General features: G+C 47.1%; 1 protein-coding gene and 2 long non-coding RNA genes across 6 annotated transcripts in view; 1 reads left to right on the top strand and 2 right to left on the bottom strand.

The window, feature by feature from the left end:
* LOC140599744 (uncharacterized) overlaps positions 1-16491 on the bottom strand; it is a 21737-nt gene extending 5246 nt beyond the window's left edge. For 2 of the 4 annotated variants that reach the window (XR_012002734.1, XR_012002736.1), the window contains exons 1-4: positions 16153-16491; positions 15955-16071; positions 11506-11762; positions 8479-8696 (exon numbers count right to left, since the gene is read on the bottom strand). This is a non-coding gene — a long non-coding RNA (uncharacterized lncRNA). The remainder of the gene's footprint in view (positions 1-8478; positions 8697-11505; positions 11763-15954; positions 16072-16152) is intronic. The other 2 variants (XR_012002735.1, XR_012002737.1) reach the window with 2 other exon arrangements.
* A 15746-nt stretch (positions 16492-32237) lies between these two features.
* MTURN (maturin, neural progenitor differentiation regulator homolog) lies at positions 32238-61654 on the bottom strand. Its single transcript, XM_025993078.2, has 3 exons — positions 61251-61654; positions 51395-51517; positions 32238-37600 (listed from the first exon to the last, which is right to left on the bottom strand). The coding sequence occupies exons 1-3, from the start codon at positions 61410-61412 to the stop codon at positions 37490-37492; spliced, it is 396 nt and encodes a 131-aa protein (XP_025848863.1). The 5' UTR covers positions 61413-61654; the 3' UTR covers positions 32238-37489.
* A 100-nt stretch (positions 61655-61754) lies between these two features.
* LOC140599743 (uncharacterized) lies at positions 61755-68946 on the top strand. Its single transcript, XR_012002733.1, has 4 exons — positions 61755-62059; positions 63646-63757; positions 65369-65548; positions 68020-68946. It is a non-coding gene; the product is annotated as an uncharacterized lncRNA (long non-coding RNA).
* Positions 68947-71053: the final 2107 nt, after the last annotated feature.

Raw genomic sequence — 71053 nt, 5'->3', positions numbered from 1 at the left:
TATTAATACAACTTTCCATTGGCGGCCGTACCCCCCAAGTCCACAACCGCCCAATCACTTAGTAATGGGGCTAGATCTTAGCCCCAATATTGAGGCTTAGTATTGGGGCCGCTACCCCTCCCAGTCCTTCAAAGAACCCATCTCAAATTCCTAGGCTCCCCCTCCCTGCTCCAACCCTTCCCCATTTTGGGTAACTCCTAACGCTCCCTAGAAGGGTCCAGAATGACCAAATAGAGCCCCGGGTGGGGTTGTCTTTTCAGCAGCCTTCAAAACACAGAAAAGCCAGTCATTCTCCATGGGAGAGGTGGGCACAAAAGTGGAGAACACAAAAGCCTGGCTCTTCATGTGAGCGAAAAGGAGGAAATTGTTTTATTCTTTTCTTCAAAAGTCAAAGCAGCAAAATAAATCACTAACTGAGTGCTCATATGCAAACAAAACATGTAACTGAAGAAATTACCCCAACTGCCCAAATGCATCTGGGAGGGGGTGAAGTGGCGAGGGGACCATCACCTCCTCCCAACACACTCTCCAATGCCATGTCTCTTCAAGCATTTTAACTGTGATAGGATGCACATAACATCAAATTTACCGTTTTCACCATGGTAAAATACACGATTCAGCAGCACAAAGTACATTCACATGGTCCTGCAACCATCACCAGCACCAGAACTCTTTCATCTTCCCAAACTGAAACCCTTGACCCATTAAACACTAGCTCTCGAATTCTGCTTCCCCACAGCCTCTGGCAACTGCTTTCCACTTTCTGTCTCTACGAATTCAACCACTCTAAATGCTTTATATAAGAGGAATTATGCAATATTTGTCCTTTTGTGACTGGCTTATTTCACTTAGCATGATGTTCTTAACGTTCATCGTGTTGCAAGAGGGGTCAGAATTTCCTTCCTTCTTTAAGGCTGAGTAGTATTCCTCTGTGTGTGTATAACACAATTTGTTTATCTATGTATCTATCAATGGACATGGGATGCTTCCACCTTTTGGCTGTTGTGAATAATGCTGCTATGAATATTGATAATTAAATGTCACTTCAAGACCCATTTTATCATTCTTTTTGTTTCAACAACTTTTTTGAAGGTCCTATATTGACATAATGGTAGTTAAGTCTATGTTGAAGATCATAGGGTAAAATTAAGACAGTAAGAGACAGAGAAGCTGGTCCAAGCATGATTCCTTTTGATGCTCACACCTCTGCTGATGGCGGCAGCCCAGAGTTTGCTCTGCCCCTGGCAGTGAACTTCTCAGTGATTCTCCCTGATAAATCATTGAAGATAAGCAAATGAGAACACTGAGGAAAGATAAAATGAATTGGGGGTTTTCAGTTTGTCCAGGAGTGGACTCAGGTGCCTTTCCCTCATCTAAGGTAATTTTGATTGATTCCTTTTCGAAATTCCTTTTGAAAATCAAGCGTTCACTAGGTGAGTCTCCAGGGCCCAGGCTCCATCTCTGGCTTGTCACCATCTGGGCAGTGTGACAGTTTTCCAGGAGAAAAAGCCATTGAGGCAGGGAAAAAGGCATTAGCTATCTTTATACCGTGGCTACCCCAACTCAAAGAGGAACATAGCTTCAGTAAATGTCTCCAGACTTCTTTTACTTCTTTTTTTTTTTTAAAAAAAAGCTCTGTCTTTTTCGTCAAACCAAGTTATTAAAACATTTTGAATAGCCTCAGCATTAACCAGAAAATGAGACCAAGTTTGCTTTCATTTTTGTTTTTAAAAAAACTAAATCAGGCATCTGAAATCTGAAGGGTAACTCACTGAAACCCTGCATAGGGGTTTCCCTGACAGAGCTTTGCTTTTCACCAAATAACCAGGGCAAAGGGGATGGGATCTTTGGAACCAAACTGTAATATAGCTGGTACATGGGATGCCAGGTTAAAAGTCAAATCAACTTGAGGGCTAAAGCTCAGAAGATATGAAGATAAACACGAGTGTGTTATAGAAAAAGAAGACAAATGTTCCTTTAGAAGTCTAAAGGGAAGCTGAAACTTGAAGTGAAACAGTTGGGTTGAGCCCCAGGACCTGGGGATATGCGTGCACTCTTGTCTGCACTTCTGAAAACTTCAATGAAAAATATCTGAGAAGGTACTAGGTAGTCTTGGCCCTTCTCTGTGTCACTTTTTAGCTTCAATTCAGTATTAGCCAGTATGGTAGCCACTGTAACAAGCAAGCTCCAAATCTCAGTGGTTTAACAGAAAAAGTTTAAATTTTCACACATATCACAGACCAGTGAAGATGGGGGTGAGGTGTGCTATGACAGCCTCTGTTCCATGCCATCATTCAGTGACCCAGGCTCCTTCTATTTGTGGCCCTGTTGTCACCTAGGGTTTTAGAGTCCTCTACTGGGTCCTCTACACACAGCCAGCGCATCAACGAAGAGAGAGGGTGGGGAGGATCCCGCAGAAGGTTTTGGGAGCCAGGCCTGGAAGTGGTGTCCATCGCTTCACCTACATTTCCTCGGCCAGGACTAGTCGCATGGTCCCTGCATGCATGGGAGCTGGGAGACGTCGTCTGGCAGTGCCCACAGGAGGAGGAGCAGAGCACACAGAAAATTGGTGGGCACCAGCAACTTCTACCTCAAATGAACTGGCTTCTTCTTAACAATTTAGTGTATTCACCCTGGATAGATTATATAATAGCCCACTCACAAATCTACACCAGGTTCCTGGCCAGCCTGTGGCTGTTTATCCTGTGCTCCTATTCTCAAAGCTGCCAGGCCTCATGGGGCCATTTTCTGCAGCAGGGAGGAAAGCAACCTTCCCCTATTCTGTGACATATACTGTCACCTGGGGTGGTGGGGAGAAGTCTTAGCAGCTTTGCTGGGACATCTTGCCTTCCCCTTCCACCTTACAATCTCACCCCAGGATCACTGATCACTTTACAAGAACAACTTCTCCAGCTTTTCTGAACTCTTCTCTCTTAGAAGGGCTCCTAAACTGTCCATGGAACCAAAGATAGCCACCCTCATCTTGCCAGCTCCTCGCCAGGAACTCTCCAACGTTAGGTATAGCACTTCTCCCTTGTAGTCAAATGCAGAGATTCCAGGCCACTGAAATCAACCAAAGGTTTGGGTCCATCTGCCTCAGCAGGCCACTGAACAAACCAGGACAAGTCTGAAGTGCCTGGTTGAGGCTTAATTAGTCGCCGAATTAATTACCTGTTATTTCCTCAGTTACAGATGGAGAAAAAAATGAACGTCTGCGAGTGTGGCAAAATCAGATAAGGTGGATTATAACTCAGTGACAGCATATGAAACAGCCTGACTGAGCCTCATGGCCCTGCATAGTGATGGCTTTAGGATTAGGAACAGAGAATAAGGGGGGCTTCGGCTCCAACGGGACCAACGAGGAAGGCCCGATCTTAGGGATGCTCCTTAGGAATAAGCAGCCAGCCTGCTGATAGATGGAATGTGTCAGAGTCCTTGGCAAAGAGATTTCTACTGAATTTGAGGTTGTGTGGGGCTTCTTTGAAAATACTGGTGTTGATCCAAGTCTATTATTGCCATTGCACTTGTATTACCTTTTCTCTCTTATGTCTGTATTTCTTATTGCCCACACCAGTCTTGGTTTACCTGCCTTTCCACATACAAGCAACACAGATATTTTTAACCACAGTGAGGTCACATCCTAACATTATTAAATAAGCCTTTTGTTAATTCTGAGCGAGAGGAAAAATTCTCCAGTTCTTCACATAGATCTTAATTGGGGTTGAACAGAAAAATCATTTTATTTTCTCCTTTAATATTTGTTAAGCATTGTACCATGCTAACATTTCTCTGGAGGCTTCACATGATTTTGATGGAGTAGTGGATGGAGGGAACATCTACCCCCAATTTTTTCCCTCTTTATTCTTTAGTCTCTTATGGTCCTCCTTCCACACTATTTACTCCAAAAGAAAGTCACCTTGTGGGTCAGTTAAAGTTCACGATGGAACCTTTCCGAAACACCGCATGGAGTCTGCCCTCTTGCTCCATGGCAAATCTATCATCCAGCAGTTGGCCCCTTTTCCTCACCTGTATAATGAAGCCTATGATTTATTACAAGCTTGGTCCAGGGCCGAACTTCTATTCATAAAACCCTGTCATCTTTGGATGAACTGTACTGTTTGAGGGCCAAGATTATGATGAAACACTGGCTCGGCAGCTCACAATGGTGGGAATTAGGAAATGCAGGAGAACCTTCTATGACAGTGAACAGAGACATTTAGAATACCCAGCGTTACTGCTTCTGAGCTCTCAGTGGTGGTGGCCTCCTTTCGTTCACAATGCTCACATTTCCAAGCCTGGATCCTCATACATTTATTGAACAACTTGTCTTGAGATCAGTCCAATGCTCTTATTTCAGATCTGTCAAAATACCACCTCTTCCAAGAAGCTCACTAAAATTAAGTGGAAATGAAGTAATGATCTTCCTTCCTTCTTCTGTTGTCTTGGAACAGCCTCTCCTCTCGCGGCACCAAAACTGGAACCAGCTATTTACTTCATCTCCAGATGGGTTCCTTTATCTATAAATGCATTACTGTAACATTTTCTAGAACACAAATGGCTGAAGACATCAGATAGAGCTGGCACAGGAGATATTTAAGAATAGAGACTTTGCCTTATTCAACCTTGTGCATTCTGTAGGGCCCGGTACCTAGTAGGTGCTAAACAGTAGGTGGGTGAATAAATTTGATTATCGATACGCCATTGGTTTTACCACCTGAAAAGTCTCTGAGATGCTTTGTATGATCCCTACCATGTTTCATGGTTATTGAAGACTGTGCTTATGTCTCAAAAAAGAAAGTATAGGATGCCTGGGTGGCTCAGTTGGTTAAGTGTCTGACTCTTGATTTGGGCTCAGGTCATGATCTCAGGGGCATGAGACTGAGCCTTGTGTTGGGTTCTGTGCTGGGTGTGAAGCCTGCTTAAGATTTTTTTCTCTTTCTCTTTTTCCCCTTCCCCATCTCAAAAAAAAAAAAAAAAAAGAAAAGAAAAGAAAAGAAAAGAAAAGTATAAATAAGAGAAACAAGTTGGACCTTGGACACACAGTCACAAAGCCAAGCAAACCCAGCCCTGAAATGAGCAGTGGCGATGATCCAGTCATTGATTTCTTCATATCTGGACATTTACAGGAATGATGAGATGAGGCCTTAATAGTGACTCCAAATTGCTGCTTCTTAGTCACTTAGCTCCTACGAAAGGTAATATGGTCTTCTAACCCCAAGCCACAACGCTCAGAACCGCAGAACAATGTACTGTAACAAGAGAAGTGGGCACTGCCATAGCATTTCTCAAAGTGTGTCCCACCCAGCCACAGTCTCAGGAGCTCTCTGTATCAGAAAGTGCTCAGAGGCCGAGTGAGTTGATCACCATCACACATGATACCCCCTCTCGGGCATTACAAAGGACATTTGTATGTTAAAGACTCTGAGAAGTGGACCTGTTAAATATATTTGACCGTAGAACCCTATTTTTTTTTAAGATTTTATTTATTTATTCATGAGAGACACACACATACACACAGAGGGAGAGAGAGGCAGAGACACAGGCAGAGGGAGAAGCAGGCTCCATGCAGGGAGCCCAACATGGGACTCGATCCTGGGTCTCCAGGATCACACCCTGGGCTGAAGGCGACGCCAAACCACTGCGCCACCTGGGCTGCCCAGAACCCTATCTTCAAATAACATCTGTCACTTTTGTATAGAACACATTTTAAGAAAGACAGCTCGGCCTGAAGTTTCATTGATAGTGTTTTCATGCAAGTGGAGCACAGATTTGCAACCTGCAATACCAGTTTGTGCCAGAAATGGCATGCAGGTCCTTGGCTACCAACACATTTTCCCTTATTTTACGGAAAGGTGACCCTGACCATCTGCCATCAGAGTTACATTTAGCTACACACCCTGCAAGCAAGGCTTGGCAGGTAGACCTGAAAGACCTGAAAGTGGGCAACTTGATTGCAAAGCCTTGCAAAGACTGGCGCTATGGGGTAGAGATGCCAGGTTCCAGCTTGGGTCTCATTCCTAGAAACACAGCAATGTCTTATTGGTCAGGCAGAGATAGATCTGGGCTGGTCACAGGGATGGGGGGCTGTCCTGGAAACACATTTGACACTTAGGCCAGAGGCAGATCAGAGACTGGCATATTTCCTATGAATGTTAGATTGGAGGGCATAGTTGTGATATTTGCTATTATAATGAAATAGCGCCACAACATAGCAGCCTAGATGGGGAAATGTGCATAATTTTCTTTGAAAATTTAAAATAGTCTAGGAGGTTATTCAGGCTTCCAGGGGAAAAATATGTACCAGACATGAGTGTGTGAGACATGTTTCCCAATCTTGGTGGCAGGATGCACTGGCGTCCTATTCAGTCCCAGCATTGTGTCGTCCTGGTGCTCACGGGCTAGACTGAAGTGTTCGCTGATGTGTTTTTCTCCTCCCCTCTGTCCTTCTCTGTTGTGTCCCCCACCCATCCATCAGCCTGACACCCAACTTCCTTCAGAGATAAGGAGACACTGCAAAAAAGCTGAGAAATACCTGAAAAAGTCAGTTCTTGGCCTTTGATTGTCAAAAGCCTAAGTCTCAGGTTCAACAAGAAAAACCCAGGGTGTGAGAAATAGATTTGGAAGAAAACCTGATGAGACGATATAGTTTACTCTCCCCACTCTCTCATCCAAATTGGGGTTTTCCTGGTGGGGGAAGGAGAGGAGATTGGAAGGAGTGGGAGGCCCCTGTTGGGTCCTGGAGGCATACTGTGTTCTGCTCTCTATTCCACATTGAGATTTAGAGAAGGCAAGAGATGATGGAAAGATCTGGAAGGTGGGAGAGACTAGAATGTATAGATCTGTGGAAGTGGCAAGATGGCAGAGAAGATGTCTACAGACTTTACCAAGTTCTCTGTGAGAGCCATAAGGTCACCAGGTGCCCAAGAGTGGCACTAAATTCGCACAGAGATAGCAAGGAATGGGAGAGAACAAGGGTTAACTCAGCTGTGAATCAACAACCAAAATAACAGACACATGGACCCAGGCACGGCTGGGACGCCTGAGGACCATGTCAGCCCCCTAGGGATGATGAGAAGCACTCTGGAAGGAGCTGGAACCTCTGACAACTTCAGGGAGCTGGGCTGCTATTCCAGCATAAACTGTTACATGAAAAAGAAACCACTGTGTCATTTAAGAGACTGTTATTTAGCCTGTCCTGTGCTTGGCCGAGCACATTCCTCCAGGCAGACAGACACACACGGGCACTGAGGAGGAAGCTGACGGTGTGAATGGACATGGCCCAGGAAGCTGCAGGTGTCCAGGCTGGGCCACGGGAGAAGCAGGGCCCACAGCCACTCACGCCTCCCATCTTCCATCTACTACGATGGCGTTCGTCACACTATGGTGAAGCAGACTTTCTGCCTGTCTGCTCTGTGAGTCAAGACTCTTGCATGTGAGTGAAGAAAACCCCAACTCCAATGAACTTAAACCAAAAAGGGAGATTGTTGGTTTGTGTAACTGCAGAGTGAGACATCCATCCATCTCAGATGAGGTACTGCTGAACCCAGCAGCTCAGGTCCTCTAGTCACACCCTTGCGCTGACTCTCTCTCACCCATTTCAAGGATTTTTGTGGAATTCAATCTCCAGCAACCCGTCCCCCGGCCCCCTGACAGCAGATGGGGCTGAAACCACCAACCCTCCAAACTTTGGGTCCTTCTGGTGATCAGCAGCATCTGAGGCTCCCTAGGGATCCTCACCCCCCCCACCCATACACCCCCAAGTCACCTCACTGACATAAACTCAAGTGCATTAAGAAGGAGCTCATGATGAAAACCAAAGACCGTCCTATGATGAAGTTCCAGGGGTTTTGGAAGCTCAGCACCAGGAACCAGAGACAAATGCCAAATATATTTCTTACTACATCCGAAGAAGGCCACGTTCACAATTGTGTCCTATGCTCAGCACAGCGGCTGGCACAGTGGGCAGCAGCCAATGTTTGCTCAACGACTGAGCGAGCTATCGAATGAATACGTATTTCCTCTGCAGTGTAGGAGAAGCTCCCCCAGGGCACTGGGGTGCTGGAGTTGAGCTCTGGCCTTGGAGCCACTGGATAATTAAAAATGGTTGGTGTCAGTCTTCCAGGAGCACCTTGGGTGGCTTTAGAGGTGTGTCTCTCCCTACCACAAGAGAAGTGGGCTTTTGGTTGGCTCCCCGAATGGCTGGACCTTTTTTTTTTTTTTAATTTTTAGAATCTATTTGAGAGAGACAGAGACAGAGACAGAACACAAGCAGTGGGGAGGAGGCAGAGAGAGAGGGAGAAGCAGACACTCTGCTGAGCAGGGAGCCTGACATGGGGCTTGATCTCAGGACCCTGAGATCATGAACTAAGCCAAAGGCAGACACTTAACCGACTGAGTCACCCAACTGCCCCTGAATGGCTGGTCCTAATGCACCCCAGGGGAAGCAGCTCTCTATAGAACGAAAGGGACAAAGGCCACCTTGTTTCCTGTTTCCAGGTCGGTTCTTCCCTCCTCCTCCTCCTTCTCCTCCTGGGCAAGACAGCCTCAGATGGGGCTTCAAGGAACTTGGAGCTGCAGGAAACTCTCAGGAGTAGACTCCTAGTCAATTAGTCACCGGAGAAAGAGACCTGCTCCCACTGCTCCAAGCAGTCACATGGGATTGTGTAGTCCCAATACTGAAGGTAACTCTTTTTTCCCTGAAAAACAGATTCCCAGAAATACTGAAGTAGAAGGTAATCGATATAATTCCAACTAGAGAATTCCTATCAAGAAGTTGGAGGATGGGGGATAAATAACCCTATTAATGATTCTGATCAGTCACTTTCCCATCTGTTGTCTTAAAAAAAATTAAAAAAACAAAGATAGGCATATTATTTCTGTTACTGCCAAACCCAAAATGCGTGATTACCATCACAAATAAGAAACCTGTATCTTATTTCATTGACATTAATGCTCAAAGGAGTATAAAAATAAGTCAAAACAACATTCAAAGTAGACAAGGTGAATACATTTTCATCAAATAATGCAAATTAAAATTAAGGTGAAAACCATTAAACATTTTAAAATGTTTGTGCTTTCAAAGATATATCTGTCTTCTAAAAATGAGAAATTTAGGAGCACCTGGGTGGCTCAGTGATTGAGTGTCTGCCTTCGGCTCAGGGTGTGATCCTGGGGTCCTGGGATCGAGTCCTACGTCAGGCTCCCTGCGTGGAGCCTGCTTCTCCCTCTGCCTGTGTCTCTGCCTCTCTCTCTCTCTCTCTCATGAATAAATAAATAAAATCTTTAAAAAAAATAAAACCTTTTAAAAAATTAAAATGAGGGGATCTCTGGGTGACTTAGCGGTTTAGCACCTGCCTTTGGCCCAGGGTGTGATCCTGGAGTCCCAGGATCGGGTCTCACATCGGGTTCCCTGCATGGAGCCTGCTTCTCCCTCTGCTTGTGTCTCTGTGTCTCTCATGAATAAATAAATAAAATCTTAAAAAAAATTAAAAAAAAATAAAAATGAAAAACTTATCTTTAAAATTAAAAGGCACAATACAACTTATAATATGTGAATGCCAAAAGTGTAAATCAAAACTAGTTAAAATCATTTTTAGAAAAATAACACTGTTCACGATTCCAGTGCTCAATGTCCACCAAATTGCCATTGTAAGAAATGCATCACATTTTACTCCTGTCACATTGCGACCTACGTGAAAAATTGTTTAAAGGTAACATGAGATAATATTGCAAAATGTTCCCCAGTTGCCGCCTACATCTGTTGTAGATACCGTGGCAAGCTGTGAGGACTCCCAGAACCAGAACCAGGAATTGAAACTCAAAGAGAAGCAAGGATGCCCGGCTCCACCAGGAACTGACACTTGGTTATGCAACAGGCTACTACGGTGATGCTAGCCGAGAGGAAATGGTTTGACAAATCGATTGATTTGTCATTTTGGTTACCTGACTACTTGTGCACCTAGGATCCCCCTTGCACTCCAAAGCCATCTACGCCCACCTGAGTCAGTTAGGGCCCACACTGGAAGCCCTAAACCTTACTGGCAGCCAGATGTGGTCTCTCTTGCGGACACAGTGCAGATGTGGAGGTCGGGGGCCTGAGACCTGAGGGAGGCTGTAACGCAACAGAAGCAATGTGGGGGTATGGGTCACACTCTGCCAAGTGCTGATCAGATCCCCAGGGAGAGATTGCCCGTGTGCTCTTCAATACGTTTAATTTCATGTGGTTTGTGATACTGGGGCCCTTGAAAGCTGGAGTGGGCAAACTTTTTTCTGTCCGGACCAGAGAGTAAATATTTTTGGCTTTGGCCTTTATTGCGATTACTCAAGTCTGCCATCGTAATACAAAAGCAGCCAAAGACAATTCATAAATGAATGAGCACGACTATGTGCTAATAAAATGTTATTTACCCAAACAGATTGGATTTGGTCCAGTTTGCAAGCCCTTCTAACACATGGGGCCCTAGGCAGGGCCTCTCTTGTCTGGATTTAAAGGCAGTCTGACTGTTCCAGTCCCACAATCCCGAGTTTAAGCATTTCTAAAGCAAGGGAGTCCAAAGAAACATGAAATCTGGGATGCCTGGGTGGCTCAGTGGTTAAGCATCTGATTTTGGCTCAGGGCTTGATCCCAGAGGCCCCACATCAGGCTCCGATCTGCATGGAGCCTGCTTCTCCCTCTGCCTGTGTCTCTGCTTCTGTGTGTGTGTGTCTCATGAATAAATCAATAAAATCTTAAAAAAAAAAAGAAGTATGAAATATTTGTGATCATGGGCTAACCCCTGGCCAGTATTCCCAGAGCCCCATGAGAGTGCTGACCTCACAGCTGTGTGACCTTTGGCAAGTCATTAAACCCCTCCCTCTCAGCTTGGTTCCTTCATCTCTAAAGTGATCAACCTCCCGAGTTCACCCGCAATTGAGAAAGTCAAAAGGACAGTGACGACGGTAACACTTGCAAAGTGCATTCCAGTTTTCCAGATCGTTTCCTATTTGACCCTTGAAGAATCTTACGAGGTAGTCAGTCCCAACCCCATTTTTACACACGTGGAAACGGCGGGGCAAAGAGCACCTAAGTGACTTGCTCAAGGACCCTCAAGTGGTAACCAGCAGAAACCAGGTCTCAAAACCAAGTATCTTCCTTCCCAAGGCAGGGCCGCTTTTACCTCAACTCCGTGCAACCTCCATGTAGACACTCAGTGCTACGTAAAACCAGTGCTGTCGCAAACATTTTTTTCATCTTAGACCCTTGACCCTCTGGATTCCAATTCTAATATTTAATTATAGACACTAGATATTCTATCACAACATCTGTGACACATTTGAGTTATTGCCGAACAAACACGGTGTATACCTATATCCTGGGTTGTGCCAATCGGAACAGAAAAGATGCCAACTTTCCTTTCTCCCCATATGGGCTTCTGCGTTGGGCTGCCAATGAGCGAGCTCGCTGCCAGGTCAGGGATTACACAAGCACCGCTCCTTCCATTAGCCTTCCCCCAAGATGACTCTCACCTGTACAGGTTCATCGTGGGCTTCCAGAAGGACAATTCAGGAAGCTCCTCCGCCTAGTGGGGTTCGCGATCAGGTCTGACGCTGCCTCATTTATTCCTTGGGGCTGCTTACCGAATGCTGCTCATTTTGCGATTCTCATTTCCAAGCCAAAGTTCAATCTCTTTCATTTCAGTTCGTCACATAGCTCTTGACACTGGACTGTTTGACTTCTGATGTTTACAGATGTCTCGTAGTTTACTGGTTTTTGTGCTAAGGGGCTGAAATAAGAATTATGTCCATCCCTCTATTAAACATTTGACTTTCTGACGTTTTTAATCCTCTGAGCTTTACTCTACGTTACAGTCAACTGTTCCCTCACCATGTCTGCCCTTTCGCCTACAGATTCAGCAGTTTTAATCCTGACACGGTAGCCACAGATCACCTATGGCCACTACAGTTTAAATTAGATTTGAAAATTTACTCTTTCTAGCCAAATTTCATGTGCCAATGGCTATACTATACTGGGCAGCACAGATATAGGACTTTTTAATGACTGCAGAATGTTCCATTGCAGAATGTTCTACTGAATGTTCTAGCACTCTATAATGGATTTAGAAACCAATTTGGATAAACTTCATAACTGGCATAAATTCACTTGAGAACTGCTCTTGATCCACCTACTTTCTTCTTTTAAACCACCCAGATTAACACTAAGACCAAGACTCCGGTAATCTCAGGGACCAACTGCTGATTATATATCATGCACTATGCACTGAACTAAATAAACTCTTACTGTATACTCTCTTATCAAATCTTTATAATCAGTTCATGTTATTACCAAGACTAATTAGGAACCTGAGGCCCAGGGTCACATAGTAAGAGGCAGATTGGAGATGTGAATCGACATCTTTCTGGCTTTAGAGCTTGAGCTCTTAAACACTCAGTGATGCCAACTCCTCACCCTCATCCTCTGTTGCCCCCCTACTGTGATGTGGGCCTGGCTAGGCAACCCAGGGATGGGGCTGAGGCCGAACGTCATGCTGGAGGGGTGCCCTGCCAAAATCCAGGGCAGAGCAGGACGTAAGGAGGCAGGATGGGGGCATGTGGGTGGACAGTAAGAGCCCAGGCTAGTTTCCTGCCAAAATGGAAGTAGTGCCCTTCACGACACAACTACCAAGGCTTTTTACAAACTGGATACCTTTCCACTGGAAACATCCAAACAAGAATAATTACTACTGGGTCTGCTAGGATCGGTGAGTGATATTTTACATTAATCAAAAGAACTGACTATGTGGGCTGCTTCTTCTCATTATTCTCTGTTTTTTTTTTCTTCCTGAAAACACTTATTTCCTTCCATGGGCCCCATGGGCCAGCTAGCAATTTGAAACACAGTTTCAAAAACTTTGTCGGGGCCATCTCTAGAAGACTGGCCACGACCATGTGTTCAAAACTAACGGTCCATAAGCCTGCCCCGAATGCTGACTCCTTACTTTGAAGCTTACATTTAGTTTTGTTTTTAATGCAAACCAATCTACAGATTAGAGAGCCGGAAATTGTGGCTCTAGGTTTTCTTGAGCTCACAGTGAAAACCGTGTTTCCTATCAATCATGAATCTCTTACTAGCTTTCTTTCCTAGCATTCCTTTCTTCCCTTGTAATTTTTTTTCTTTCACATGATCATTTGAAATTTGACATGCCAGCTGTCAGGACTACTTATACTATTACTTTTTTTATAGGTCATGACTTCGCTGGAGTGAGCAAATCCAAATTGGAACAGGTAACACAGAGCATCTCCCCAAATTAGTTTTCAACAGAGCATGTGAGTGGGGCCCAAGGTGCAGGGAACATTTCCTTTCTTTTTTTTTTTTTAGGATTTTATTTATTCATTCATGAGAGACACAGAAAGAGAGAGAGGGAGAGACACAGGCAGAGGGAGAAGCAGGCTCCATGCAAGGAGCCCGATGTGGGACTCCATCCCGGGTCTCCAGGATCACACCCTGGGCTGAAGGCGGCGCCAAACCGCTGGGCCATCGGGGCTGCCTCATTTCCTTTCAATCAAACAGTGTTACGTTATCTCCGGGATGGGATGTGGCCTCGTCAAACCTCGAAAAGGAAGGGTCCTATGTGACAGAATGGAGAACTGCATGAACCTGCCTCCCAGGACCATGGTCTCTTGGACCTGGCCATGGTTCCAGCTCCAGTATTAGGCCATTCATTAAGCATCCACTTGGCAAATCAGACATATTGGGTAATTAACAGTAATGAATAAGAACACAAGAGCAGACCAATTAAAAATCCTCCACCTATTAGTCATATTTGCAAGTTACCAATTACCAAATACCAGCCAAATCCTGTCCATAATCAAGAATTTTTAAAAAGCTCTATTGAGAAGGCAGACTTTTGAGATCATGATGTCAGAACTGGGTTGAACTGCATGAATCAGATTGGAAATTAGTCACTAGGCCAACAGACAGAGTGAATAATATAAGATAATAAGACTTGGAAGAGTCAGAACCAAAGGGCTGAGACAAAAAAAGAATCATGTGGCCAAAGCTGAATTTTAAAATTTCAAGACTTGGGTAAAATCGTTACTAGATGTAATAAGATTGAGTGTACTGTAGTCCTGAGAATCATGGACCATGCCTATTTTACTTCCCGCTGTAACCCCCATCACCAAATAGCACCCAGAATATTTAGTAAATTTTTGTAAGTAAATGAAGTAATCGATCAATCAACAATAAAGTAAAATTTGTTTTCTATCCTTTGTCACAAGTGCTGCTTCTCTTGGTCAAATATCTCCAGGGTATCCTGAGAAGTTGGGTGGCTTCCCAGGTGCCCCCAAATAGGCAGACGTCAGTAAACTGTGGTCTATTCTTCAAACATTCCCGTTTTGTCTAGTTTTTCTGCTCTCCATGAAACCTCACACTATGCTGGAATCCTTCCTCTCAGAGCCTGTTGACTTCATTAACTCATTTATATCAGTTCAATGAATGAAAATAAGTACATGGCAATAAGTATGCCCATCCCCTCCACATAACACATTTTCATTTTAATGTTATGGTGCAAGGACTTTGGAATCACACCTGGACTGGAATCTTCCACTCAATATCTGCAGACCTTGAGCAAGTTATTTAGATTCTCTAAGCCTTCATTTCCTCATCTGTAAATAAGGGTTCTCAATGGCACAATCCCTACCTCACAGTGTTCTCGGGAGCATGAAGTAACACTACCCAAGTAAAGTCCCCAGTGTAGTGCCTGTCCCATAGAAAGTGCACGTTAAGTCAGTAAGTTCTCCAAGTGTTGCCCCCAGACTCCAGCATCGGCATCCCTAGGAATTTGTTAGAATTGCAAATTCTCAGTACCACTTCAAAGGAACTGAATCAGAAACTCTGGGTGTGGGGCCCAATAATCTCTGTTTTAATAAGATTTCCAGGTGATTCTGATACAAGCTGAAGTTTGTGAACCACTGCAGTAAATGTCAGCAATACAGTATAAGAATAATATAATAGTTAGCATTTGTATTATAATAATGTGTCGATATGACTAGTAGTTCGACAGGGGCCATGTAAAATACTTTGGTGCAGTCATTTTCAAACCAAATTCTGGGAAGCTTGGGGGCTCTGGGAGACACGTGGGAGGCTGCCTCAGAATCTCAAGGGATAGATCAGAGGCAAAGATCCAGGCTGTCCCCAGCTCTGCTCTGACAGGTGACTCCCCGTCATCAGCTTCATATATTTCAGTTCCATCCCATGTTATGTTTGCTGGACAAAAGGGTTCTGTTCTGAAATAAATCTTGAAAATCACCACTTCACCCCAAGTACCAGTGGAAATCAGGCCAGCTCTGGGGGAGATTCAGGGGACTAGGAGATTTTTCCCAGGCCTGTCACCACATGGGGCAATTGATGCTGGCCCTGCATTCAGATCCCAATGCCACAAGCATGCTTTAGGACCTGTGCAGGGCCCTTTTTGTCTTGCATCATATCGTGAAATCCTTGTAAGGTGTTACTTGCCCTCCTTTTCAGAGGAGAAAATGAAAATGCAAAGACATTAAGTAAATGTGTCCAAGGTCACCCAGCTGGTGCAGCTGGCTGGCACGAGAAGCCAGATCACCTGATACTGATATTTGTTCTCAATCTCCAAGTATGGCTGCTGGTCACACTTGAGCAGATAACCTTACCATGCAGGAAAACAACCCACAGGGGAACTGGGTGAACTCTGCAGGGACGTGCAGACCACACTCTCGGACCGACAAGTAGAAGGCAGCTCCTTGTGCCCCACCATCGCTCAGCACCAAGCCCGGGACAGACTGGTTTCTTTCAACATGACTCACGGTCACAACAAATTAGAAAGTCCCCATTCAGAAGGGCTTTTCCCTATTTGCTAAATCAGTCAGGTGGGAAGATGATGTCAGCACACTCGGTACATAGGAGTCATGAGCTGAGAGTCTGAATCTGAGTCCCTGTCTACTTACTCCTTTAGACCTTGGTCAGCTGCCCAGGTGGCCAAACTTGCTGCTTATCATCCAAGGTGGACTTTGAAACGGAATTAGGCAACATTGGGAGATCTTCGGGCTCCCTGGAAAGTTGAACTAGATAAATATTTTGTCATTAACTGCAGTATTACTTATTCACTTATTAACCCGTCCCACAAATGTTTAGGAGGCCCTTACCCTGTGCCGGGTGTCGTGCTAGGTATCGAGGCCGCAGCTTTGAAGTCAAAAGATATGGTCCCGGTCTTCATGGACCTCCAGGTTGGCAGGGGTGGGAAATTGCTGCTAACGGTCTGTCCTGCGCTGATCACACAGAAGTACTGTTAAATATTTATTAGGTGCTTGGCACAGTACTAAGTGCTGTACACAAATCATCTTCCTGAATTCTCACCCCAGTCTTACAAGGTAGGAATAATGATCTCTCTGTTACAGAAGATGAAACTGGGGCTCAGAAAGTTTAAGTAACCTGCCAAAGTGGAGCCCACTGCCACTAAGTGCAGGATCTGACCTGTAAGTGGGGCTCTTAGCCTCTACCTCATAGGTATCTGTGTATGTATGTCCACATATAGGGAATATCTTTTTATCAGTACCTAGAAGAATATCCACCTATAGGGAGTTCTTTTTCTTTTCTTTTTTCTTTTCTTTTCTTTTCTTTTCTTTCTTTCTTTCTTTCTTTCTTTCTTTCTTTTTTTTTTTTTTTAAAGAAATCTCTATGCCCAATGAGGGGCTTGAACTCATGACTCCAAGATCAAGAGTTGCATGCTTTACCGACCAAGCCAGCCAGGTGCTCCTATAGTGAGTTCTTAATAAATCATTATTGGGATCCCTGGGTGGCTCAGTGGTTTAGCCCCTGCCCTTGGCCCAGGGCGTGATACTGGAGTCCCGGGATCCAGTCCCACATCGAGCTCCCTGCATAGAGCCTGCTTCTCCCTCTGCCTGAGTCTCTGCCCCCCTCCCTCCCTGTGTCTCTCATGAATGAATAAATCTTTAAAAATAAATAAATAAATAAATCATTATTAATTAAATAGCCCATGTGAGACAAACTAGAGACAGACTGTCCCAGATGTGGGGATGAATGGGGGTCATGGAAACCAAGTGACCATTCTAGCAGGTGGGGGCAGTGGGGAGAGAGCCTCATCCAGCAGTGGCCTGAGAAACAGGCATGGGAGCAGAGGGATGTGAGACAGTCACATGGGCTGCCAAGAAGCCTCTGTGCTGGAAACGGTCCCCATCAGAAGTTTCCAGGGAGCGATGGTGTTGGTAGGGGGAATGGGCAGAGAGGGCAGACACTAACCATCCCTCCCAGCTGTCACCACAGGACATGCTGCCAGTCAGGGTTGTTGGTTCATCACCCAGACTGAAGTCTGTGCCCACCTGAGCAGCTTGGAAGAGGATGGCTCATAGAGAAGGTTGGGGTGACGATGTTATGGCTGGTTTTCTCCTGATCCTCTGACCTGCCTCCCTCTCCAGAGTGGCAGTGTTTCATAAAAAGGCCAATTTGAAAAAAAAAAAGAAAAAGGCCAATTTGTTGGGTTGGGCCTATGAAGATTATTTGCCAGTGGTCTGCGGGTTCAGGAGTGGCTTGGAAAGGGCCAACAGTGGTATCAGCCACCTTTATAACATGGCACCATGTGCTCCTCTCTGCACCACGTTAGCTACTCAGCTTTGAATCACACTTTGTTGTGGATACGTATGTTAATTTGAAACTCCCCTTCTTGCTTATTAAAATCAGATTACTCAGTAACACTGGCTAAGAGTTTTTAGTTGAGGGAGTCACACAGGGAAAGTGATGCTACCTTTACTTTTTTGTTCATGCCACAGCAGGGAACAACTGTGAGGATCCAGGCGTGCAGAGGAAGAAGAACCCAAACATTGGAGGTTCACAGATCTGAGCTGAAAGCTCAGATGTTACTTCCTGTGGCAGCCTGACTCAGAAGTTCCCCAGCGATCCCGCTCCTGCCACGGTCCCTCCCCTTGAGCGTGGGCTGGCCTAGCAGCTTTCTTCCAGGCAACAGGATACAGCAAAGATGTCGGGATGCCCCTTCTGAGATTAGGTTATAAAGATTATAGGCTCTGTCCTGCTAGCAGACTCTATCTGTTGTTTTCTTGGCTCACACCCTGATGAATGAAGTGGCCACATCACACAGGCCCCCATGGTGACAAGTGGAGGAGAGCGGCCTCCTGCCAACAGCTGGCAAGAATTTGAGGTCTTCAGACCCATAGCTCAAGGGAACTGAATTCTGTCAACAACTGCTGAGAATCTTCAACGCAGATCCTTGCCCAGTTGAGCTTTCGGATGAAACCCTAGCCCTGGCTGACACTCTGATTGCAGCACCTGAGACACCCTGAAGCAGAGCACCCAGCTAAGATGCACCCAAGTACCAGAAGCACTAAAACCATGAAATAGTCCATGTGCACTGTTGTATGTTGCTGAGTTTGTGGCAATTTGTCACCCAGCAATAGAATGTTAAGACATGTCTCATTTGGGTGGATTTGGGCAGGTTATTTTCCCTCTTCACACTTCAATTTTCATGGCACCTGGGTGGCTCAGTTAGTTATGCATCTGCCTTTGGCTCAGGCCATGATCTCAGGGTCCCTGGATCGAACCCCACATCAGGCTTCCTGCTCAGTGAGGAATCTGCTTCTCCCTCTCCCTCTGCCCCTCCTCCCACTCATGCTCTCTCAAATAAAGAAATAAAATCTTTAAAAAAATAAACTTCAATTTTCTCATCTGTCAAGATGGCTGGGATAATAATAAAAATGATGGTGTTAATAATAATATTATTAATAATAATAATAATAAGGCTGCTTTTGGGGAATACAATGAGTAACTGCAAAAAAAAAAAAAAAAAAGAAGCATGCAAATGTTGACCTCTGAGTAAGGGGTCTGGGCCATGCCTGGGCTGGATCTTGACCATGGTGGGTAAGAGCAGCAGGAGGAGTTACTCAGTGGGAGGAGTGGGAAGGGCTTCCCTGCAGTCACAAAGCTTGGAGCTGGAGGAGCTAAAGACAGGATGTCAAGTGAAGGCAAATCTGGGGACTGAAGAGATTGAAAGAGTTCAGACAGACTGAGGTGTAGGAAAAGCAGGAAGCAGAGCAGTAAGATGGAGGGAGCCTTTCATAAGGTGCCAGAGATGCCAATGGGTGCGAAGAAGCGATGGAGACACGGCAAGTGTTTAAGAGCATAGCAGAACTCAACTCACGCCAAGGGCACCAGAATCCAGGGCTTGGGTGCCCACTACGGTTGGCTCTGAGCACCCACCCTCTCTTAGTGATGGAACTCCTCTCCATCCTGCCCATAATGCCAGGGGACTCCTCCTTGAATGGGATCCCCTAACCCCACATCGGTCTCTAGCTAATTGCCCACTCAGCATCTCTCCTGGGATGTCTAAGAGGCATCTGAGATTTCACATGCTCGGATCTGAACCCCTGCTTTCAAACTCTTCCTCAGAGCTCTGCTGCACTGCAGTCTGCCCATTGCAAAAGTCTTGCTCTGACCACTCTAGAGTGAACAGCAATGATCTGACAATGCATATTGTAAAAGATGCAAAAATCTAGATTTAAGTAAAAAGAGTAAAAAGCGAACATCCTTCTCCATCTTGATGTCCTCATCCTCTCACCACGTATATTCAAACGGTTTCTATATCAGAACCTACAGGGCTACCTGCACTCACCTGCCCGGGACTCACGACCTTTCTGCTACTGACAAACAGATCATTTCTTTCCTGTTTTAAAAAGAGGCTATAACAAGCAATACCATAATGAACATCCATATCCATATCCATATCCATATGCGCAATTATTTCTTCAGGCTAGATTCCTAGAAGTGGGGCTGTGAAGTCAAAGGATTTGCACATAAAACATTTGGGAGAGACTGACAAATGATCCTGTAATGTGGTTTACATTCCCACCACCGGCGTGTGACAGTGCCTCTGTGCCAGTGCTGGACATTATCAATCTTTTTAAGAATTTCCAAGAATGAGATCTTGTCTTAACTTACTTAACTTTCCTGATAACCAGAGCTTGAATACATTTCCACGCATTTATTGGCCCCTTGGAGTTGTTCTTCAGTGAATTGCCTCTCTGTATCCTTGGTTTGTTTTTCTATGGGCTATTTATCCCAAATTACTAATGGAAAATCTGAGGACTGGAGAAAATAAACTAATTGGCTTGAAGTCTCACCACTAGTAAGTGGCTGGGCTGGACATGAGCTTGGCTCTATTTCTTAAAAGTGCACATTCTCAACCACCAGGTGGGTTAGCCTGCTTCTCAGGGATGGTCAAGTTTAATAGGATGAATGATAACCTGAAGGCTGCACAAGGACATGAGTCTCACTCACTTGTGGGGCTGTGGCCTTTTCTGTTTCTACCCGAAACAGCCCCACTGTATGCTGCAGCTCCCGCCAGGAAGGCCCTCGGGGTGGCTACCGGGCTCCCTGGCTGACCACCACCGCGCCTATTGCCCTGTGCTGGCCCTGGCTGCCCGTCCTCGCACATTTAGCAATCACGTTGCCCCTAAAGACATAGGCAGCCAGAAATAGCAACCCATGGCTTACTGCCATTTTCTTAGTTAAGCCAACTGGAGCTAGACCATCCTTGGCTTTGGGTGCGATTCATTCTCCAAAATCCAAATCCAAGACTACTCTGTATCTGGCAAAGGTCACAGCTGCAAACGCAGAGTGGGAATGCATAGGCAGCTGCTGTCAACTCCTCTGACATCATGCCAAGGCCACCCTACCATTGTTTGTGGCAGATCAACGCCTTTCTTTGGCAGAGGAGGTTTGCAGGCCTGCCCTTTGGTATCTGTCAGCCTGACTTCTCAGCAGGCCGGAGGGCGCCCGAGTGCCGGAGGAATGCCTTCCCTATAAATAGAAGTCCTTCACAGGGCTTCCACTGGCTGGCGGCCTTCACGGCATCCGCACCATTTATGCGTTCCGCCCAGGGCCAGCGGCAGGCGTGGTGGGAGAGATGATCTGGGCAGAGGACCCCACAGCCTGGGGCTGTCACCCACCAGCCCCCAGGAGACCCCTCTTGAAATGGCTGCTATGACTGTTGCAGAGAAACAGGGCAACTTAGGGGTTTTGTTTGGCAAGTAAAGGAACCTGATTCTTGAATCACCTCAGACCCACAGATCCTCTTGAACAGTGGTTCCAGATGTGCACACATGACCACGGCTCGGGGCTCTTGGAGGTCAAGGCAGATGCTGCTGGAATACTGCAGGTGGAACTTGGTCCCAGTGAGAACTCAGCTGTGCCACCCAGTGGCCTGGCTTTGAGAAGGTATCAGAGCTCGACTCCAGCTCTCTCAAGTCAAAATCAAAATCCCCGTTCCCATCTTTGGAAAGAGTAGGGAAACACCACTCAATCTTTTGTGGGCTCTGAAGCACAAGGGTCAAGTCTCTAGTTTGGCAACCTATACCTGGTAGCCAAAGCCTGCTTAAAGGGTCACGAGAGAGAAAGGCAGGCCTGTAAGGGGAAGAACATCAGTGCAGTGATGATAAAGGAGGTGGAAGGAGTAGGAAAGGAGGAACCGACTGGAATTAGGTGATGGGAAAAGAAAAATGGAAGCAAGAAACGAATAAGGTTCGAGGACACTGAGTCTCAAAGGCCATTTTTGCCAACAGCTTTCATAGAATCAGTAGCCATTCAGGGACCACCCCCCCCCCCAACCTCCTTGGTGATCATAAAATTGTGGGGTCTGATGGAAACTGGTGAGTACTTCTGGAAGACTTTTTTTTTTTTTAAAGAAAGAGTTGGAAAAAGAAGCTCTAGAGTTCCAGGATTCCTATGACTCTGAGAACAGGCAATGGATGTTATTCTAGATGCAGAAACCTCGGTGACTTTATGCTATAAACTGAGCGTGTTCCCTTGAAACTCATATGTAGAGACCTTATCTCCAACGTGATGGTATTTGGAGGTAAAGTCTTTGGAAGGTGATTAGGTCACGAGAGCAGAGCCCTCATGAATGGGATTAGTGCCCCTACAGAAGAGACTCCAGAGAGCTCCCTCAACCCTTCTGTCATGTGAGGACACATGAACCAGGAAGCAGATCCTCACTGGACACTGCATCTCCTGGTGCCTTGATCTTGGACCTCTAGAGCTATGAGAACTTTTTTATCAGCCACTCAGTCTATGGTATTCTGTTATAGCAGCCTGAAGTGATTAAGACATCATGTTCTTTCCAGATTTTTTTCTTCTGATTGATTTCTACTTTCATACCATTGCGGCTGGAAAAGATACATGATATGATTTCAATCTCCTTGAATGTAATGATTTAGACACTTTGACAGAGCAGTGACATACCAACTTCTCACCACTTCTTAGGAGGCACATGGGGCATTTTTCTGCTTTCAGGCCGTCCTGCGGGAATGGGGCAAGTTCTGAGGCTTCTTGGAGATGGTGTATAGGCAGGCAGCCTTGGAGAGCACCAGAAAGCAGTGCACCTTGGGTAGCTTCTATCCTAGGTTAGAAACCGTGCAGAGAGCAGGAGGGGCCACAGCATTATAGTCTCGCTTTCCTACCAGGATGTGTCCAGGGCCACATCTATTTTATGACTTTCCTATCTACTGGTGACACTTCCTTGAAGGGTCATTCAGGGATCATGGGGTTGGGGGCACAGAGACCTTGACACCCACCGACTCCTGTTCCCATTCCGTGGTAAAACGTGGGAGTTTTGGAGATTTACCAACAACATTCCCAACTCTTGAACACAAACGGTTTCCCTTGAGATGTAGGGGCAAAGGCAGGGCCCTGAAGCTTCTGTCTTGAGGGCAGTGTACTTCCAAGCTTGCCATTCTGCACACGAACGAGGGCGAGCAGGTCAATCTGAGAGCAAAGCAGTCTCTCCATGCTCTTGAAAGAAAGGGTAGCATTTCTTTCTTCTTCCTATACCTCATTCATTCATTCATTCATTCATTCCACAAAGGTTTCATGAGAGCCTCTTCCATGCCAGGACTGTGTTAAGCACGGGGGATACAATGGAGAACACCTCTGCCCTCAGGTAGCTTGTTACCCAGTGGGGCTGATGGGCAATAAATACGTACACAAAGAAATAAGAAGATAAGGTCATACTTAGATCATGAAGTCTCCTGCCGTCTGTCCTCTCCTGGGAAGGGTTATCTTCGGCTGGCCAGCCTTATGACACATTTAGATCACGGAAAGTGAACTTCAGGGGGGTGCTCCTCTGATTCTTAAGCTCGCTGGTCTCTTCACAATACTCTCATTTCTTTGCTGTGGGGCTGACAGCTGTACTGAGGGCAGTGTAATGGTTTTTAGCTGTAATAAAGCACTGTTGCCAAACACAACTTGGCCTCTGCCCATTATTGTTCCCCAAATGCCACAGGAGCAGCATGACGCCTTGTGACAAGAGACTAAGGCTTTGCAGTCAGACAGAACTGGCTTCTATTCCTGGTTCTGCCACCATGTGAGCTTAGAGAAGTGACTTTTTTCCTCCAAGTCATGAGATTTTAATGGAGACAAAACTGGCATCTCTGTAAGGATTTTCTCTTCATGGCATAAGATGTATTAGGACCATGAAGGCACTTTGCCCAGCACCTGGCACACAGGAACTGCACGGTGAATCTTGGCTCCCTGTCAACACAGTGAATGATTCCTAGCCTGGAGGCCAGGGCTCTTCAAAGTGTGGTCCACGGACCACCTGAGACAGCCCCACCTGGGGTACTTGCAGATGTGCAGCTGTCTGTGTCCATCAGGCCCTGGGGGCGCCGGTCCACGAGCCTGCGCCTTTCCCAGGCAACTCACTTAAGAGCCTGAAGTTGGAGACTCGCTCATCTACAGCTTTGATCGGTGGCCCAGGCTTCTATTACGTTGAGGGTCAAGAAATCACTTTTTTTTTTTTTTAAGATTTTACTTATTTACTCATAGAGACACACACACACACAGAGGCAGAGACACAGGCAGAGGGAGAAGCAGGCTCCATGCAGGGAGCCCGACGTGGGACTCGATCCCGGGTCTCTAGGATCACACCCCAGGCTGCAGGCAGCGCTAAACCACTGCGCCACGGAGGCTGCCCAAGAAATCACTTTTTAATGGTCCACTCCCAGCATCAGAGCTTTTACAGTGTGGGGGCACCTGACGTGTGTGTCTTCAGTAAAGTACTTCCTATATGAGAAAGGAGACCTCAAACCACCCAGGACCTTGAGCCTTCTGGTCCTGGCTAACCCACCCCGACCCAGCACTGTGGGGTCACCCCAGGGACTTACCCAACCTATTTCAGGAGGATGGAAAGTTCCAGCTTCTGCCATTTCTGGACAGAAAATGGGGGGATGGACCGGTATGGCAGGTAGACCTGCCAGGAGCCTGTTCCAGGAGGGGCTGACAAGCCTCTTTGGGCTGAACCCACGGGAAACGTGTCAGGCTCACAAACTGGTGACCTTGGGAAAGAGTGGGCGAAAGGTTATTCTCAGCCCATCACGCAGGAGAACATCTAACATTTTGGACTCGAGGTCCTCTAGTGAGTGGCCGGATTAAAAGACAAATGAAAACTGAAAGCCAGCTGTCACCAGGGCAGCACCCTGGACCACACACGCAGGGCCTCACCACCTCGTACTGGCGGCCAGTGATGGCAGGCGGTGGGCACAGGTGGGCACTTTCGGTGGACAGACCCGGGCCCGTCCCTGGGCCCCGGCGACCCAGGCACCACTTAGGAGCTCTGCAGCATTAGCAGAAACGGCTGTGCGTTAAAGCCCAAAGAACACTGGGTGCCACTGAAGGGGAGCTTGCCAAACCCTACACGAGACATCCCGAGGAACAGCCCAGAATATTTGGGAGGAACCTCAGAAGGACTGGGAATCCCCTAAGCAAGCGCCAGAAGAGTCAGAGAAATGAGAATTTGTCTGCAGTCGTGATTCTCCCCTCCCCCTAGGCTGGTGTGGTTTGGGGAAAACGGGTGACATCAGTCCATGTGCAGAGGTGGGGAAACAGGATTAGTCACCCCACCCCAGACCATGAATTCCCTAGTTTCTGCCTCCTTGTGACATCACTGCTCCAGAGCATAGCACCCTGCGGCGCCAGAGGAGAAGTTCCATTTCTGGAGGATTTACAAGAGTGCCATTGTCTCGATGACAGACCAAGAGACCGAGGTCATTGTGTTTCCCGGCAGCTGCCCTGCCCTGCTGCACATCTGGACCGCCCTCCCTGAGCAGCAGGCGGCCTGGCCTGGGGGGATGGATCCGCGCGGCAGGCAGGGCACCTGCACCTGCTCCGGCGGCTGTGTCATCAGGACCCCACGCGGGCTCACCAGCTCTGGCTCCCGAATGAGGTTTTCCAGAGCCCAGGGCCAGTTTTGCTTGTGCGCCTCCAGAGCCGAAGAGCAGGGGGTCAGAGCAAGGTTGGCAGGGCACCTCGGGGGGTATAGGCTCTCCTGCGTTAAGCGGAGGGCTGGCCCCAGGTCCCAAGAGAGCAGGCGACCTGGAGGTGTTTGATGAGTTCATCAGCACCAAGTGCGATGACATTTTGGGCTTGCTTTTGGAGAAGAGATCTTTTAAGATTTTAGCTATTCATGAGAGACACAGAGAGAGAGAGAGAGAGGCAGAGACACAGGCTCCATGCAGGGAGCCCGACGTGGGACTTGATCCCAGGTCTCCAGGATCAGGCCCTGGGCTGAAGGCAGGCACTAAACCGCTGAGCCACCCGGGCTGCCCTGGAGAAGAGATCTTTTTCAAAAGCTGGCGGGCTGGGTGATGATGCTTCCCCCACCCTGAGCCAAGCACTGGTTTATGTGTCCAGCACAGCAAAGAGCTTTACCCCAAACCGGTCCTAACATCCTGCGTGGCCCTTCCTGTGAGCGGCTACAGGAGTCATTTAGGAGCTGGCCAGGGTCAGAGAGAGTCTTTGAAGCAAGGGGACGTCAGAAGAGAGGGGGACCTTAGCTCTATCATGAAGTATAGCCCAGGTCCTCAGCCAGAGCACCGGTGTGACCACCACCGCACAAGCCAGCTGGGAACCGGCGCGGGCTACGCAGCAGGTGTGCTTCCTACAGGGCTCTTCCTCGGAGTCCAGTTTGAGCTACGGCCACTTGCAAATCCAGAGGACATGCCTCTGAAGACATAGTGTGTCTAGTGAAGAATGTAAATATAAAATTATATCCCCATGTCAAGGGTAGGTGGACTGTAAGTTACAAGGTGCTCTATGTCAGGCCGGGGTGGGGGGCAGCGGAGTGGGGTGGGGGCAGAGGCCGACCCCCACACAGTCTACGCTAGCATCACCGGAGGAAGGGTGCCTTCAACTTGAAATCCTATCCCAGGGGGCACATGGGTGGCTCAGTGGTCGAGCATCTGCCTTCAGCTCAGGTCGTGATCCCAGGGTCCTGGGATTGAGTCCCACATGGGGCTCCCTGCAGGGAGCCTGCTTCTCCTTCTGGCTGTGTCTCTGCCTCTCTCTGTGTTTCTCATGAATAAATAAATAAAATGAAAGAAAAGAAAAAAAAGAAAAAGGAAAAGAAAAAGAAAGGAAAAAGGAAAAAGGAAAAGAAAAGGAAAGGAAAGGAAAGGAAAGGAAAGGAAAGGAAAGGAAAGGAAAGGAAAGGAAAGAAAGAAAGAAAGAAAGAAAGAAAGAAAGAAAGAAAGAAAGAAAGAGAAAGAAAGATCCTATCCCAGAGTGAGATTTGGGGTGAGGCTGTGGCTCACGTCCTTGCTGGTTATTAGATTCACACTTCCGATAACAGGGAATACTGGAGCCAGAAACTGGTGAACTCTGACACTTCCCAGACCCGTTTTAAAGCTGATTCTTCACAACAGTTTGTATTTTGATTGCCCTTGCAGCCCAAGGCTCGAAGTGGCCCTTAACACTTCTAAGCAGAAGAAATACAGATTTCAAAGACCAAGGCCACATGGGAAGGCAGAGCCAGATCCAGAAAACCAACTTGGCTTTGTTACCCTGTGACACTGTGTCCTTCTCTTTCCAAACGTGTGCAGCTTTGCGTTCCTTGGAGAATTGATAAATTTAAAGGATTGTTGTTGTTGTTGTTTTAAGATTTATTTATTTATGGGGGGAGGGGGAGCAAGTGCAAGCAAGGGGGAGGGGCAGAGGAAGAGAGAGAGAGAGAGAGAGAGAATGTCTAGTGAGTGTAAAGCCCGATGTGGGTCTGAATCCCATGACCCTGAGATCACAACCTGAGCAGAATCTGAGAGTCGGATGCTAAAACCACTGAACCACCCGGGCGCCCCTAAAGGGACTCACTTTTTCTGCTCTCCTTCCTTTCATCTGTGCATCGTTTGGAAAATGGAAAAGCACTCCTCCCGGGGTAGGACATGCTTTCCCTGCGGCCACTCACCCACTCACTCACGCTGGTGCGCCAAGGCCACAGGGTCCCAATCACGAGGGATCTATGTGATAACACCTGTGATCTCAGAACCAAGGAAAGCAGGGCTGGGGCACCAACATCTCTTACGGCCTATGACCTGGCCGGCTCCTCTTTCTCCACATTAGCAGAGGAAACCATGGCAGAGGTTATCTAAACAAGCAGATGAGCTTCAAAGCAAATTGACTTTGCCTTTGAAATGTGCTCCTTGACTGCCAGGCATTCCTTCTGCGAGAAGCTGTGCTAAGACAAGCAGCAGTGATAGGGGGTTGATGGAGGTGTACGCCACTGCCTTGGCGGGGGTTGGGGGAGAGGCAAGGGCTGGAGGGTGGGCTGGTAGGGTGTTGGGATGGCTCAGGGAGATACATTGAGCCTCCAGTCTCCAGGGTGTGGTGATGACCCCATCCTCCGGCATCAGATAGGAGTGGACGAGGTGAGCATTCCTGCTCTCAGGCCCTGGCCTGACTCCAGAATGATTTGGGCCCCTGGCTATTGCAGGGTAAGATGGGGCAAAAGGTCCTGCATGCCCACGAGTCTGAAATAGCCTCTTCTGCTATCAGAAGAGTCTGTGATGGCCTCCTAAAGGGCTGTTCAGGGGGTGAGACCTAGGAAGAAGGGTACAGAAGAAGGGGCATACTGGCTGTTCCCACAGCCTCGCCCCTGCCTGGAGATTCTCTTATTTTAGCAGGTACTAAATGATCTCAGCAATCACTGAAACTGAAGAACTGTTGCTCCAGTTCTTTCAATCACTTTCAAATCTTTGCAAGTACGTGGATACTGGAAAGAACATTCCAGTTTTCATCCCAATCCACTTGGCGTGGCCAGCTTGATCCTGGGCAAGGCAAAGACCCGAAGAAACTTTCTTTAGTCTGTCCTGTGCACAGACATAGGCAGCGAATAGCGTCCACGGCATAGAGTGTAAGGGCAGGACCTCTGTCATGCTGAACAGAAAGAGCCAGAAATTTCCTTCACGGTGAGACCAACGCCGATGACACTATTCAGCGCAGAGTGATTAAAAGGGCTCAGGGGACGCCTGGGGGACTCAGTGGTTGAGTGTCTGCTTTCAGCCCAGGGTGTGATGTTGGGGATCCTGGGATCAAGTCCCACATCAGGTTCCCTGCATGGAGCCTGCTTCTCCCTCTGCCTGTGTCTCTGCCCTTCTCTGTGTCTCTCATGAATAAATAAATAAAATCTTAAAAAATAATAATAAAAGGGCTCGGAAGCCGAACTGCCTGGGTTTACATCTCAGCCCCAGTACTTACTAGCTCTAAGTAACTTCTGAGTGCCTCAGTTTCCTCATCTGTAAAAGGGGACTATCAATCGTAACATATGCCTTATGTTGGAAGGATGTGAGGAGTTAGTTAAAAGGAATTTAGTACAGTGCCTGGTACTTAGAGGGGGATTTTTTTTAATTTTTTTATTTATTTATGATAGTCACAGAGAGAGAGAGAGAGAGAGAGGCAGAGACACAGGCAGAGGGAGAAGCAGGCTCCATGCACCCGGAGCCTGACGTGGGATTCGATCCTGGGTCTCCAGGATCGCGCCCTGGGCCAAAGGCAGGCGCCAAACCGCTGCGCCACCCAGGGATCCCTTAGAGGGGGATTTTATAAAAGTTTGTTAAAGCAGATTTTTGTATGTAACGGCAAACACAGCTGGGACGTTTTCACTCAGCACCGTGGGCTTCACGACAAGACGACTACGGAGTCGTCAGGCCATTCCATACTTGCACAGAATACAACCAACACCAGGGATCAGGGGACCTTGGGCCTTGTCCACACTTACCAGGGTCAAAGAAACGTCATTTCAAAACCTAATGGTAGCAGTGAGAATGTTGAAGCTGCTAAGGGTTAAGATATTTCTGGGGGGAGTCAGGCTTCCCTTGTACTTGCGACATGTTAATTGTCCCTTCCACCAACATCCCTTTTCAGTGAGTGGGTCCCAGGCTCAGTCAGATCACCCAGCAAAGGACAGCTGTCAACGCTGCCTGGTGTGAGTTAGGCCAAAGGCAGTATTGTTCCTTTATTGCAGGAACAAGAAAACCCTGAGCAGGAGAGAGGGGTGGGGGAGCAAAGGCTTCCCTGTTCCTTGTCACACTAGGTGTCCCAGGCCACCTCTGGGAGCCATTGGCCTACCATGGTGCATGCAGCCTGAGCCACCACTGCACACAGCACACTGTCACTGCATCTCATGCCCTGGAGCGCCCCACCCCCAGGACCGTCCCACCAGCTTTTAGCGGCTCCCAACAACCCCAGTTCTGGCCAGATCTCCTAAAGATACTCAAGTGCTTCCCCACCCAGCCCCGGTGTGGGAGCCTCTGGGCACCCGATGTGGGTTCCAAGCAGAAATCTGGGGTCCCAGCACTGCCCATGCCATCCTGATGCTTGATTGGAAGCTTCAGGGCTTGGCAAAGCCCGCTGGCTGATAATGAGAAAGGCCCAGCCTGCCTGGGAACAGAGGGGCCTCCCCCCTGCTCAAAGCAATACGCAGTGTGCCGTCTAGCTCCTCTCTGGCATCTCCCCAGCCCGTCTTCGAGTGAGCTAAATGCCAGGCTTCATCGATTGGTCAATAAGTCGTGTTTATTGAGCTGACAGTGTGCGCATACCAGGGTGTGCGAGCTGTAGAGAAAGATGGATGAGAAAGAGGAAAAAAAAACAACCCAAGACAAATGTTAGGATTTTGTATGAAGGAAAGGACCTTACGCCATCCTCTCCCGTGCACAGCTGGGCTGTTCACGCCTCCTTCCCCATGCTGGGGGGTCTGCTGGTCCCCCTCTCCCAAACGCTGCACCAAGAAGTAGGCACCTGGGTGACCCAGAACTAGAAAGCCCTTCTTTATGCAGTGCTGACCTCTAGAGGCTTCCAATTAAAAAGCATCCCAAAGGACCAACTTAATTTGACTGGCCGGTTTCTCCATCTGTGCGCTTGCCACATTTTCCTAGAAAATAAGGAGGAGAAAATGTGTCTCTGCTCCTTTAAGTGTTACCTAATAGGAAATGCCTACCTCACTCTTAGGCTGCCTAACTACAGCTTGCCCAGATTTTTTATAAATGTCAATGTTTTTTGCTCCAAAAGGGGAAAAAAGGTGGGTCAGAGATAGACAGTATTTCAAAGTTACTTTCCTACTATGGATCTAAGAGGAGAAGCACGCTGCCAGCTATTTCAGGATGCATTTCTTGAGTTTCCAAAGTAACAGATGGCCAGGCCTGCCAAAGGGAAAGGAATGTTCGCTCACCCCAATTCAGCAGGGCACCAGGCAAAACTATGTGCCAGCTTCCCCCTCCCCCACTCACCTCCCCCCACCCCCCAAAACAGGCACAAGCCTGCTTGCTCCAGCCCTGGTGCAGAGTCCAAGCACTGCGTAGTGGATTTAGTTTTGTTTACTTTGTTTGACTTCAACCCATTGACGTCCACAATGAACACTAAAAAACAATGAAGTGTCCCACCTTTCCTGTGGAAAGGAGATTCGTTTCTAAAAGAAATGAGACTGCTTGTTATATCCCCAAGCAAAACACCACAAATCTTCCTATTTTGTGGTAGCTCCTTCTTCCATATCATTGATCACAAAGGGAAGAGAAACGCAGGAAGGCAGGAGAAAGTACTCTAGGACGTCAGCATTTGGGCTAACACACACCCACTATTTTGGCTGGGGTTTTTATCTCTAAAAGGGATCCTAGGGAAGATGGCTCAAAATCAGAGAAACACCGTTTTGCCAATGTTGGCTGCCCAGCCCTGGTTCCACGAGACAGCATTTTCCCTATAAACTTTGCTTCCCTCCCTCCCTAGCCCCACTAAGCCAACACCAGATATATTCCTACAAGGCTAGTGCCTGGAGGGAACTTGGAAATGAGTCCATACTCTTATTTTTACAGATGAGGGAACAAAGGTAGGGGACGGGGAGATATGCTGGTCAGGGAGGAGACTGGCCTAGAACCTCTTCTCCCAGCCAACCGATTGCAGAATGATTCACCGCAAAGGAGAAAACGTGGGTCTTTCTAACACGAGCCCCTGCACTTAGATAAAGGAGCCAGGCTACATTTTAAAAAGGTGATCTGCGCAAGAGATCAAATAACAGTAACAAAGAAATTCCCCCAGAAGAAAGGCTTTGTCTGGGGAAGATCCTGCCACCACCGTGCTGAAGCCTGAGCGAGGCTCGGAATGCTCGCACACAGCCCACGGCCCAGGAGCAGTGTCTTGACAACAGCCGTGTCCCAGAGAACCAGCAGTGAAGTTATCTAACACGCACACGTACGCCTCTCTGCTGTGTCTGTTAAGGCAACCTCAACTGCTCTTAATCAAATAATGGGACTTACCACCGACTTCTGATTTACTCTTTGGATGCCACTGTTTACTGAATAACAATCACTGGGAGGAGAGCCGTGGGGAAACAGCATCATGTTGTCACAGAGTGACCACAGGTTTCTAACTGGTGTCACAAAGTACATGTGGTAACTCGCTATGATAGAAAAAAATAGGGTCCTCGTATACACACTTCAAGTACTAGTTTGAAGGAAGACTGGAAAATCACTACCCACCAGCCACACCGGAACAGATATATTAAAGCCTCAAGGGGATCCCTGGGTGGCGCAGCGGTTTGGCGCCTGCCTTTGGCCCAGGGCGCGATCCTGGAGACCCGGGATCGAATCCCACGTCGGGCTCCCGGTGCATGGAGCCTGCTTCTCCCTCTGCCTGTGTCTCTGCCTCTCTCTCTCTCTCTGTGTGACTATCATAAATAAAAAAAAAAAAAAAAAAAAAAAGCCTCAAAACACATCCACTGCTAACATTTGAATCATGTCAGTGGTTCCTGCAAACATCCCCCCACTCCCCGGCCGCATTGTGGCAACCACAATGCTGGCTGGTGGTCCTCATTCTCTGTCCCTCGTTTGCGTCGCGTGAGGTGTCCTCTCGACCAAACACTGTGGAGGGTGGGGAAAAAAGAGGCAAACATCACCAGAGTTTGGAAGGCTCTTTAATAGCAAGCGTATGGTAATTACATTGGTGGATGAGATCCTCACTCTCTGGGGAGGGAGGAAGGAGCAGACTGGACAGGGTTCCGTTTGGGATTTACACTGCTTGTGGCATCTAAAACAAAGGGCAACAATTTTTTGGCAACCCATTTCACAGTTTTGTCATTTACAAGAGATTTCTAGGAAAGGAAATATAAAGGCAAAGAAAACATACACACCCTGCATGAAACATTTTTGCCTAAGGAAAAAGAACCCCAAATCCGTTCCTTGATTTTGTTTCTCCCGTAGATGGCTAAGCTCTGCTCTCACACACAGATGAAGACTGGCTCACGGATCGTTTCCGATTTTCCCTAGAATTGATCATTTGCCTTCTCCTCTGAAGAGGTGACGTGTGTACACAGTACTGCTGTGTCTTTACCCGCCTGCCTATCAGAAGGTACTCAGAGTAAAAAAACGACCCTTCAGAAACGAAAACAAAAGAAAACAACAGGGAAAGGCAGTTTGACAAAGAATAGACTATCTGCTTTCTCGATACTGAATAACGGGAATACAGTTCTCAGTAAATTGTTTATTTTTATGTGGCTTGGCGCACGCTTTCAACTGCCCGGGTCTATCCAGCCACACGGTGCTTTAAACGAGGTTTCTAACAGGTGATGCTCATGGGCCCTCTATTTTGGTAATACAAATTTAAATAAAAGTATCAGAGACAACATATTATTCAACAACTTAATCCCAGGGGAATGTGAGCATAGCTATTTTACCATGGACACCACGTTGCCATGAACACCAGAGGCTACTGGCATCCTGGCAAGTTTTCAGTATTCTGTGTAAAATCCAAAAGACTTCAGTCTATCATGTCATACCTGGTGTCCCCAAACTGAGATAACTAACTGGATCTTTGTGGAAGAGGATTAATGTTTCATTAAAAAAAAAAAAAAAAGTTACGCTTCTCTGGTAATCTGAAGACTGAGTAATAGGCAGTGGCACCTCTTTGGGGTTAACACTCGCTATAGGGAAGAGGGATCTGTGATCCGCTGCCGGTTTAATTGTGTTCTTTCTACAACCTGAAGCACCGTGGGGTAGGTGGGCTCTGCTCTCCAGGCCTGGGGTGGGGGGGGCATTCCTGACCCACGGCCTCCTCCACGCTGAGAGCAAGCACGTGTGGGTCACATCTGGCTCACGGGCTGCCCAAGGTGACTGGAGCCCACAGGTGTATTAGCACTTTGGGAAGACGGGCTTCTCTGGCTGGCAGCTGGTTTACCGAGGAAACCTCCACCAGATTTGCAGGACACCTGCTGTCTCCTTGGCTGCAGGGGGGTATCCGTAAAGCCACAAAGTCATCCCCGACATGGGTCTTGTCTCTCAACATGCAGGCAGTCCCTTTGAGCAAAGCCACCTCCTAGTGGGATAGCCACGAAAACAGTTCTCCTGTACCTTACGTGATACCTGTCTTCTGGCTTTTTCTTTTTTCTTTTTTTAAAAGAATTAGACCCTAACTCTCCCCTTCTCCCTTACTCCTTTCCTCCCACCCCAGATTAAGTCCTGCCTATTCCTAATGTGCCTCTCGAACCGTGGGAAATCAGATTTGTTCATACCAATTTCCCAACTTGTGAATTTTAATATGCAAGGTAGGTTTCTAAAACATAAATTCCGACAATGCTCTGGAAGCGCAGCTCCCCTAGGTCCATACACTTTGTGCTCTTATGAGACAGACACAATATCTAGAGATGTAGTTGTGCTGGAGGAAAGGTTTCCATTTGTCCATGAAAAATGACGGTAGCTATGAGAGGAGAGAGATTTTTCACTTAAGGACCCTGGAAAGCTAATTCTGGCACCGGACACAAGGAGAATTCCTAAATAAGAGACTTTTCATATTCAAGTCATATTTTAAAAAAAACAAACAAACAAACCAAAGTCCTATGTGCTGCTATGAGTCTGGGAGACGTGGGCGTAACTGAACCTGGGTGGGGGCAGGCATCGTGTGGGGACCCACCTCCCACCCCAGCTCCCTAACTCATCCTCCAGTTCCCTGAAGGGTGCAAAGTGTGCTCAGGATGACTGTCAGGCAGAGACAGTGACTAGGCCACCATAGGAAAAACGTCTCGGATTCACTCAAAGCCTGGATCTCAAGATTTCGTAAGGTTATCACAGGCAGGACTTCACAGCTGGCCCACAGTGATCAACAGGCCGTCAATCCCCCCAACGCGCACACATGCTCACACGCTCGCGCACACACAATCTCTCTTTCTCTCTCTCACTTTTCTTCCTCTCTACTGGATGACATGGCAAAAAAGTCCAAGTACTGCTCTTTCCCTTTCTCCCAGCTCTGCATGCAAATTCTCCCCTCCTGGTTATGTTAAAACTTACTCTACTTCCAAAGCCACAGTCTGCCAGGGCCCAGGGAAAAGCCCTGCCTTCCGCAGACACAGCCTGCACATCTGGGGCACGTTTCTGTATCTGACGCCTGACCCTGTCCTCGTCTAAGGAATGGGAAGCCATCAGCCCCTCAGGCTCCAGGGGGTCTGGACACTCACGGACCAACAGAAACATATTCTAAGGCAGCCCTGTGGCCATCATCCTCAGGACAGCATCTCGGCAAGATTCCAATTCTAGTTCTTATTTCCCTAAAAAAAGTTTCCTTGACGAAACTTTGCTCGAGTTGCTCTGCGTACACACGCACATCAGAGGGCAACTGTGGAGTGACAGCGGTTAAAGCAAGAAGGGCCGACACCCGTTGTTTCAGGCGAGTTAGGGGACTTGCCCAGGGTCACGCGGTCTCGGGCAGAGCCAGGCCTAGAACCCAGGTCTCTCTCCTAACCCCTCCCACGGCACCAGCCGGCCTTCTTCGTAAGGGTTTATGTGTCTGTGCAAGTCAGGGACCTGTCAAACCAGGGCACCGCTTGCATAACAACGCCCCCGACCCGGAGAGCTCGGCACCAGGCGGTTCTGACCCGCACACACGACCCCGCACGGAACACGGGCCAGGTGGGCGTGAGCGTGTGCACGGGCCCGTGTGGCAGCAGGTGCTGGCGGGGAGGTGCCCGATCAGAATAAAAAGGAAGTTTTAGAGGAAACGGCTCCATTCGCTAATGCCTTCTGGGATTTTTGCCGTGAAAATAAGTAACATACAGTACCGTGATCCTCAACCCCTGGGACAGAACACAGACGAGATCTCTCCACCGAAAGGCCGAGTGGATCTCAGTTCAGGTTTTACGAGCAGAACGTGAACATGATAATACGCCCAAATGCATTTGGTCAAAGCCTACACACTTTTTTCATAAAACACGTTTTATACCGACATCCGTTCCATTTGCAAACACACGTAAATCTAGCTTTTCAGCCTCTATGTATAAAATTCCAGGTTACCTTCAAATGGAGCAAGCTAGTCAAGCTTCTTCATTTCAGTGGCAGGAGGTCATTCTTTCGGCCTATTGTGTTAAAGCAGAGGTTACCAAACTTGAGTGCCAGCTACAGAACACAGCGCACCTTGAACCTGTGCTCGGGGCCGGGTGCTCACCCCACTGGGTGGGACACCGAGGTTTGCTGTGGGAATGGGCTACTGGGAAGCAAAGTCATTTTCACTTGAAGTTCACCTGGGTTGTTCCAAGAAAAGAAAAACGTGGTACTGAAGCATGGATGGAAACCACCGTATTGTGTTAGCCCATGACTTAAAACTGTAGGACGCTGTTTCACCGCAAGCAGCCGAGCTCTTCATGGCACCAATCAATTAAACAGAGAATGGTGAGATAATCAGGTTAATACTGATATGCCTAGAAGATACACAAGACTCCCAGAAACGCTGTGCACTCTGCTGCTGTTGGTTTTTTTAAGTCCCAAACTATGATAACCTAACCTGTGTATGCACATTAAAAACATTCGCACCCCAGATGCTACATTTAGTCAAGGGTTGTGAAGGAGGCATTCTGCTCTGAGAGATCCAGAAGGGTCCAAGAAAATGAACACTTTAAATAATTTCACGTTAGCATTACAAAGGATTTCCCCTAGAAGTATTTGTTGGCTAAGTGATGACAGCAGTGTTTCCAATTATTAAGTAGCTGTTTCTGTGAGTTGTCTTAGTTTTTTTGGATCACTGAAACTTCCCCCTTTGCACCAAGCTAACCCACAGCTGAAAGATTTCCACTTTCATATCGCTTTAAAAATTCACCACAGTTAGATCCCTCGAAGCACTTGACGACAATTTTTTCAATAAATTATACAGTGGGGGATCCTTTTCTTGACTTTTTTTTTTTTTTTTTTTTTTTTTTTTTAGGAACAAAAGACAAATTAAGAAAGTAAAGAAGGATTCCATCATATTTTTAAAAAATTTTATCCTGGTTTATTTCCCCATTAAATTTATCTATGGCTTCAAAGTTTAAGTGGCACTTGGATTCTGAATGTTTTCATGATTTAACAAGTTGCCATCTGGTTATAAAGAGAGAACGTAAATGTTTCATTTCATATGTGGGACGGTTTATAAACAGTTTAAAGAAATCAATAATTTATGTCACCCCATTTATATTTTCCACTCTTGGATTGTAAAAGTGGCTTTGGAATTAGCATGTTTTAAAATAACCGAACATGCAAGTAATGTTTCTACTAACCATGAACCAGTTGCTATCTATCCGGGTAACTCAGTAATGGCAGGACACTTCGACAAAGGCTTCTCTGCCTCTCTTCCCCTCTTCATCCAAAGCTAAGTGATTATCCTTTCCTGCCCTTGTATTTGCACTTGTGCAGTTTAATGACTAGATATTAAAACCCATGCTTCATAAGCAAATTCCTTCACTTACGGACACTTAAAAAGTACGTAAAAAGTGCAGACTGCATTTCTTCTCTGTCATGCTTTCCCTCCATAATGTCACCTGTGAGGACTCAAAACATATCCTTAATACATTCAGAGTTCTCTACATTCGAGTCAGCGAATGGTAGTTCTCCGACACAAGCTCAAGAGAGAACAGTCAGCCACAAAATGGGACTCTAAATTCAAAATGGCAAAGGCTACCGAGACAACCCCATAGAAACCCACTGAAACGGGAGTAAAATTCAGGTCACTTCCGAGCAAAGCTCATCCCAGATATTTTGTGGTCAATAAAAAGGTACTTAGTTCTAATTTGGATGCTGGGAGTCAGATGTCCTGTTTCGAAGTGCTAATGCAAAATGCTAACCCAGGAGCACGCGACCCCACCTCAGGTACCAGGGGGTTCACTCTCCTTCTCAGACGGGAGCCCTTGCAAGGTTACTGCTGACTGACCCCCATTTGGGGGTGGTCCGCTTCTGGCTCCTCCTCTTCCACGTCTGCACTGTACTCTTCAAACGCATCATCATCTGCATCCGGAAGCCCCAGTAACTGGAGGAGAGAGAAGAGAACCAGCCATGAGTGCCAAAAGGCCCACGGGCAGGAAGGTGACCAAAGTCATCTGATTCAAATTCAGCAGCACTTTTTTTGTGTCTCAAAGAGCCACAGTTGTCTTGGAGGAGTGGAGCAGGAGGGGCACATCTCCGTTTTTTTAAGATTTTTAATTTATTTATCCATGAGAGACACAGAGAAAGGCAGAGACATAGGCAGAGGGAGAAGCAGGCTCCGTGCAGGAAATCCTGAGGATCACACCCTGAGCCAAAGGAAGATGCTCAACCGCTGAGCTACCCAGGCGTCCCTAAATTCAGCAGCAGGACTTAGCACAGCAGCTATGGATTTCCCACTGGAGTCAACCAACCCTACAACTATTTTTATAAACATATTGGATGAAATGCCAATCGTTCAATGGATCAGTGCCCAAAGGGCCAGGTTTTTTTGAGGAGCCTGGAGACTCTCTACTTTTAAGTATCAAAACGTGGCGCAGTGGTTTGGCGCTTGCCTTTGGCCCAGGGCGCGATCCTGGAGACCCGGGATTGGGTCCCACATCGGGCTCCCGGTGCATGGAGCCTGCTTCTCCCTCTGCCTGTGTCTCTGCCTCTCTCTCTCTCTCTCTGTGACTGTCATAGATAAATAAAAATTAAAAAAAAAAAAACATGGAACCACACATCACCAATGTACAATATAGTATCTGTGCATGCACACATGCGCACACGTGCGCATGAATACACACACACACATACACACACACCCACGCATCTGGGATGTCAGCAGTAGTACAATGAACAATGCTGACTCCTCCATCAATACATCAAAAATCTACCCTCTAGATTTTCTTCCCTAAAACCATGTACTGCTAGTATTTATAACACACATAGAAAAATGTGAAAACCACTGAAATGTTTAATTTTTTGGTTAAATTACAGTGCATCTGTTAGATGGGATCTTATATACCTACTTAAGATAGTATTTTTAGTAACGATATAAAAACATGCTCATACCTGTAAAGAGAGCATGGTTAAAAACTGCATCTTTACCATGATAACAGATTTTTAAAAATTTCTATACAAGTGCATAGAAAAAAAGACTTCCATCAAATACATCCAAATTTAAGAGTACTGTCTTAGACAGTGTGGTGATGGGTAAATTTTTTCCTTTCTATCTTTTTGTATTTTCCAAATGCTCTATGATTATCATCAGGGAAATTCACAATAAATACACGGTAAACATTTCCTTAAAGCACCGATTGGTCTTTGCTTGGAAACCGAGTGCTGTCTGCTGGGCCTGATTTACATGAATGAAAAGCCCTGGTGCTGGCAGAAAGCTGTGGCCTTGGGTACTCCTGGGCCCTGCCCATGATCACAGTGCTTCCATCCCACAGCTCCTCCATGAGATTTACAGTCTACACGTGGCCCTGACATCCTCACATGTTGGCCCTCTTGGTTGGTCACTCTCAGGCAACTTGGCTGAACGGCCCTATGATCCAAACTAACTGCATTAAGCCATTGTAATAAGATAGACCATCCTGCTTACTTTGCATTGCCTCCCTGTGCCAGGCGACCCCTGGCCCTTCTTCCCCTCCTCCCTTGCCCAAATGCTTAAATGAGGAAATACATCCCCATGGAAATAATGCCTCTCCCCTGAAGTTCTCGAACCCTGACTCTTGCAGGTCTCACACAGCCCTATGATCGCACTCAGCTCAAGATCATCTACCAGCCCCTCGGTCATATTATCTATCCATGTGGCCTAGCAAGGCGGTCGTGGCCAGCTGCAGACACACTCTTTCACCATAGAGCCTGGAGGGCTGCAGCTGTCTCAAAGAGCCACAGTTGCCTTGGAGGAGTGGAGCAGGAGGGGCGCATCTCCGCCAGCCTGCACAGTGTGGGGCAATCGCAAGGATGCTGGGGGAAGCGAGAAGCCCCTTTCTCCTGCCGCTGTCGCCCTCTCACATCGCAGTGAAACGAGCAAAATGTAAATTTTGCCTCTAAGGAGAGAGAAAAGGGGAGCCTGGGTGGCTCAGTTGATTAAGTGTCTGCCTTTGGCTCAGGTCATGATCCTAGGGTTGTGGGATTGAGCCCCACGTCGGGCTCCCTGCTCAGTGGGGAACCTGCTTCTCCCTCTCCTGTTCCCCCTGCTTGTGCACTCTCGCTATCGAATAAATAAATAAAATGCGTAAAAAAATAAAGAGAGGGAAAAGATGGCTACAATGAACACCGATGGTGAGTGTTCTGATGCTCCATTTTTATTTGAAGAGCTGCTTGGTGACACAGCAAGGTCAAAGCGTCGAATGGGTGATGATATTTAAATCGTTGATAAAACGGAAATGTTTTTGCCCCTACTGAGAACCCGAGAATCACCTAAATGCCCACAGAAGATGCATTAATTCAACAATAAATGGGACTCCTCACTGCACTGAAGGGGGATACCTCTTGAAAGAGGAACGGCCAATGGGTTCTCTCTCACTTAACAAATCTTACAGGTAGCAGCTGCCTGAAGCCCTGGGTTGGGGATTCCAAAGCTCAGCGGGAAAAAGAATGGTCAATCAGCCATGGCGGATATGGGTAAAGAGGGTGCAGTTGAGGCATGCACCTACACATTTGCCATCTTGTCTTAAGGACTTGTGTCACTGATTATACTTTTTTCATAATACACTTGAGTAATTCACACAGACTCAAACCATATGTACCCCTCAATATCCTCCTCTCCTCTCCTTAGGCTGGTTTGTAGAAGAGGTTCCAGTGAGCCAAGCATGAAACCATTACCACATCTCTCCCCCTCTCTCCTCTTCCTAGCTCTCTACCTTACCTCTGGTGTGAATCCAAAGCACATACTTTTAGGTCTAGAGCATCAGCACATAAGAGGCCCTTCCCGTTGGTGGGAAATACTTTGATGCCACTTCTAGAACTGTCCACTCTCTACCCTTACAGGAGGAAGAAAGAACAGAAGCAATTCTCAATGGCCTTCCTGACTTCCAAGGCGCCTTAGTGCAGGGCCTGCAGATAACTGAGAGGCTGTGTAAAAAAGGTACTGGACCAGGCATCCAGAAGCCAGGGCTCTAGTTGGGGACCTATGCCAAGCCATCACCTTTGCTGAGCCTCAGTGTCCTTCTCTGTAAAGTGGGGACCATGACACCTGTTCTATGTCTAGAGAGACCACGGAGATTAAATGAGAAAGTGAATGTGGCGATGGTCTGTAAACTATAGAGCCTTATGTAAATTAGTTAGGTTATATTGTCTTGGCTGCTCATTTTAAAGCACAGAAGTTCAGTTATCCAAGGGGAGTTACGGCTGCATCGGTAGACTGCCTCCAGCCCCTGTTTCTCCCTCTCCCTTCAGCTGTGCTTGCTTTTGGACCAGCTCACTGCAGATCAGTACTACAACAAGCAGGAAGAGAAGAAACTCAATTCTATTAGCCTCCTCACTTGATTCTCAGACTCACAGTCAGTACGCCCTTCAACAAACCAATCTGATCGTGCTGCGGATTTAATAATGATGGTTAATATTGGTTACGTTACTATCTGCTAGGCATGGAGTTAGGCAGCCTTACATGTATTATTAATTCCATTAGTCCCCCTAATAGCCCTATGGGGTAGGTATTATCCCCTTATTACAGATAAGACCTCGAGAAGCTGAGTAAGTCACACAGAGTTACCCAGTAAGTGTCAGAGCCAGAATTCAAACCCAGGCCATCAGATGACAGACTACAACCTAACCACCAGGTACCCAGAAGATTCCCTTCTAGCTGTCAATGCTGTTCCTATAGCTGGAGGCGTCAATGTTTTCTACTGAGTAGTATAACTTATCTTATATAAGGTATATACTTTAAAAAAAAGTCCTTGTGCAATATTAATGTCTACATCCATGAGTATGTACAATTGGAAAAAGCACAGAGGAGAACAAAAAAATCACTAGAACCATAATTTGCCTGGGATTGCAAAAAGTACCACATAGACATGCAACAATCCAGCATTCTCACCTCTGTCTCTATTCCCATCTATGGCAAGTTAAGTCGACATTTAACTTCTGGATCCATTTTGTTTTAAAGTAGGCTCCACACGCTCACAACCCTGAGATCAAGACCTGAGCTGAGGTCAAGAATTGGACCCTTAACCTACTGAGCCACACAGGTACCCCTGCATCCAATTTTTTTTTAAATCCTTGTAATCTTTTTATTATTTATTTATTTATTCATGAGAGCCAGAGAGAGAGAAAGAGAGAGAGGCAGAGACACAGGCAGAGGGAGAAGCAGGCCCCATGCAGGGAGCCTGATGTGGAACTTGATCTGGTGACTCCAGGATCATGCGCTGAGCCACCCAGGCGTCCCATGGATCCAAATTTTTAACAGTCAAGACGATATGTCAGAGGCAGGAATACAAACAGACTGGTAAGAATCCTGGGGTCTGGGGATCCCTGGGTGGCTCAGCGGTTTGGCGCCTGCCTTTGGCCCAGGGCGCGATCCTGGAGTCACGGGATCGAGTCCCGCGTCAGGCTTCTAGCATGGAGCCTGCTTCTCCCTCTGCCTGTATCTCTGCCTCTCTCTCTCTCTCTCTCTCTCTCTCTGTCTATCATGAATTAAAAAAAAAAAAAAAAGAATCCTGGGGTCCTTGCTTTTACTGTATGCATAAGAAAAGGAGACAGGCCAAGCAATCCTATCTGGTACATTTAAATTACTTCTAATAGTTATAATCATTAATTCTGTTCAGTACAATGTTTTCCATTGACTGGAGAAAAATCTTTATGCTACCTCTGAACAATGGTGTTGGCATGAAGCTGCCTTTGGGCAACCTGTGATCACATTAAACCTTTTGCAGCCCACGAACCCAAACAGGGCCATACTTGAAAGGTAGAAATGCCAACCCTCGAGAATAAAAGTTCTTTAGACCCAGGAGAATATCAATGATCTTCAGGGACTCACTCCAGGTCTATTAGAAAGTGGCAGAAATGAGTTGAGGACACATGTAGCTGGCATTTCACATCTGCTGTCTCCAAAGGTGGCCTTCGCTCAGTGCAGAGGGCTAGAATGTGTCTATGGAAGAATGTGTCTGTGGCAAGGGAGAAGAGGTCTCTGCCTTGGAGAGCACAGGTGATTAGCTAGGGTGTTTTCAGGAAGTGTCTTGTGGCTTGTGGCTTCAGAGGTCCCTGGAAGGTCCTACCAGAGAACTCCTCGGAGCACTTTACTACTTATGTGATTCACCCAGAGGTCTACTTCCAATGTGGATTCTGATTCAGCTGGTCTCAGGTGTGGCCTGAAGTTCTGCGTTCCTAACAAGCTCCCAGGTGATGGGAACACTACTGATCCAAAACCCACCCTCTGAGTATTACCCTAAACTTTGGGGAATTTGCGACTATTTATCTTAATGATCAATGATGCTAAGTGGTACCAGGAAACCTACAACGAGATCCTGGTCGGTCTGTCTTCTTGATACTAGGAGAAAAAGGGGTAGGTGGCCAGATGGATATAAGACCCAAATGGGCAAGACTAGTAGGTACTCCCTTACTTTCAGGGGCAATTATATTTCCTAAAAAGTACATGTTTGAAATTTCATACCTGAGCAGCAAACAAAAGCTATGATAAACATATCAACATTCAATGTCTTTTCCTAAAACCCACATGATTGCATAACCTTCTCTTATCAGACTTTCTGACCCACTGGGGCAGCTTCCCACAGGTGGATTCTTCCTCCAGGTTCTCAACCAGGTGGTAAGAGTAGATGCAAGAATTTGCCTTTTTCTGGGTCATGATGGGCTTTCCTGTGGGGTTTAATCTCTGGCTCCTCAGCCTTCAGTGGTAAACTGAAAATATTAATTTCACTCAGGCCAGCCAGCTAGAACTAGGGGAATTTTTCTGGTAGAAGTGTCTCTGTGTTTGGAAGAAAAAACATGGGGTTGGAACAGCAACTCCAGGGAGGGGATGAAGGCCAAGGAGAGCAAGAAAACAGGGGGGAACCACGGGTTCTAACTCCAGGTAGGGCCATCAAAGCAACATCAACCGAACAGCACACAAAGTTGTCATAACAACAGATGCCTCATGACCTGAATATCCACAGTGCTAGTATCAGGAGGAGGAGTAATAGTCCAGGATAAAATAAAATAAAATAAAGCTTTGAGAGAAACTGAAAGGGCACCAATAAGGTTTGATTTTGCAGCTAAAGTGGAAATGGTAAGCTCTCTCTTCGCCAGTGAAGTGTTTTTTAACCAGGGGAAGCCTGTCAGTTGTCAATAAATAAAAGATATGAAGACTCAGAGGCAAAATATAAGTGGCGCCATCACCATTATTTAGATCCATAACTACTATTTTTTTTATCTAGCTCAATCATGCGATGACCAGCCACTGTCAACCAAGGGCCACTTAAACAAGAAAAATGTTAAGACTCCAACGATTCTCCAATTCACATTTTTCAAGGCTCTTGATGGGTGTCTCTGAGGCTGTTGCTGGTTGCACAGCAGAGATAAACCCGCCTGTTCCAGATGCCAATGACAACCTGCTTGGCGCTGCCATTGGCATTACGTGTACCGTCTGGATAGGACATTCCGGCAGGAACGAGGCCCACGCTAGGAGGCCCCTGGAGTAGGAGCTGAATATGTGTCCCTCTGGGAGGCAAGCTGCCCCACTGCACGCAGAGTCACGTATTCACCCAATGAATCAGAACCTGAGATGAACCTCAGCAGTGTGGATGGGCTTTAACAGTTCTTTGTCAGGAGTTCTTTGTGCTCCTAATCTGATTTTGAAGCTCCACAGGAATCCACAAGACAGCAAAACGGGTATGACCCCCATTTTAAAGATGGGGACCCTGAGGTCAAGTGACCTGCTAGAGGCTGCAATGGCATGGGAGCCAGACAGGCCAGGGCAGGGTTGAGCCACCCACCCAGGGGGCATCTCTGAGAAATCTGAGCCACGGGGCCCTGATGTGCCCTTCTAGACCTTCTTGGCCTCAGGTCTCCTCCCCTCTGAGCTCGTCTGGATCCTGCCATGTCTTCAGGTCTCAATTTCTCAGGAAGCTGCGGCCTGGCTCTTCGTTGGTGAGCCCACTTGCCTCTAATATTCCTAGCCCACCTTTTTTTTTTTAAAGATTTTATTTATTTATCCATGAGAGACAGACAGAGAGGCAGAGACACAGGCAGAGGGAGAAGCAGGCTCCATGCAGGGAGTCCAATGTGGGACTCGATCCCGGGACTCCAGGATCACGTCCTGGGCCGAAGGCAGGCACTAAACCGCTGAGCCACCCAGGGATCCCCCTATTTCTAGCCCTTCTTACACACTGTAGACAATAGGTTTGGGGGAAAAAGTACCATGGAGAGTGTTTTCTGTGACATCACTGAAAATCTAGAAAATACAGAAAAGAAGAAGTATTGGCCACAACCCTGTCACCCAGAGACTCTTTGGTCATATGCCCTTCCAGGGGACGGGAGCTTCCATTTGTCCTCCCTGCAGGACCAGCATCTAACCAGTGAGGTGCATGGATCAAGTACTGAATGGATGCTTATTCTATAGCCAAAATGTTAATAAACTTTTGCCTATAATACCCCAACTATACCTCTTAAAAAATCCCTTATCTCAGCTGGATGCTTTTGCTCAAGCATGTGTTGAAATCACTTAGCAATAGTCCTCTCTCTCCAACAAAAATCTAAGAATCCTACAAAAGGTTTCACTAAGTCCTACTCACTTCCCCACAGCATTTTGCCTCGTGTCCTGGTCCCATCCAGATCACTGCCAGCATTTATTCAGGGCTTATCCTGTGTAATGTGCTGTACTAAGTACCTGACAAGAATTGCATCATTTAATCTTCATAGATCTCTATGGTATCTATCAACACTGGTTTCCTAATTTTACAAATGAAGGAACTAAGAAACAGAGAGGGTAAGTGACTTGGCTAAGGACATGCAGCCAGCAAGTGCCAGAGCGGCTTGCCCACAAAGCTTGGGTTCCTCAACATGTAGTCTCCTGAGTCCACATAACTAGGTAAAGAGACCACAAACAACACCCTGTACTACGTGGTCACTAATGTCCCCTTAGGAAGTATTTCCCCAAAGTGGAGTGAGCACAGCAGGGAATGGGACTCCTTTGCTTATTCTGCACAGTATCTAGGAGAGTGTCTGGACCGAAATAAGTGCTCCGCCTTGGAACGTGTATGTTTTTGTGGCTGTCTCGCCTACCAGAAAGTCAGCTCCTTGAGGGCAAGAGCTGGGCACTGTATCCTGCCCCTCACTCTCCAAAGTAGTGCTTTGGCAAATAGCAAACAGTCCATATATTTTGTTGAACACGTGACAAAGAAATAGAAAAAAAAGAGGAGGCGTGAGATGGGGAAAAGGAATAAAACAAAACCAAAGGTTTCCTGCTTTTCAAATCCAACAGCTTTCTTCATGCGTCCAGGAGGGCTTTGACCGTGACACTGCTTGTATTGGTGGGAGGAAGGCACACAAGAGAGGAGAAGGGGGAAGAGCACAGTGTGGGCCAAGTTGGCAGAAAGACTGAGCACTAAATTGGCATCCTTGCCTTTCGGGCAGGATGGCTAAGGAGCCCAGAAGATGACCCCGTCCCTCTGGACCGTGCACACAGGAGCGTACAAGCTTCAGCAAAGTTCACGGACTCTGCTTGGCTGAAGCCCCAAAAGGCGGCAGCAGCAGGAGGTCAACAGACAGGTGCTGATCTTTCTGGAGAGCCTGCACAGGGCAGGGGCTGGTGATGGGCTGGCCAAGGGGAAACAAGGATACAAAGCCACGGGTGAGGCTGTTCTAAGATGAAAGTGGAAAGACCCCCCCCCCCCCATGGTTTTCCCAACTATAAACAAAAAGCAGCTACACGGGTTGATCGGCCTACCACACGTGTCCGGGGAGGTGATGTACTCAAGCTTACCTGCTTGATAACCCTGTAGCATTTGGGTATGTGTTACTTTGACAGACACTTTCCTTGTTTTTTTTTTTTTTTTTTTTTAAGATTATTTATTTATTGAGAGAGAGAAAATGCGCCTGCACCAGAGAGAGAGAGAGGGAGGGAGGGTGAGAGTGTGCACACACGTGCACAGCAGGAGTGAGGCGCAGGGGGAGAGGGAGAAGCCGACTCCCCACTGATCAGGGAGCTTGATGCTGGCTCTAACCCGAGACCCCAGGATCATGACCTGAGTCAAAGGCAGGTAGTTAACCTACTGAGCCACCCAAGTGCTCTCAACAGATACTTTCAACCCCCACCGCAACAAGCCCTTTTGCTGGGTCTTCTTTCCTTTTTTTTTTTTTTAAAGATTTTATTTATTTATTTGACAGAGAGAGACAGCATTAGCAGGGGGAGCAGCAGGCAAATGGAGAGGGAGAGGGAGAAGCAGACTCCTCGCAGAGCAGGGAGCCCGATGCAGGGCTCCATCCCAGGACCCTGGGGATCATGACTTGAGCAGAAACCAAGTGTCAGGTGCTTAACCGACTGAGCCACCCAGGCACCTCGCTGTAACTTATTTCTAAACACAAAGCTCCCTTACGTAAAACCAACAGAGAACAGTCATGGGAAGAACCACACCGTTGAGTGAGTGGAGGGGAAGAGGGTGAAAGTTTCCCAGGGACATCCAGCAGCCCCTCGTTGTGGTCTCTAACACTCCCTGATTCATCCAATCTGGGACCCGTCCTGGCTGAGGGAAACCCAAAGCCCTGCTTGCACTTCACCTTCCCTGACTCTGAGAAGGTGCTTCCCACCCAACTCTACCTGAGGGGCAGAAAAGGCCCCACCAAAGGGTGCCTGGTACATAAAAATGTCAAGAGCAATGGGCTGCTGTACTGGGAGCAGGGCCCCACCTTGGATGTAAGGTTCTGCTTTAGAAAGGAACCCTCGAAATCCAACGACAACATCAGATTGAGCCTGTGTGTCTCTGGCACAGCAGCAGCAGAATCTGAAAGAAGGGGCACCTGGGTGGCTCAGTGGCTGAGCGTCTGTCTTTGGCCCAGGGCGTGATCCCGGGGTCCTGGGATCGAGTCCTGCATCCAGCTCCCCACAGGGAGCCTGCTTCTCCCTCTGCCTGTGTCTCTGCCTCTCTGTGTGTCTCTTGTGAATAAATAAAATCTTAAAAAAAAAAAAAAAGGAATCTGAAGGAAAATGTTCAAACAATCCACTTGCTTTCAGCTGTGCATCTGGATTTCTTTGGAGCGTGTGTTTTTCTTTCCATTTACATGTGGCTGCCTGGTTGCCAAACTATGGCCAGGTCTTCTTGGTAAAGAGAAACAGCAAAATGAGTTCTGGCGAGAGCTCGCCTTCTCCAGGGAGGCCAATTCTGCAGGTATTTTGCTTGCAATCCAGGAGAACAGGCGCAGTAAGAAAAGCAGGTGGCAGGCTCATGAATGGAACCCCTGCGAGGACACCAGCTGCAAAGTTGAGTATCATGTGCTAATAGATTTTTTTTCTGGCTAAGATGTGGTGGGGCGGGGGTGGGGGGCCTCAGGGTGTATTTTTTTTTTTAAGATTTTATTTATTTATTTGAGATAGCGTGAGCAGGAGGAGGAAGGAGAGAGAATCTGAAGCAGGCTCCCTGCTGAGCACAAAGCCGGAGGCTGGGCTGGATCCCCTAACTGTAAGATGGTGACATGAGCCGAAACCAAGAGCCAGCTGCTTAACCAACCGAGCCACTCAGGTGCTGGGGGTGGGGGGTATTGGTGGTTGAATGTCTTAAAAATTTTTGCCTACTTTGATATCTCTGCTTGGATGTCTAATGGCATTTCTAACACTGACATGCCCCAAACTGAGCTCCTGGTAAGATGATCCCCCAGCCGCTCCTTCTGCAGCCTCCCCATGTCCGTAAATGACAGCGCCATTCCCCTCATTGCGTGGCCAAGGAACCTAGTTCACCCCTGCCTTCTCTCTTTTTCTCCCTCCCGACCTCTGGTCCACCAGCAACTCTAGTTGGTCTACTTTCAAGGCCATCTCTAGAATCTACCCCCTCCATGCTGCCTTCACTGTGATGACTCTGCTCCAACCCTCATCCCCTCACCTGAACGACCCAACAGCCTCCACACTGGTCCCCATGCTCCCACCCGCCCCTTTTGAGGCCTATTCTCACCTGGTCGCGGGGACGGGGGTTCAAAATGTGAAGTCAGATCCCTCTTGTGCTCAAACTCTTCCAATAGCTCCCTGTCACACCACAGTAAAACCCAGACCCTTCTGTGACCTGCAAACCCCTGAAATCCCTCAGGCTCCTCTCTTGCTCCTCCCTACCAGCCTTCTACTTTGGCCACACCAGCCCTCCTCTTTCCCGAAACACCGATATCCTTCTCCCCACTCTTCACCTTTTCCCCAGCCTCTACCTGGAAAGCTCTCCCCTAGATTTCCTCACGATTCATGCTTTAAGTTGTACTCAAATGTGAACTTCTTAGCAAAGCCTCTACTGCTCCCCCAGTAAAAAAATTCTAGTACTTCTGACACTTCTTACTTCCTTTCCCTGACTTACCTATTTTTTCTGCTTGGCACTTACTCCTAATACATTATGCGCTGGACTTATTTATCTTGTTCTCCCACTGCTACCAGAATATAAGGATAAGATTTTCATCTGTTTGAATCGAGTCTTAGGAATACAGTAGCTGGGTACTTAGTAAATATATACAGAATGAATGAGGAATAGATCAGTACTTTCCAGTCATGAGTCTACTGTGAATGAGCCAACCAGGCTTGGAAAATGAAGAAATAAAATAGGAATTGGCTGGACAAATGATACAAATCAGAGAGAGTGAGAAAAGCCACTGAAATTCTATTTCTTGTAATGGTGAATTGAGTGATTGGGATCAACTCTTCCTCAGAGAACTAAAAAAGCTGGATTAAATTTGAAAAATGCTTTCTTAAATATATTGAAGAATTAGAACCTAGAGAGGTAAACATAAAAAGCTGCTTTTGTCCTGAGGGCATCTGTTGACCTAGAAAGAAATAGCTAGAAACTTTACTGCATTCCTGGCCTACTCTAAGAGCTACAGAGGGACTGAAAAGTCAAACCCAGAGTCTTCCAAACGAGCAGACTGGGATAAATCATCCCTACCCCTTTTGGGTTTTTTCAGATTTTATTTATTTGAGAGAGAGAGAGAGACAGAAAGATAGTGGGAGCATGAGCAGGAAGGAGAGGGAGAAGCAAGCTCCCAGTTGAACAGGAAGTCCAATGTGGGGCTCGATCCCAGCACCCCAAATCACGACTCGAGCTGAAGGCAGACACTTTAGCAACTGAGCCACCTACACACCCAAACTATCCACTTTGAGCTGAGATCCAAAGACCTGTTATTTTCTGAATGTTTGTGTCCCTGCAAAAGTCATATGCTGAAATTCTAACCCTCGAGGGGACGAGGAGACATTATTAGGAGGTGGGGTCTATGGGAGGGGATTAGGTCATGAATGGGATTAGAGCCCTTATAAAACAGGCCCTTGAGATACCTCCCTCTCCTTCCACCACGTGAGGTTACAGTGAAAAGACAGCTGTCTGTCTCTGAAGTGGGCCCTCGCCAGACGCTGAATCTACTGGCACTTTGATCTTGGACTTCTCAGCCTCTGCACCTGTGAGAAATAAATGTCTGTTGTTTATAAGCTTCCCAGTCTCTGATATTTTGTTACAGGAGCCGAATGGACTAAGACAGCTCTCAGGACAAGGATAAACTAAAAGAAACCAGACAAGAAGCCTGGCTTTTCATCACCTGGAGAGTTCTAAGAACCACAAGTCTTACTCAAATTGTTTGAAGGTGGTCTCAGATTGATAGGGCTCCCCAGCCCCAGCAGCAGCAGATCAAAACCCTCCCTGGAGGAAGGTACCATCATCTCAGGCCTCAATTTACTCCTATATACACATTTTCAACACCATAACCAGCACACAGAGATAATCCAACACGCAAAGAAACAAGATACCAAGAGTGAGACACGATTGAAACAAAAGACGACAAAACAGACTTGCAAACTTTGAAATACTGGAATGTCAGACATACTCTCTTACACAACCATGCAATCATGCCTACTATGTTCAGAGAATTGAAAGGCAAGCTTGAAAATCGCAGCAGAGAAGTAGACACTATTTTTAAAAATTGGGAGAAAAAAATCCTAGAGCAGATATCATTGAAGGTGTAGAGTATTTATGGCAGGCAAGGGAACTGAACTCAGGGGAAGTGTCACAACACCAGTAATGTGACTTTATCTCCCACTAAAGATAAAGGGGAATAGGTAATCTTCAGAATAGGGGTGAGAATTCGCCTTACATGTTTTTCAGCCAGCATGAAAACAAACTGCTAGGCGAGGATATACAGATTCCTAAATCCTGGGTTGGGGCAGAGTGGCGGGTGGGGAGGTGGTACGGAAAGCAAGCTCCCTACATAAGATAGTTTATAAAAAGAGAACAGAACCCCGGGATCGTTTCATCCTTCTCCATACCCAGAGCCATGGAGGCACATCCTGTAGAACAGCCCTTTGGCAGCACCCCAAATACAGGCCCCATAGAAGAGAACCTCCATAGCACTCCCAAGCATTCTGGCCCTAAGTCCACTGGACAAGAACAGGAATACTCAGGAGTCTCATCAGGGCTCTGTCTGCTTCCCACCCTATCAGAGATTCTCAACTCAAGTGATGCTAGAAATAACCATCATTCCTGCAACAAACAGCTGTGTCACATCCCGTTTCCCCCTCCCTCTCCGCCCTCACCCTCCTTCCCTTCGCTGCTATCTTTAAGCCACAAAGCAGACAAGAGAAAAACAATTAGTCATCCCAGGTTTTGCCCACTTTCCCCACCATCCCTGTTATTCCAAGCACAATCACTGTAGAAAACAAGGTGGCTTTGGAAGCCAAGCAGGCACCTACAGGTCTGAACGACTTGAAGACTTTTTCCAAGACTTCGTGGAGCGTCTTCTTGCCGCAGGAGGAGATGTAATCCTGTGCTAGCTGCAAGAAAGGCAGGCAGTCCTCGCTCTCGCTCCACACGTGCTACGTGCCCACAGACGAGGGAAAGGAGAAAACAAAGACACACGGTCATTACCCTCACTGTGAAATCCGAAAAGCCGAAACACATTTTTTTTCTTAATAACATAAATCTGAAGCCCTCTGCTCCAAAGTAAAATTCCTATGTTCGTTCTTGATTCACCCGCCCTGAAGGGGATGAGAGACTGCATACCCCATAGAAAAGCCCCACACTTTCAGTCCACGATCTCACCTGCTCCATTTGCCAGCAGATCTGCTCAGAAGTAGCAAAAAGGCAGTGGGATCGATATTCCCCCGCCCACGATTTCCACAGTCCTTCTTCTCCTGCTGGGTGAGGAGGGTTTTAAAAGCAGCAGGGAGGGAAAACCCAGGGCCTGCATGATCTGTGGCTCTGCCTTCAGCTACAGCTGAAGGATTAATTAAGCAGAGTTTGTAACCACTAACTTGCAATGAGACATTCTTTACCCAGATCCACCTGTGAGTAGGGGTAAATTTACTTCAAAATGAAAAGAATTAAGACAAAACCAAATCAAAATGAATTTAGAGGAACACACAGAAGAGCCATAGCTATGTCACTGGGAAGCAAAGGCTTTCTGAAAGCTCCCCTTCTCTAAAAATGCTTGAAGAGGGCATTGCCCCCTGATGGTAACATGTACCAAGGGAAAACTGGTTCTAGGCTTCATTTTTTTCTTAAGGCTAGACAAGGTTTTGTGGGTTTTTTTGTTTTCCCACGCGAGGATATCTGTCTTAGCACCTCTTTAAAACTAGACGAGTCTCTCCCATACACGTTCAAGGATCTAGAATAAGCCCAAGAAACCGGCTTGAGAAGCCCCCTGCTTTGCACATCAGAGCTAGGGAGGGGCACCAGGCTACTAGGGTAACATCAGGGTATGTGACCAAGAGTCATTGTTGAGAGGGAACCGATCAATGACAGCTCACCATTGGCGGAAAAGTGTAGAGGCGTGGGAGGGAGGAAGACATCTGGCAAATTAGAGCAAGAAGCAGAGAGGAGGCAGCAGGGGACAAGATCTATTTGGAGAAATAGTCCATGTCAAGCACACACTTGCTCCCTTCCATTAATACAATGATTAGGGCATCACCCCCCAGAAAGTTCTATGTCAATCACTCGAGAAACACATTTCACCTCCTTCCTACTCATTGCAGCATTTCTAAGAACTGGATCTACAGACTTCAAATACTGCTCCAGTCCAAGAGCCTAACTAGGTGCTAATGTGCCATCTTTCCACCCCAATTATCTGTGTTCCATAGATGTGAAGGTCCATTTTTGACACATGCTGCTCTAATTCCAGCAGACTTCTGGAGGGGCTTCTGCCTCAACCTAACAAAGATAACTTCTCGATTCCCTCACTTTAGACAATAGCTCAAACACGATTCCCTATTAATTAGAGACCCTTACAGTTGTCGAGCCACTGAAATGCCATTTATGTAAAAGCCTCTTACATAGTACAAAAGTGTAGTAGTACAAAGTGCTTTTTTTTTTCTTTTTTTTTTCTTTTTTTTTTCAAAGTGCTTTTATATTCGTTATCATCCTTGATTCTTGGGCAGCAGGGGTTCAGCAAGAACAATAAAGTCTCGCTTCCATATAAAGTTTTGCTTGCCACCCATTTTCATGCTCAAATTTTTAAAAGTTCCAGCGTGTTTCAAATTCTTACCCAAGTGGAAGATGGGATGAACATCTAGCACTGCACAATAGAAAACTATAATCCTGCCTTTCCTAGCCTTGTAAAGATTAGAGAAAAAGTCAAAAATATGTTAAGTGCCTGGCACAGTGCCTGACTGGCATGCAATGGATGTTCACTAACTGGTGGGTGTAAGTACTCTCTTGTCCCTTTTGTGTCTGCAGAATGGGGAGGAAGGGGCTGGGCTGGGCTTTCCACCTGCCACAAGCCTAAGGGCACCCACTGAGCAAATGAGACACTCAATGTGACTTCCCTGAGAACAGTACCCAAGGCAACCTGAGTTATACTTAATTCGGAAGTAGGTGGATCTATGAAAACCTTATATATCTACTTTTTAAAAGTACATTTGGGCTTTAAATTATAAACTAAGGAAAGTGCATCACTCAAGCAACAGAATTGCATCGTATCCACTACTGCTGGGAAATGAGACAGGTTCTTGAAGTGTTTCTAGGGCATTTCTAACCTCGTGAGGAGAGTGCTCGGGCCACAATCTCCACTGCTCCATTTCTGGAGCTGTTGACTTATGAATATATTTTGGAGCAGGCTGACTTACCACCTGCTAAAGGGCCTTCTGTCCAGTATGCTTACATTTCCTTCATTTGGCTGTCTAACTCTCAGACGGATTGGTTTTGTAGGTTTAAAGAAGTCTGAACCAAATCCCTTACCATCTGATACGACAAGGGTGCGCGGCGTTTGGAATCACAGACTCCTGTGCACGCAGCCAATTAAAGGGCATCCCTTATTAAATGCTAATGTTTCCTATCTGTGGTAGCCCATAACAAAAAGTACTCAGATTTATTTGTTGAAACTGTTTCCTTCCAAAATTAACCAAGGCAGTCATTAAAGATCCATAAAATACAAGGTAAAAGTCTGTAGTTGAAAAATAAGGACAAAGGGGAAAACAATGAAAGGAAAAGAATATAAAACCGAGTGAGATTAGGCCCAACTGTGCCAGGTAAATGGGCCTGGCCACGGGCTGTAGATGGGACACCGCCCGCCCCTACAGCTTTCTATAGGCCTCTGCAGAGAAGGAAGTTCCATCAGTGGCCTGAGGCAGTGCCCCCGATAAAACAGATGAGCTCTTAAAAACTAACAGGCAATGGGCTGAGGGTATGATGGGAATCTCTTAGGAAAAATAGAGGGGCCCATTCTAAAACCAGGAGAGGGCAGACAGATGTCTGGTGGCTGGGCTGACGCTCCTGAGAAATTCTGGGGTCTAGTCTTGAACAAAGATAAATGGGTGACTGAGACCCAGAGTCCCGCATCATTGGGTGTAGTAGCCACAGTGACTTTGACTTGGAAATTCAACCAAACAGCCACTTTGGCTGTGAAAAAACTATAGCAGGGGTCAGAGAACTTGTGGCTTTGAACAATGTAACTCTCTGGCAAATATAAATCTAGGTACGGAATGTATTGACTTTCCAACCATGCAGTGAGAGCTAAGGCACCTTATAGTAGGAGGAATGCCAAGGAAGGTTTCCAAAGAGGAGCACAGCAGTGGTGCTCAAGCTTCAGCAAGCATCACAACATACCCCCCTTCCGCATCACCCAACTTATTAAGACACAACTGCTGGGGGTAGGGCTAAGGATCTGCATTTCCAACAAGTTCCCAGGTGACGCTCACGCTGCTGGTTCTGGGACCGCACTTTAAGTACCAGAACCAGAGCAGAACTTTGGCTAATCATATTTGGGAGGTGAGGAGTGAAGGTGAAAATCTCTGGTGAGAAATCTTATTTTATTTTATTTTATTTTATTTTATTTTATTTTATTTTATTTTATTATTTTAAGATTTTATTTATTTATTCATGAGAGACACAGAGAGAGAGAGAGGCTGAGACACAGGCAGAGGGATAAGCAGGCTCCATGCAGGGAGCCCGATGTGGAACTCGATCCCGGGTCTCCAGGATCAGGCCCTGAGTTGAAGGCAGGCGCTAAACCACTGAGCCACCCTGGCTGCCCAGAACTTTGATTTTAAAACAGGCCATCCGTGGCATTAGGTTGGACCAGAGTTTATCATCAAAGTTTGCCCAGCTTAAGACGACATAACCATGTCATCTGCACGCAGGAAAATGAGCACCTGTTTTCTACAGTATAGATGAGAACATCCAGCTCATGCCCGAATGGTATTATACCACTATGGTAATTCAATCCCACAAATATCTTCTTGAGCAAACTCTGCATGCTCCTATTGTCCTAACACCTGGGATGGTGCTTGGCTTCCTGGTGCTTAGGCAGAGTGGGGGGTGGCCGTGAGGCAAAGAATGCACTCATTTCTCCTCCCTGGACTCAATTATCTGAGTTAAAAGGCCACTGCCCATGGGCCTCACCCTCACTGTAGTACTGCCCTATGGGTTTTCAGCCATCATTAGTACCAAGGAGTCCATTCTGAGTTGGTTTGTCTTAATCCAAAGCTGACTGCCATCCATTGAAGAGATGCTAGAAGAGAAAAGCTGCACGCCATCTCATACCACCCAACGTACTCCTGCCTGGGGTAAGAAGAGTGTGTCTGGCTGTACCTATGACCCTCTCTTTCTGCCGACCGCTGATACGTTTTACCAAGGAGGAAACTGAGGCTCAGAGAGGTTAAGCAACTTGTCTGTGGTCACACAGAGGGTAAGGGGCAAAGCCAAGATGTCACACCTTCAGCCTCAGTTCCTTCATTTGTAAGTCACAGAAAACAATAAAACAGTGTGGTTATAAAGATTATAGAGGTGAGCCTGTAGGCTGCCTCTCATGTGGCAGGAGCCCAGCGTGCTTCTTCCCGTCTGTTGAAACTCCTATCAGCATAACTTCACACTCCTCAGGATTACCACTTCATGCATATGTTAAGGACATACCTTTTTCCCTAAAAAAAATCTCCCTATATGAATAATGCACAGCCACTGTGGAAAGCTTTACAGTTCCCACTATCCCTCATTTAATCCCCACAAAAATAATGTAACATAGGTATGATTATCCTCATTTGACATAGGAGGAAACTGAGGCTAGAGTTTAAATTAGATAGGAAGGTGCTCTTTTCTCCACCGTCCCCCCATACGAGGCGATGCAATCTCATTTAGACAAGTTATATTTTCTTCTCCAAAATGAAAAGGTTCTTATTTGGTCACATAGTTAGGAATAGGGACACGCCTAGAACCAAAATGAGAGAGAATATATAGAGATATACGTATACACGCATGCATAAAATTAAATCACATGGTCCTTCTATAAACAGAGCCTTTTTTCTTTAATAGCATGACAACTGCTATCTTTGTTTTCATACTGAGGAGGGATTAAACGATACAAAATTTTAGATCCAAACATGTTTTTGATGGTTTGGCAGAAAAAATAGGACAATAAGGCAGCCCTCCCCTTCTCCGGTCATGAGCACCCAGGCGCCAGGGAGCCGCAGGGCAGGGCTCTTTGTTCGAGCTCCTTTCTCCTGGCCCAGGACGAGCAGGGAAAGCAGCTGGTGCTGCCATGCCCAGGAGAGCGTGCACACGTGCCCCTCTGTCCGGCTGGTCCATCTGCGGATGCCAACACCCCACTCCTCAAGCCTGACGAAGCCCGCAGGACCTTCTGTGTTGGCAGAAGGGAGCACGCCACCTGTCTGTGAGCTCTCAGCCCCCTCCCTGTCACACCTGTAGAGCCAGGCAGGGTTGGCTCTGTCCCTGATCGGCCAACATAGAGGGCAGAGGCAGCTTCATTTTTATCCCAGGACCCGACCTTGGGCACTGTCCACGGAGACCTGAATCAGGGCAGCAGTGTGGAAAGGGATGGCGTGAACAGGATGGCCTGTGAGATGAGAAGAGGAAACAGTGCACAGGGGACCCAGGAGCTGCCAAAGTGGAAGGAAAATAAAAGGAAGCCCTTGTTCCCGAGGCCTTTGGAGCTCTTGGCTTGATGTCACCCGTGGGACACTCTGCATGGTGCAAATGACAGGCCACCGGGCTTGGGCTCAAGTCCTGGCTGCCATTTCTTAGTGACATAGTCCTGGATACATCTCTTATACTGAGCCTCAGTTTCCACACCTATAAAATGGAGACAATATCTAACCATAGACTTTTTGTGAGGCCCAATAAGAAGCTGCCTGCCCTTGAACCCACAGTCTGAATGGGGTCCCCGGTTGTCACTCCTGGGATGCTCTGCTTTCAGTACAGGGCTATGGTTCAAGTTGCTGTACTTCTTATTAGCTATGGGAGTCAGCACACCTTGCTGTGTGTCGGTGTCTTTGTGAGATGGAGAAAATCACAGAGAGGACCCTGTGAGGTAACTAAGATTAAGTAAGCACCTATGCACAAAGTACTTAGGACACATCTGACACATAGGAAATGGCACCTAAGTGGTAGTTACTGCTCTTGGAAGCTGTCAACCTTGAAATTTAACATCTGCCTTCTTCACTATCATTCGTTCTCACACATAGGAGCTGAGCACCTATCATGCTTCTGACACTACTCCAAGTTCTGGAACGCAGTGATAAGTACGACAGACAAGGCCATTGCTCTTATGAAGCTGACAGCCTCATGGGGGAGGCAGAAAATAAACAAGAGAGTATTAAGTACTAATGAGTGATTTGAATAAAAGAGGGTGAGATGAAGGAATATGTGGTCAGGAAGGTTGCTCTCAGGCCCGAGTGGCATGAAGGAGCCAGCCATGTAAAGATGTGGAGGAAGAACATTCGAGGCAGAGGGGACAGCAAATGCAAAGGCCCTGAGGCAGGAATGAGCTTGTCTGAGGACCAGATAAGTCAGTGTGGCACAAACACAGTGAGCAAGGAGGAAGAACGGTCCAAGATGAGGACCATTCACCTCAGAGAGGCGGCAGGGGACCGATCGTGTGGGGCATTTCATGGGCTCAGGTTCTACGGTAAAAGCTATAGGCAGTCAGTGTAGGTGAGGTGGGAAGGCATAGGTCAAGACCTGGATTTTTTTTTTTTTTTTTTAAGACCTGGATTATATTTTAAACAGATCCAGAGTGCTTGCTGTGTGGAGACTGCTGGAGAGTCACTACTATCACTCCCCCTATTTTATTTTTTTTTAATTATTTTTTTTATTTATTTATGATAGGCACACAGTGAGAGAGAGAGAGAGAAGCAGGCTCCATGCACCGGGAGCCTGATGTGGGATTCGATCCCAGGTCTCCAGGATCGCGCCCTGGGCCAAAGGCAGGCGCTAAACCGCTGCGCCACCCAGGGATCCCCACTCCCCCTATTTTAGGCACTGTTCTAAACAAGCCCGCTGGGAAGGTACTAATGTTACCATTCCCTCATGTACAGATGTGGCAATCACGGCACAGGGGCATTAAAGAAGTTTCCCCGATGCACACAGTTAGACAGGAGGGCTGGGGTAGAAGCCCAAGCAGCCTGGCCCTAGAGCCTGCGCACCCCTGACCATTATGCCAACTGCCTCTTAGGTGGATAGAATGACCCCAGGAAAGTGAGGGCAGAGATCCTATTACATGCTAGAAAGCCCTGGCCTGGTGCAAAGTAAGCCCTCAATAAATGCGTGATGTGTGAATGAATGAATGAATGAATGAGTCACGTGAAAACACTGTAAATTGAGAAGTACTATGTAAATATTGTTCATAAATCCTTCATATTACAGGAGTTCCATTCATCTTAAATTTCTTTTAATTCTTAACAGGATTTTCCCGGGAAAGGCAAAGGGAATGGAGGTAGGACACTTACTTCACCCCCAAGTCCCTTCATGTTTAACTAGGGGCAAATGACAGCCTGGCAAATCTGGCCTGGGAGAGATCTGAGGAGAGACCTGGGCTACAAAAACTCTGGTGGTTGGCATCCTCTCCATGATGGCCTCTAGACACTTTAAGAATGTTCCAATCTACCCAAGAAATCATTTTTTTTCCTCTCATCTACTTTCTTATCTATTTCATTTGTTAGAGAATGAATACGTTTAAGCATTTTACTCATACAGGTGGGAAAACCTTTAAAATCTATTATAAACGGGCTTGAAAAAGTCACAACGTTTCTCAACGATGGTTCTCCTTGGGGTAGTTTCTTTGGGGATGTCTCCCACAGTTCCCGCAGGAAGGCCGTGTGGAACTCTCCCCTATAAAATCCAGAACTTTGGGTGATTCTCGCTCTATCTCACACAGTAGGCAGAGGGAAATGCCACCTGTGGACTCGGGTTAGAAGGGACTTCTAAATTTTTTTTTTAATTTTTATTTATTTATGATAGTCACACAGAGAGAGAGAGAGAGAGAGGCAGAGACACAGGCAGAGGGAGAAGCAGGCTCCATGCACCGGGAGCCCCATGTGGGACTCGATCCCGGGTCTACGGGATCCTGCCCTGGGCCACAGGCAGGCGCCAAACCGTTGCGCCACCCAGGGATCCCTTAGAGGGGACTTCTAATCAAATCCCGAGGTGGTGGTTAGTTGGACACTGGAGCCCCTTCCAGTGTACCCCTGGGGTTTTCTCACGCCTTGGCAGTGGAGTGCATCCCTCTGTAAGGATCTCCCATTTTCCCCCAATAACAAAGAACACTCACTCAGCTACAGAAAGCAGTGTTCTCGGACGTATTTGTAGCTTCCTCCTCACAAGTACCTGTGACGGAGGTGTTCCCATTAACCTCATTCTACAGGTGAGAAAATTGAAGCTCTTAAAGAGAGAGAGAGAGAGAGAAAGGTGCACATTCCGGGGAAGCCCAGGTGTCTGAGGCGCCCTTGCCGCGCAGGTGTTTTATCCAGGGATCACCTGGAGGGGGGCGGGGCTGGTATCGTGCCCATTTTTCAGATGTGTAAACTGAGCTGCCCCAAGGCTTCTGATCCGAGTCCCAATCCGGCCGTCTGTCACCCGAGGCCACCGTCTCCTCGCGTCGCCCCTCCGCGGCCCAGGTGTGCTCCCCTCGCCCGCGGGGGGCGGGGGGCGGGGCGCGCGGCGGGGGGGCTGCCTTCCCCGCGGGTCACGGCCTCCGTCTCTCGGGGCCCCGGAGGCTGGTGTCGCCGCGGCTCCCAGGGCGCTGCCAACTCGCGGGGGGCGGCGGGGGCGCGCGGGCCGGGCTTTGTCTGCCCCACCTGAGGAGCCCGCGCCAGGCCGCGCCGCCGCCCCGCCCCGCCCCGCCCCGGTCCGCAGGGGCCGCGGCAGCGCCCGCTCCAGGCTCGGGCCGCCGAGCGCACCGTAACCCGAGCCCGCGGCCGCCTCCATCTTACATCTGGGGACCGGGATCTTCCCCTCCGTCCCCACAAACACTTCGGGGAGCGCCCCCTCGCCCCTTCCCCGCACCTCCCGCCCCAACGCCCCTGCCCGCCCACCCCCTTCCCAAACTGCCAGCGCCAAGGTCCCACGTGGGCGCAGGGACGAAGTGGAAGATCTGCACCTCGCAGGGGCAGGTCCCGGGGCCCCAGCCGGGGCGGGCGTGGGGGGATGTCCCCGCGGCTGGAGACCCCGGGGGCTCCGCGGACGGAGCCCGCTCGGGCCGCGCACACCTCGCTGGGAGCTCGCAGCCGAGCCCTGGAAGCGCCGAGCAGGGGCAGGGGTCGGCGCGCCCGCGTGTGTGTGTGTCCGTGTGCGCGCGCGCACGCGCCTGTGCGTCTTTAAGATCTGGGGTGTAATTCCGCAAAGAAGGTCCCGGAGAGGGGCTCGGCTAGTGTGGACGGAGGCTTTGTGTCCAAACCGGCAGCGACGGGATAAGCCGGGGCCGGGGGCTCCCCCGGGCGGGGACGACTCGAGGAGTTGGGTCTGCGCATCGGGAGGGGCGCGGGATTCCTCAGCCCGACGGGGCGCCTGGGGGCAGGAAGCTCGGGGCTCCGGGCCCTGCGGGACCATCGCGCGCCCCGGCCCGGGCTGGGGGGCGGCGGGGACGCTCGGCACAAGCTCCCGGCCGAGCCCCAAGCCCCGAGCCCCGAGCCCGGGCCGCGGGGTCGCGTCCCCGAAACAGCCCGCCCCGCCCGGCTCCCCGGCCCTCAGGGCACCCCCGCCGGCCGGGCCGGTTACGCCCCAACCCCGCGCCCACAGCCTCGCGGGCGAGCCGGAGCTCGGGCGCAGGGAGGCGGCCGCGCGTCCACTCCCGCGGCTGCAGTCCCTCCCCCCCCCCGCACTCACAAAATTGTCCCCGCAGCCGTTGTCCGGACACAGCACGTAGAAGGAGACGCCGGGGTCGGCGTAGAAATCCATCCGGCGCTCGGTCTCCTCGGTGGCGATGAGCTCGAAGGGCGTGTTGGAGCACCATTTCTCCGCAACGTCAGCCAGCTGCTGGAAATCCATCCTGGCCCGCCGCGCCCGCCGCTCGCTCAGCCTCCTGCGCGCCGCCCGCCGCCCGCCTCCCGCCCGCCCTCCTCGCTCCTCGGGCGCCCTCCTCCCGGGCGGGCAGCGCGCGGCTCCGCGGGCTCTCGGGCAGGCGGCGGGGCCGGGCGGCGCGGCTCCCTCCGGTCCGGGCTCCTCCCGGCGGGGACTGTTTACATGCTGTGTGTACGGAGTGGGCGGCGGCCTGGACGGCGCGGCGCCGCGCCCGGCCCCGCCCCCGGCCCGCGCCGGCCACGCCCCCGGCCACGCCCCCGACCACGCCCCCGGACACGCCCCGACCACGCCCCCAGCCCCCCCCGCCCCGCCCCGCCCGCCTCCCGGCCCGTCCCTCTCGGGCGGCGCGGTCTGCAGCGGGCAGGGCGGGGCGGACTCCTCGGTTCGCCCCCACCACCTTTTTTTTTTAACTTTTATTTATTCTATTTTTTTTTTAAATAAATAAGCGAACCCAGAGCTTCGGAGCATCCCGGAGTCCTCCCGAGTCCGGCCCCGCCCCCGTCCCGTGACGTCATGCGCCCCAGCCAATCACCGGAGCCGGAGAGGAGCGCCGCGGTCCGCCAGCCCGGTGACGTCACAGCGCGGACCCGACCTCCGCGGCTTTCCACGCTACAGTAAAGCGGGGGCGGTGGGGGAGCTCGGGGTCCCGGCTTGCGTTTGCTGGGGGTTAGCAGGCCTTGTCGGGCAAAGTGTTTTCTCGAATGCGATTTAAGTGCAGGGGACGCCCGCAGAATTGCAGATAACTTGGACCTTGTCTGAGGCTAACAATGGAGGAGCTAAGAAAATCTGAGGGAAACAGCCTTTCTCTTTCAGAAATCAGAGCTCTGTCCTCCGATTGGTGTAAAAAAATGTTTCCCCTAAATACATTGACTAGACACTGATGGGAGTATCCATTTGAAAGGAAGATGATAGGTTTTGGAGGTCTTTTTTTTTTTTCCCCCCTGAACATAAATCTAAATATTTCTTAGAAATAAGCCTCCTAAGACTAGCTTGAATATTATTTACCTCCAATTCATATTGCATGACTTAAAATGACCAACTACAAGTTTGGAGAGGAGAAAGTACATTTTAAAACAAGTGTGCACAGCTCAGTGATTGCACCTGTTGAATGCTCATTGGTCGCCAGGAATGGGACAGGCATTACCGGATTGCAAAAAATGCATCGGAAGAGCCCTCGCCCACAGGAATTGAATGACGACTAGCAGAGACACGTTAAATAACATTCATTCTACAAACGTTCAATCAGCTCTTGTCTTTAAAGTTGGTCTTCTGAACCAGGCACCGTGATAGCCCTCATGATATAAATATGAACAATGTGTAGTTCCACCCTGAAAGGGCTGGCAGATTAGCCAAGGAAAGCTGGGGATACCGTCAACCCTCTGAACACACCCTTCAGAACGGGTGTGATTCTGGAAAATTGTTCTCTTGCACATTTCTGGGATAGGGACTCTTTTTCCCTTGACTTTCCTTACTAAATCAAAGCTGCATTCCCATATTGAAAGTAGAAACCCCACATAATCTTTCAGCAGAGGAAGAGGTCAGGACAGTGATCAGCTAAAAGCCATCCTGGGCACTGCCTCTTACCTTTTACCTGATGGGAGTTGTCCTCACCCTGAAGTTAGTGGCTCCATGTAACAATTCCCTGATTTCAGAATTTCCCAATTCTTTGAAAACAATTTAGTCAGTGAACATTTATGGAGCATCTATTGGGTACCAGGTATACAAGGCCCAATTTTTGCCACCAAGGACAGACTATAAACTAGGCAGGATTCCAAGTTGATCCTCAAGATCCATGCCTGCTTGGTATACACGCACCTTCTCCCAGTCATTCAAACACTAATCTAGGTATTGCTGTGAGGGATTTTAGAGATGTAATTATGGTTTCCGAGCAGTTGACCTTAAGACAGGGAGGTTGTCCCTGGTGGGCCTGGCCTAATTAGGTGAGGTGTTAAAAGGGACTGGGCTTTTCCTGGAGAGAGATTCAAAGCATGAGGTAGATTCCTCATCAAGGTGATTCTCCACTGATGATGTTGGAGATAGAAGGGGCCATCTGGCAAGGACCAGGCAGCTGAGTGTAGGAGCTGAGAGCAAACCCTGGCCAACAGTCGGCAAGGAAGTGAGATTTCTGTCTCACAGCTTCGAGGAACTGAATTCTGACAATGACCTCAATGAGTTTGAAAGTGGGTTTTTTTTTTTTTAGAACCTCCAGATGAAAACTCAGCCTGACCGAACCATGATGAAAACCTTGACAGACCCTGAGCAGAGAATGCACTCATGTGGTGGCTGTGCCAGAACTACTGACTTACAGCACCGTAAGCTAATAAATGGCTATTGTCTTAAGTCACTAAGTTGGTTTTAATTTGCTATGTAACATTGAAAAGAGTACATAAGACAATGAAGGAGACAGGCACATGGATAAAGAAAATTCCATATGTTCCTGTAAATGTTATAAAATGTTGCTTTTTTTTTTTTTCCTTTCTGTTTTTTAATATGGGGACCTCAGGAAAAAAAGCAAGCTCTGGTTCTGCCATTTAAAGCATTATTATACATTACTCTGGAAGTTCCAAAAATAAAAAGATTCCTTAAATTTGAGACTAAAATATATAAATAAAATACATAGCTTGTCTTGGAAAACAGGAAGTTTAAAAAAATGCCTGTGTTTTTAAATCCATCTATGAAGCTTGTTCTAAGTGATGGATGATAATTACAAAGTTATATTTATGTAATAAGTACTTTTTGTTAGAAGATGAAAAATTCTCATGATGAAAAATAGAATTCTGGGTATCAAGCAATTGCTTAATGAATTGAATACTGTTGGTTTCCTTAGAAAGCCATTGAGTTAGGTGCCTGGTTGGTACAGTTGGTAGAGCATGTGACTCTTAATCTTGAAGTTGTGAGTTTGATTCCCCCATTAGGCGTAGAACTTATTTGAGAAAAAGAGAAAAGAAAAGAAAAGAAATAAAGGCATTGAGTTAAAGAGCAGAAACTTTGGAATTCTGGGTTGATTCTCACCACTGAGATTTTAAGTTTTATGGACATTTGCAACTAACTCAATTGCCTGGAGCCTCAGTTTTCTTTTCTGAAAAATGGGGACAATAGTGAGACAAAGTATGTAAACTCCTTGTTCCAGAACCTGGCACACAGCAAGGGTCATTATTACTCTTGATCAGCTTCTGGAAGATGATTTGTTGGAAGATTGGCTGATGAATTCTTTTTTAAGATTTTATTTATTTATTTGAGAGAGAGAGAGAGAGAGAGAGAACGAGCAGAGAGAGGCAGAAGCAGGGAACCCAACACAGGACTCAATCTCATCGCCCTGAGATCATAACCTGAACTAAAATCAAGAGTCTGATGTTTAGTTGACTAAGCCACCTAGGTGCCCCAGCTGATGAATTTTAAAAGTAAAACTCAGGAGTTACATGAGGGTAGTGAATACTGGCACAGATGAAGGAAAACCTCATTTTTTTCCAAGCACTTAAAGCAGAGTTTCTCAATGAGCTTGTCTCAATGAGCTTTTCTCAATTATCCAGCACTATCGATATTTGGAGCTGGATAATTGTTTCTTGTGGGGAGTTGCCTCGTGTGTTGTAGGGTATTTAGCAGCATCCCTGGCCTCTACCCACTAGATGCCAGCGGCCTCTCCTTCGGAGTCTGCCCAGCCTCTGACAACCAAAAGTCTCCAGACATCACTAAATGTTTCCTGGAGGACCAAACTGCCCCTTTTTGAGAACTACAGATTTAGAGAGAAAAGTCTTGCACAAGGCTGAAGCAAGCCTTGTGTGACAGGTAAAGCCGTGGAAATAAGTCCTGGAAAGTGCATCTATACAAGTCACTTAAGCTTTGGTTTCCCTAATGCAAATGAGAAAGTCAGTCACTTGGACAGGAAGATGATAAATCTCTCTGCCTCTCTCCCGTTTGGACAGAGTCCCGTGAGGCATCCCATGTAGGGATGTGTTCAGGCTCCAGGTACAGGACAGTCGTCATCCAGAACGTCGACCAGGTCTTTCATGCTGCCTGAAGGTGAAGAAACATAAGGGCCTCCTGAAGACCCTTCGTTGTTCTGGCTCTGGAAGCAGAAGGAAGGTGAAAATGAATCCCCATTGGTGAGTGGAGAGTTGTGTAGTCCTCACTGCATGCAGAGAAATGTTTCTCTTCTTTATACGAAGAAGCTCGACTTCCATCTCTGAACCACTGATTGTCTTTGGGAGATGTGTGTTGGTTAAGACGAGAAGGCATATGCGAACCCCATGCTGGCTGGGAGGTCTCAGGAGCCCAATTTGATCTTGCCAAGCACACCCTAGACTTGGCTCAAGCCAAGTCTTCTACCCACCTCTGTTCTAAGTCCTCTGTGGCTTTTATTCTAGTGTAAGGCTGACTTTTCCATGTAATTTTACTTTTTATTTACTTCCACATTGTAAGTCCATTTAATGAGCCCTCCCCTCTAGCAAATCTGCTTCATCCATACAGCCTGGTGGGTATATGCTAAGACGAATCAGGCAGAGAGGGGAGTGTGGCTGGTTCCACATTAACCCTTTGAGCCCATGGCAGTCGTATGGTATCAAGAGGGACAGTAGACCCCAAGGTCCAGGAGGTGGCAGTCAGTAGAGAAGTGTGTGATTTGTCACAGAGGTGATGAGGGAGATAAAAGGAGCCCAGGATGTGGAGAAGCAGTACCCAAGAGGTGAACACAGGAGGGATGAGAGCTATCCCCTCCCTTTCCCAAAACACTTAAGAAAGGAGATGCCTGGGCAGCAGGGTGGGGAGGACAGAGGCTAGACATGTGTGCCAAAGTTTGTCTCATTGCAACTAGAGTTTGAAAAAAAAAAGTTAAATTGGAAGATCAGCAAAAATTAAAATTCTATATAAGTGAATCATTGTGACCCAAATACCCCATAAGGCTTGGGAGAAAGATTTACTCCAGCATTTCTGCCCTCTGGCCAGAAAAATTCATTCCAAATTTTGTTTCTGAATCTGTCAGTCTTAATTTTTACAAAATCACTTTTTCTTTTTGTTATCCCTCTAAAAACTTTGCATCTAAAACTTGAAGAAGGGGCAGCCCGGGTGGCTCAGCGGTTTAGTGACGCCTTCAGCCCGGGGCGTGATCCTGGAGACCCGGGATCGAGTCCCACGTCGGGCTCCCTGCATGGAGCCTGCTTCTCCCTCTGCCTGTGTCTCTGCCTCTCTCTCTCTCTCTCTCTCTCTCTCTCTGTGTGTGTGTGTCTCTCATGAATAAATAAATAAAATCTTTAAAAAATAAATAAATAAAATTTGAAGAAGCTCTGGGTTATACCATTTGGCTACATTTGCCTTCAAAACATGTCTTATCTGATCAAATTCACCTGGTAAGTATTTTCCTTTTCTATATGTCAAAGAAACATAGTTTGAGGTTGTTTTTTTTAAGTTTCTTTTTTCAAACATTTCAAGTATTCTATGTTGTTCAATCATTCCCCTCCTTGTCCTTACCTTCAACTAAAATGGTTTCTCCTACTCCTTATTTTTAAGCATTTATGTTGCCTTCCTTCAGTAAAACACACAAAACTTCCTTTTCACCAACATCTCACTGGTGCTGCTGAGGGAGAAACACAGATTTTAAGGTGGCAAAACAGTTGTTTTAACATTTTTCTCTTTTCCATTTCCGATGAGGATTATTGTTCTGCTTCTATTTTTATTTGTCTGTTGAGGCTTGTTAGGACCTGGTTAAATTAGCTCATCCTCTAGAGAGGGGTCCCCAGAGCATTACTCCAGAACTCCTAGGAGGGTGTGGATTCCTCTGGGAAAAGGCGTGTATCCAGGGAATTTGCTAAACCAGAAGCTGCTGTCAGATGATTCCAGATCTGAATGTCTATAACTACATTTCATTAATTCAGAAAGACTCAAGGTCTATTCTTTTGTTTTGGGGCTCAAAACGAGACAGAGGAGTAGGTTGTAGCAGTCTTAGTCAATGGTCTTCTGTTCATCAGTAACAGAAACACATTCATGCTAGTTTAAGCAACAGAATAAAATGTCAAGAGAACTTTCATAAAGATCCAGAGAATCTCACAGAACCCAAGGGCAGGAGTATATCTCACAATAGGCAAGAACCAGGAACTGAAAAACTGTCAGGAACTATTAATTTCTCTCTTTCTCCTCCCCCTCTCCCTCCTTCCCCTTCCTCTTTCCTTCCCCGCATCCTCTCCTCCCTGCCTCCGTCTCAGTCTCGTATCTAATTCTTTGTGTCTTTCTGGCCAGACCATTTTTTTCCCTCTACCTTTGCACATCTGTTCCCTTCTTCTCTTTACATGCCCACTTTCTCTGCTTCTCCTGGCATGTGGATGAGAATGGCTTTCCATGATGGCAGCTACTGCTCATCACTTTCCGTAACCTCCGTTTTACCCGAAAGGTGGTCATTCATCTCTGAATGCCCACTGCAATCTGCTGCTTCACCTCTGGTCATGGCCAGTGCAGTGGAGTTATCAATCATAGATAGAGTTGCTTCCTGGAGATGGATATACTCTCAATGAAAGGGGGTTACTGAGCTGGGAAGACATCTCCAAAAGTATCTATTTCAACAGGGTAAATTTTTTTTTTTATGCAGACAAGTGCAGGAAACAATCATTAAGAAAGAAGAACTTGATGAGAAATAACAAGTGTTGGCAAGGATGTGGAGAAAAGGGAATGTGTGCTGTTGGTGGGAATGGAAGTTGGTGCAGCCAGTTGGTGCAGCCACCATGGAAAACAGTATGGAGGTTCCTTAAAAAATTAAAAATAGAACCACCCTATGATCCAGCAATTCTGCTTCTGGGTATTTATTGGGGAAAAAACCCCACAAAACACTAACTTAAAAAACTCTCTGCACCTCCACGTTTATTGCAGTTTTATTTATAATAGCCAAGAAGACACAGAAGGAACCTAAGTGTCTCTTGATGGGTGAATAAAGAAGATATGGTATAGTATTCAACCATAAAGAAGAAAATCTTACCATTTGTGACAACATGGATGGTCCTTGAGGGCATTATGCTAAGTGAAATAAGTCATACAGAAAAAGACAAATTCCACATGATCTCATTTATATATGAAATCAACCTCCCTCCCCCAAACTAAACTCATAGAGAAGATTGGTGGTAGCCTGCAGCCGGGGATGGGGGAGTAGGGAAATGGGCGAAGGTGATCAGAAGTACAAACTTCTAGGGGTGCCTGGGTGGCTCAGCTGGTTGGGTGTCTGGCTCTTGATTCAGGCTCAGGTCATGATCTCAGGGTGGTGAGATTGAGACCTGTGTCAGGCTCTGTGCTCAGTGGGGAGTCTGCTTGTCCTTCTCCCTCTGTTCTTCCTCCCACTCTCTTTATCTCTAAAACAAACAAACAAAATCTTAAAGGAAAAAGAAATACAAACTTCCAGTTATAAGATAAGTAAGTGCTGGGAATACAATGTACACCATGGTAACTACAGTTAATAATATTGTGCTGTACATTTGACAGTTGCTAAGACAGTTGATCTTAAAAGTTCTCATTAAAAGAAAAAAAATTGTAACCGTGTGTGGCATTAGATGTTAGCTAGACTTACTGTGATGATCATTCTGCAATGTGTCCAAATATCAAATCATTGTGTTGTGTACCTGAAACTAATATAATTTTATGTATCAATTATACCTTAATGATAAAAAAAAAAGAAAAAAAGAACTTTCCAACTATAAGGCTTTTAGATAGATGAACATGATTAAAAATCTTCTTGGAAGTGGGTGGATTTATAGAATATAGGAAACTGAACATGAGTCATAATAACACTATTTAAAAAAACACAGTGGGAAGTGTAACCCAAAGTATAACACATAAATAGCTTTAGGGTCCTGTAAGATATATGTATATATTTGGCAATGAGGTTACTGATATATCAATATATGGGACTGGTGGTATTTCTTTTCTGAACTCAATTAGAATAAGCACATGCATCAATTTCTAGCAGCTTCTCCCGGGCTCACATGTTCTGATTCCACCTCTTAGAAGAAAGGCCATCTGATGGAATGCCCAGTAGAACCACATGGTATTTGACATTGACAACCTCATCTCTGGTCATAGCTTTTACATTTCTCTATACAGAAATATGAATGCATATATTACATATATAAAAAATAAATCTGGGGACCCCTGGGTGGTTCAACGATTGAGCGTCTGCCTTTGGCTCAGGGCGTGATCCTGGAGTCCCAAAATTGAGTCCCACATCGGGCTCCCTGCATGAAGCCTGCTTCTCCCTCTACCTATGTCTCTGCCTCTCTCTGTGTGTGTCTCTCATGAATAAATAAATAAAATCTTTAAAAAAAATAGATAAATATGGACATTTCATGGAAATAGAATCATACAGTATGTGGTCTTTTGTATATAGCTTTTTCCACTAGCGCAGTTACGTCCATGTTGTAGGATGTATTAGTACCACGCTACTTTTTATGGCTGAATAATATTCCATAGTATATATAGATAAAACCACATTTTGTTTATCCATTCATCAGCTGATGGATACTTGGGTTGTTTCCAGCTCTTGGCTATTGTAAATACTGCTGCTCTGAGTATTTATGGGTGAGCTTTTGTGGGAACCCCTGTTTTCAATTCTTATGGGTGTATACCTCAGTAGGAGTGGAATTGGTGGGCCACATGGTAATTCTTTGTTCAATTTATTAAGGAACTGCCAGATTGTTTTCCACAGTGGCTGTACCATTTTGCATTCTCACCAGCAATGTATGAGGGTTTTGATTTCTCTGCATCCTTGCCAACACTTATTACCCTTTTTCTTTTCTTTTCTTTTCTTTTCTTTTCTTTTCTTTTCTTTTCTTTCTTTTCTTTTCTTTTCTTTTTCTTTTCTTTTCTTCTTTTCTTTTCTTTCCTTTTCTTTCTTTTCTTCTTTTCTTTTCTTTTTCCTTTTCTTTTCTTTTCTTTCTTTTCTTTTCTTTTCTTTTCTTTTCTTTTTTTTCTTTCTTTTCTTTTTGAGTATAGTTATCCTAGTGAGTATGAAGAGGTATCCACTGTGGTTTTGATTTGCATTTCCCTAATATTTAGGTTCTTGGGTTTTTGATTGCACAGAAAAAAAATTGTGCTCAGAGGCATGGACTGTTATCTTAGAGGCTTAACATTCTCAGGGCTGAGAACACAGTAGGTGATTAATCATTACCTGTTGACAAACCTTTCATTCGGCAAACATTTACAAAGAGAGCCTGAGCTCTGTGGATCTGCTCAGCACCAATCAAAAAGAGTTATATTTAGCTTCAGGAGGTCAGCAGATCAGAGCACATTCTAAAGACTGTGAAAACAGGCCAGAAAGCTGGGAAATTCACACCTCAACAAGAAGCAGCAATGGAAGCTTTAGAACCTCTCTGATCCACTGCACCAAATGGTGGCTGAACATCAGTTACAGTTAAAACAGGTATCTGCTGCTGTTTTCATCTCTCTTTTCATTTTTTATCAAATGTGCCTTGGCAGAAACCTCTTAAGGCAGATGGGTGCCCACTTCCCAGAAGTGTTTGGGAGATAAATGTGAGCCGAACACTCCGGGATGATGAGACTTCTGCTGTAATTGAAGGGTTGGGTGCTCTCATTAATGAGACTTTAATTCTGAGCAGTTACTACCTGTGAGATCCTGTCCC

This window comes from Vulpes vulpes, chromosome 7 (genome assembly GCF_048418805.1).
Source record: "Vulpes vulpes isolate BD-2025 chromosome 7, VulVul3, whole genome shotgun sequence".
NCBI lineage: Eukaryota > Metazoa > Chordata > Mammalia > Carnivora > Canidae > Vulpes > Vulpes vulpes.
The sequence above is the reverse complement of the archived record's forward strand: the minus strand, read 5'-3'. Positions and strand labels throughout refer to the sequence as shown.

Excerpts from the sequence above, each read along its gene's own strand:
- MTURN (XM_025993078.2), bottom strand. The coding sequence starts at position 61,412 with ATGGATTTCCAGCAGCTGGCTGACGTTGCGGAGAAATGGTGCTCCAAC. Across the intron at positions 51,518-61,250 it reads ACGGCTGCGGGGACAATTTT|CACGTGTGGAGCGAGAGCGA; the intron begins GTGAGTGCGGGG and ends GTGGGCACGTAG. Across the intron at positions 37,601-51,394 it reads TCTTCAAGTCGTTCAGACCT|TTACTGGGGCTTCCGGATGC; the intron begins GTAGGTGCCTGC and ends TCTCTCCTCCAG.